Source organism: Calypte anna, chromosome 1 (genome assembly GCF_003957555.1).
Source record: "Calypte anna isolate BGI_N300 chromosome 1, bCalAnn1_v1.p, whole genome shotgun sequence".
Lineage (NCBI taxonomy): Eukaryota > Metazoa > Chordata > Aves > Apodiformes > Trochilidae > Calypte > Calypte anna.
The window spans coordinates 78,936,734-79,008,299 of NC_044244.1; the positions used below are offsets into that span (position 1 = coordinate 78,936,734).

The 71,566-nt window shown below is 46.3% G+C and overlaps 1 protein-coding gene across 1 annotated transcript; it reads right to left on the reverse strand.

Annotated features, from left to right (window-relative positions):
• Positions 1–14,226: 14,226 nt before the first annotated feature.
• On the reverse strand, positions 14,227–40,504 carry ATP1A1 (ATPase Na+/K+ transporting subunit alpha 1). The gene is made up of 23 exons (XM_030461644.1): positions 40,257–40,504; positions 33,733–33,840; positions 31,965–32,024; positions 30,771–30,974; positions 30,302–30,415; positions 29,660–29,794; positions 29,345–29,462; positions 28,192–28,460; positions 26,988–27,186; positions 25,406–25,515; positions 23,880–24,014; positions 23,133–23,325; positions 22,479–22,654; positions 21,794–21,930; positions 19,852–20,002; positions 19,137–19,305; positions 18,436–18,590; positions 17,979–18,102; positions 17,065–17,210; positions 16,812–16,942; positions 16,161–16,262; positions 15,027–15,118; positions 14,227–14,565 (listed from the first exon to the last, which is right to left on the reverse strand). The coding sequence occupies exons 1-23, from the start codon at positions 40,266–40,268 to the stop codon at positions 14,537–14,539; spliced, it is 3,069 nt and encodes a 1,022-aa protein (XP_030317504.1). The 5' UTR covers positions 40,269–40,504; the 3' UTR covers positions 14,227–14,536.
• Positions 40,505–71,566: the final 31,062 nt, after the last annotated feature.

The following is a 71,566-nucleotide window of genomic DNA, read 5'->3' on the forward strand; positions in this document are numbered from 1 at the left end:
GTTACTGCCCCTTATCAGGCACTGACAAAAGCTTCTGTAAGAAGTCACTCTGATGAAGTGCATCTACAACTCAACATTACCCCCTCCCTTTCCCCTGCCTCATCTGCCAGGAGAGGCAGGACTGTATAGGGGTTAATTAGAGAAATGTACCAGAAAGAGATAGAAGCACCATGCACTCTCCTGGTCATATCCTGAGGACCTATCAGCTCAGGGCTTGTGGTCTACCTGTGGTCATGCTTAGTACCAACAGACTCCAAGGAGCAGGCATCTCCACCAAGCAGTGAGGAGATGAGCCTATGCCCCCCGCGAGGACTCTGGTCCATGAGAAGAGCACCTCTCGGGGGGCAGGAGCGGTGGATGTCCTGTGGGGAGCTGGCCAAGGCCTGCCACCCATAGCTGATAGTCTTAAACATGCACTGTTCCAGCAGGCCTATGAACGACTCAGGGGAGGTAAAGAAGGGAGCCCTTTGTCACCACTCCAGGAACAAAAGCCATTCTGTGAGACCCAGAGTAATACTGACCCAACCAGCATCAGCTGCCGCTGTTTCTTCCGTCACGCTGACAATGCACAGTTGCAGGGTTTCTTTCCCTGTGAAGAGAATGGGATTTAGTGATACCATAAGTTAGTCAAACAGCAGCCAAGATACCAATTCAAGCCCTGTTCAATGGATGCAGCGTTTGTTTTGTGTTGTTTTTCTCCCACTTCCTCTATTTTGCACTAAGACTCATTTCCTCTCCCTCCTCCACTGGAGCACAAGCATCACAAACATGTGCAAACTTTCACTCCTCTTCCTTCCATTAGCCTCCTATTTTGAATGAAGCAGCTGTGCATTGATATTGCTAGGGAGATCAAATGTTTTTGCCAAAACAGCCCTCAGCGAAGCAAACATTTTTAACCATTGAAATCAGCATTGGTGTGCACCACCAGCATCTTGTCCACCCATCTGAGTGGGACAGTGCTTTGTGCTACCTGGGGCACCTTTGCTGGGGTCTTGGGTAGAATGCTGGACCAGAGTCTTCCTGTAAGTTTCCCCTGGAACTGGGAGAGAGGCCACAGCCAGTCTCTGCTGGAAGCTGGTCTGCAGGCAGTGAACACAAGCAAGGAAGCAAGGCTATGACAGTGGATAATGGACATTGAATGGGTCCTGAGAAATGCAGTTTGGCTGCTGGGTGAAGACTTTTGTGCCGTTGTAAGAAAAGTCCTGGAACAAGAGCCAGACAGGAGCTCCTTGTGCAACATCTAGCCCAAATGAGGTGTCCCTGCCCTCGCCACTCATCTGCCCTTGGTGGGAGGGTGCCTTCCTCATGTGCTGAAAAAGTCACTCCTGATCATGCAGCTCCCACCAGGCACTTGCAGGGCCCCACGCAGATGGTGGGGAGAGGGAGAGAGGGGACAGATCACAGAGTTATCTGACTGCTGGTGTCCTTGCACCCTGTGGCACCTGTAGCAGAGTACATTTGGGGCCCAGAAGGAACTGCTGAGTTATGGCTTACATTTTCTATTAAGCTGTGATCCAAGCAGGAAGAACACTCAAGTTTCCTTCTCTGTCACAGATGTGTTGACTGTCTGCATGGTCAGGAGGAAGGCATGCAGTCTGGCTAGATTTTGTCTCTGTCTGCAAGCCACTTGCTTAACTGCTTCCCATTGCTACATATTCCTGTAAAATCAGGACAGTTCTGGCTAGCTATCTGAAGAGCTAGAGATTGGCCACTGATAGAAGGACCAGCTGGAATGTGTTCAGGTTGAACCGGGAAATGTCTCGAGGATCTCCCTCGTGGATCTTGTCCACGTATTCAAGGGTAAACTAGTGTCCAGATCTAAGCCAGGAAAAAAAATCTTTGTTCTGCTCAGGTAAGGAAGAGTTGTGGGGATGTGATTTAGTCCCCCAGGATTTCACCCGACAGATCTAGCCCTGTTATTGCAAGGAGCTGTGTATTGGTAGGACCAGGTGTGGCTTCTAGGTGTTTGTATTGAAGGGTTTCCATCAGCTATAGGTGCTGGGAAGCATTTCTTGGGACACAGAATGGGCAGTTTGCATGTAATAAATAGAAAGGCATGTCCTTATGGATCACAGGCTGGCAGATTTACACCTGAGTTACTGACAAATCTGATAATCACCCAGTGCCAGACATACAAAGAAAACACCAGAGCAGAAGAGTGGAACACTGAAAGCTCCGTGGGAAGCAGCAGGGGAAGGTCAAAGACTGTTTCACTCTGTGCCTGCACAAAGTGTGAGGAAATAAAAGGGCCTCTAGAAATAGTTCTAATTCTTACACTGCCTGACTCTGATGTGCTCGATAGGTTTGGTAGTTTTAGGGGAGGAGAAAGGAAAAGAAGACCATAGCCAACTCCCTTAGAGGAGACCAGCCTGTGGATGGAACCAAAAACAAGAAAGACTGCTAGAGAGCCAGAACTAACCCTGGCTGTGCCAAGCAACACAGTGCATCCCCTCCAAAAGCATGGCTATGGGTGGGTGAGTAGAGCCCTGAAACTCTTTGTAGAGCTGGGAATTCACAGCAATGCATAAAAGAGTCTTAGGACCTGCAGAGCAAAGTGGGTCAAGGATGACTGCACACAGATGCGTGGGCCCTAAGCAACCTGTGCAAAACACAAAAACATGAACATGACTGGATGTAGCTGATACCTGATGCTAAAATGTGATAATAGGTGAGACTGGCTATACAGTTCAGTAGGTCTGTGGCAGAGCAGTCTGCATGAAAGAGATTCAGGCTGCTGGCTGCTGATGCCTATCATTGTCAATAATATGGAGAAATGGACAAAATAGAAAATTACCCTGCTCATTTTGAAAAACCACAACAGAAGGGAATAAATGGTCTCAGAAACTTGCTATGGAGCTCATCTCATGGAGGATCCAGGGTGTCCTGCCTGTGGCAGGAGAATTGGAACTAGTTGATCTTTGAGGCCTCTTTCAACACAAACCAGTCTATGATGTCCTATAACAGTTTCAAAAACACTTCAATTGCAACGTGCTGCAGAGCAAGCAACATACTACTAATGTGCAAGCACAGTGTGTGTAAATGCAGACACAAAGATATATGTGTCTGTGCATACATTTGTATGTTTGTATAAGTATGGATATATACACACAGGCAACACACATACAGTGTATATTTTTTTTACATGTATTATTCTCTATATATGTTACAATAGAACACCTAAAAGGGTGTTTCTTCCTACTGACATCACCTTCAACAGAAAACTGAAGAGAAGGACCTGGCTGCCTGAGATGCAGGGGATTTGAAGCAGTAAAAAGAGACGAGGAAGGTGAAACAACAAACACCCCCCACGATATGAAATAAAGGGGCAGGATAGTCCTACAGCAGAACAAGATTCCTGAACCCCTGCTTCTGGTGGCAATTGCTAATGTCCTGGATGAACCCTTCAAGTCTGAACAACAGCAGTGGATGCTGCTGCAGCAGCTCTCAGGCGGTGCTTCCCAGGTGGGTTGTCCTGGCTGTTTGTAGTGATGCCCTCCACTAACGAACTCTGCTGTTGTTCTCATATTTTGATCTGAAAAAGAAGATGAGGGAGTGGGCACTGTATCTGCCAGACTAGCCCTGGTATTTGAGGTAAACTACAGTGAGAGTTGTGCCACACAGGACAAGTGCCTTGAAGAAACCTGAGGCCCTGAGCAACCTCAGGGAGGGACGTGTTCAGTGCCCTGGGTTGAGGGATGCTGCAAAATGGGAGCCTCTGGGCAGCATAGCTGAGGGCAGGGCAGCCCAGGGTAACTTGAAGCCAACTCTGTCTGGCCAAAATTAACATGCTCCTTGTTGCCTCATCTGTGAGACAACCCATCCCAGGGAGTCTTGAAAGGGCCCGAGGCTACTGTAAGCATGAGGAGAGGGCAGAGCATCACCTTGTTTGCCTTAGCAGCACCATCACACTTTACCCTAGGCAAGGGTGTGCTTTTGTCACTGTTATCTCCAGGGTGTGATCTCTTACTTGAAAGCTTTCTTATCTTGGTGCACAGAATTTAAATGGAAGCAGTTGGATTGCATCCCCAGCTCTCCTGGCTTCAGCACACATAACTGAGCTGCCCAAATATTGCTTTAGCAGAGAGTTGGACATGGAACAGAACAAGGAGGGTGTCTCTCTTGCACTGCATGTGACACAAAAAGCCCAGTTTCATGTCATTCAGCATAAGGAGGAACAGCAGCAAAAGCATGTCTGAGATTCAGCAAAAATCTGCTCAGGAGGGAACTTCAGGTGCCACTTCTGCTGCAAAGTCAGTCCATCATGTGCAAGGTCAGATTCCTGTCAGAGGTTGCTCCTTTGCAAGGTGATCCTTGTGTTTGATCTGAAATGGTGCTGGGCATCCAGTGCACTTCCACCTCAGCTGGCACGACTGAGACCATGGACACAGTGTCCTACAGAAACAATAAAGTTGTGAGCATCCTTGAGTATGGGGTTGACTTTCCTCAGCAGGGAGGGTGGACAAGGGTGTTCTCCTACCACTGAGAATCAGGTGTCTGGAGCACAACCTGTCCCCGCTGCTGTGGGGGACATGCTTTTCCTTATCAGACTCTAATAGCAGCTCTGCTCTGGCTGTGCCTTCCTGCCCCACTCTGAGCCTGGGCAATTTAAGGTTGGCTTGACCAGCAGGGAATGACCAAAGAGTGTCTTGGGTTTTAAACAAAAGTGGGATTTAGTCTGGGTTGTTTGTGGAAGGCTGAGGAGGAGGAGGGAATTGGCCTGAGGTCCCTCACTTTCATGCAAACCTGCTAGGTAAGAGCCATAAATATGCAGGTCAGGAAAGGTTAAGCGTAGAAAAGTGGAAAAGGTAAAGCCACAAATACCCCTATATAAAGGCCAGGAAAGGAACATTCCGCTTAGCTGCCTAGGACAGAGGTTTATGAGTTTTTCCTATGCAGTTCAGTGGTGTTATCCACTGTGAAAAATCATTGGCCATGGAGATATCTGATAAGAACTGAGCTGGCATCAGTTGGGAGAACAAAATGTCAAGAATGCATTGGGCTGCACACCCACTTTTACCAGCAGGCAGGACATCAGGCTGGGAACAGAGTGTTGCTTGCCCTTATCTCTAATTGTCCTGCCTGCCTGCCTTCTTTACTGCTCCCTAATGAGTGTAAATATGATGTTTTGAGATTTGGTCTTCTCTAAGAACCTCTTCTCCTTCATCTCACCCTCTAACCTGTGCTCCCTAAGGTGCAGCCTTGACTGGTGATGGGAACTTTAGGGAGCTGGGAATGATGCAAGTACAGAGGAATACCTTTAATTTGGCTAGCCCTGAGGTCCTAGGGCAAGGGTAACATGGTTTTCCCCATAGAGCAGGAAAAAGTTGCCATTTATAGCAAAATATGACAGATCCCAAGTGCTTTACAATGACAGAAAACAAAAAAAATCCCCTTTCTCACTTTGTTGGCAAGAAGCGGAATAAGAGCTGGGGGGTGTCTGAACATCCTCAGCCTATGCCACAAATGTCCAGCATGCACTGGAGATGTCCTAGGGGCTGTCAGGGGCAAGTAACAGAAAGAGGAACAGCTTGAAGGGGAACCAGTGGGCTGAGCTGCGTCACACTGTGCACTCACCTCTGCAGAACTGGAGGGTTGTGTCCCCACCTTACTCAGTGAGGACAGAAACTCATCCAACAGACGTGTGAAGAGCTGTTTGTCTAACAATAACACAAGTCATGACATCTGAGGACACTTTCATCCCTCAGCAAGGTGGGACTTGTTAGGGTTGGATCACAGATGTCAGCTGGAAATTCAGAGAGGGTTGAACCTCCCTTTGGCTTGTCACAGCTTGATATGAGTGAAGCTGTGATAGCAAAGGCTTTTCCATACTCCTTCCTTCCTCAAGTTTGACTCTAGCAGGGTGCCTTTCTCAAACCTGGCTTGGGCAGCTTTGCCTCCCCCCATCCCTTATGTGCCACAACATAGTTATAGCACCACAAGGCACATTTAAAGCTGCAGCCCAGGGCTGCTGGCAACTCAATGTCCTTGAAGTCTTGACCTCTCCCTGTGTTTCTGAGCAGAGAGTGCAAGCCCTGTCTCTGGAAGCTTCTGCACCCTTCCCAGGATGATGCTGGAAGGTATCCAGAGCCAGCTGTCTGCATGGCACTGCTGGGATGCTGAACTGCTAGAGATCAAGCCCCGCTGATAGCCTGGGAGCAATAGCCTTGCTGTGCTCTCACTAGACAGTGGGGCAAGCCTATTCAAGCCTAACAGGTGAACAGGCAAGAGAGTATTTTTGTAGCTATATTTATACAGCTGTAGCTGTAAGACATCTGTGGGTGTGTATTTAAACAACTATGTCTTGCCTGAGTGTTTGGGTGTTAATATCCCATCGATGTGAGCATTGATAGGGTCAATCTTTAAGTATAATATGAACAGAAAAGTCCTCTTATGCCATGGTTGTTACATGCCACATGCATGTTTTGGGTGTTCATGTGTGTTGGTACCAAACCACCAAGTGGATGCAGCAGTGTGAGTGGAGAGCTTCATATGAGGGGCTGACCTGGGGATAAGGCACAGAGTGGAGGAAGAGATGCTTAGTGCTTCTTCCAAATTTGGCAGTAATCTGGGTTTTTCACACACCCTCATTCATAAAGTGAAACCAGCTATGTTACGAGAGTGTGAAAAGGGACCCTGCTGACACCAGGGGAAGTTCCTTGATGCCAGTAATGACACATGGGGGTTAAAGATGTTGATGAGCTCAGACAACTGATTAAAAAAATACACAGAAACCCAGAATGAAAAGGAGGAAGGCTCACACACACTGTAGCTGTCTGTGTACTTCCAGAGGAGGTAGTGAAGCTCCTGCCTTGAGTGCTCTCTCTGTGACCAAAATAGATCTTCTCTAGCAGGTACTGAGGGTGCTCATCCCAGTATTAAGTTTTCTTTCCTATCATACCCTTGTATTTCCAGGTAGTCACATTTTTTTCCACGAGCTTGCCCTGGTCTCCAACAGTGCAGCTGAGCCATTTCTGACTCCTGGTCTGCAGTAATGCAAGTGGTATCTGTTGCTTTGGGAGCAATTGATCCAAGATGACCATTTCTCAACAAAGAGGAGAAAGAAGGTCACTTGGAAATATTCTTCTCTCCAAGGCAAAACTCTCTTTATACTTTATTCTCTCTGGGGATGATTCTCATCTTAAAAAATAAACTGGCAAAGGAGAGAAGTGGATGAGCACGTGTGAAGAAAGAGAAGACTGGAGACAATGTTCCCCAAGTTGCACTGATTCGTTTTTAAAAAGTCTTTTTTTACAAGAAAAAAAAAAAAAAGAACAGGAAAAATGTGCCTGCATGCTTAGCTGTAGTTAGAACTGAAAACAACAGTGGAAAAGAGCCTAAGTGGGGAAAAGAAAATCCAGCTGCCTGCTAAGCCTCTTTTCCTTTTCCTCTGCCCAGAGGCCCAGCTTTTGGTGTTGGGGCAGCACCAAGGGACTGGGAGATTCTTCCCAGCCACTTCAGGCTGTAGCTTGACAGTGTGATCAACCTGACTGTAGGGCTCCTGACATCAGAATTGAACACACCCCAGCCATGCCATCCACAGGGCAGATAAGTATAAACTTGTTGGTTCAAAATCTTTTGTGATTTTTTTTGAAACAATTGTTGCTCCTGTGCTGCTGGTTTTTTTGGTTGCATTTTTTTGTTTTGTTTTGTTTTGTTTTGTTTTTAATCGAGTATTGCTCATCCTTCTGCATATGGGAACAAAGCCATCACAAGAGCCATGCAGTGCTCTGGCTCATTTGACAGAAATGCAGCCCTGCTGCTGAGCCTCAGCCAAGTCAGGTTTATAGGGATGAGTGCAGGTGGGCATCAGTTGGATGTCAGAGTTCAGATCCTAACACACCTAATACATATCACCAAAGATATGGTGGACACAGGTAGATCTTGTACAAATGGAAGGTTTCAGGTTATTCAAAAGGCAGGTTCACTAAGTGGCAGACCAGCTTAACTGAGTCAGTTTCTCTAGGCAAAGATCCACAACAAGGGGGTCCAGTGCTGTTGCTGAGGAGAAGTCATGTGGAGCTGCATCCTCCTTAACAGTGCTTCTGTTGACTTCTTGGCTGTCCGTCCATTGGGCTCAGAACTATTTAGCTGTGAAAGCTAAGAGTAGTATCTTCCATCCAGCAGATATGAAGACCAAGGTAAGTGTCAATGGACACCACGCTTGTTAGGGAGAGAAAGCACATTAGATTTCATAATTCGCCTTGGGACTCACTTGCTGAAGGCTGCTCATAGCCCATTAGTGCTGGTGTCTATTTTTAACCCTGATTCCAGTCAGCTGTGGGTCCCAGTCCATGCATGTGGCGTGCTGTCAAGAATCTCTTTCTTTTTTTTTGTCCTTTAACATTTAAAAAATAGTGTGAATTTTTTTCTGTTGGCAGTTCAACCTCATCACATCGGCAGTATGGGGAGGAGCTGAGCTGCTCTGCCTAAGGAGAGGCTCCCCATTTCTCACAGCTGATGGTTTTCAAACCATCCATCACTTTCTGACTTTCTGAGAAGCACACTGGGTATAGGGGGTGCTGGCAGGGCAAACTTCTGGGGGTGATACCAGCTTTCCCAGGCACAGGGACAGGAGTCCTGTGCTCCTTAGGAAGCACAGCTTTTTTCCAGGTTTACTAGGAACATGCCGGTGGCATTTCACTGAGGAGTTTTTTCAGCACCTACCTCCTGATCAGATCTCCCCTCTGGGCTGTTTGATCTGGCTGTTTGCCTGACAGCAGCACAAGCCTCCTGGAGGCAGAGGGATGTTTCTCTGCAACATGCAGGGAATTTTTGGCCTTTTAAAGTGAAAGGAAGCATAGAAATTCAAAGTCCCATTGCTGCTATTACCAGAACTGGGCAAACTGGTCGTATTTGCTTTCCGGCCTTCTGAGGAGTCAGAGGGCTCAAAGGTTTGCACAACTGATGATGTTACAGAGTTTGGGAAGCCCTGAAAGACAGATGATCTCATGGGAGAAGGGTGTGATGAGAGGGATTTCTATCCCTTTCTATGGGAAGTAAAGCTTTCCCTAAATACAGACCCTCTGCCATACTCTTCATCAGCGAAGCTCAGTGGTCCAGAGTCTCTTGGGGTGGCATGTGGAGTAAGGGGGATTGCAAAAAGGAAGCTCGAGGAGAGGAGAGGAGAGGAGAGGAGAGGAGAGGAGAGGAGAGGAGAGGAGAGGAGAGGAGAGGAGAGGAGAGGAGAGGAGAGGAGAGGAGAGGAGAGGAGAGGAGAGGAGAGGAGAGGAGAGGAGAGGAGGAGGAATACAGGAACATCTGAAGTGGGTGCAGGTAGGTCTAAGCAAGCCTGCAGCAGGGAACAATGGGAGAGCTCAGAAGGGGCCCCAGGCATGGTTAATGTTTGGGAGCTGCAAGTGGGAGCTAAGGGAGGTCCCTGGGAGGTGTGTTCAAAGCAAGTCTCCTGAGGAAGCCTCTCCAAAAGGCTCTACTGAATATATTTGTTTATACATTTCTAACTAATTGGGGTTAATCTGCTTTGTGTTTCAGCTAATCAGCGAGTTCAGAGGCCTAATAGGTTGAAGGGGGGTGTTTTTTGTCCTCTTGTTTTTAGGCCAGAGTCAGGGGAAAGAGACTGCTGTGGAGGGGTTCAGAGCTTCCTGCTGCCAGGTCTGGCGGGGAAGTGCTTAATCCCTTGTGAAATGGTGCTGAGGAGCAGGTCCCCTGGAGGGACTAATGCCTTTCTTATTACTAATTGGTGGGTCTCATGAAAACAAAGGATTACAAGGGGAAAAAACCCCAAAACCCAAAAAACCCCAACTCCTCAGCAATAGCATGGCATGAAGTGAGGTAACTGCTCTGTAGAGGTCTCCTGAGGCTCCCAAACCCTGGTGGGCACCAGCCCCATCTGGGCCCATGCCCTGCCCTCATCCTTCTGCCTTGGGGCCCCACGTCAAGCGAAGGAGATGTGTGGGTCAGGCACATGCCACTGCTGTCCCTCTGAACCCTTTGAACTTTTCTGGGAGCCCTTCTGTGCCTGTCTGCTCAGGCAGGGTTGCTATTTCAGGTGCCTTTGCTGGCCAGGAGGGGGTGAGTCACCAGCATCTCATGCAAAGTCCTGTAACTTTTAGGTTAAAGTAGATGCTGTTGCCACCAGAATACATCCTGACCTCTGTGGGTGGAAAAAAGAGTCAGGAGGATGAGCTCAAGCGTGTGGCAAGAGCCCATTGCATGAAGGGGAAGCTGCTATACATACTGCCCCTCCTGCCAGACCCAAGCATGAAGTGCTTTTCATGAGGGGCTATGGCATAGCCACAGGACTGTTCCACCACTGTGGACCTCTTGAGATCACGGCTTGCCAGAATGATGTTTGCTCTAATACTTTTGTGCTTGAAAAGTCGAGGATAGGTGTGAACCCTTTGGGATTATCCTACAAGTCTCTCTGAGGAGACAACACATAGAGGGTCTCAGAAAGCTCTCAGGTCCTGTGTGGGAAACAAAAGGGAGTATGTAACTTTATTTAGAGTCCATAAATTACAAGAAAAGAGGCAGAAAAAAAAAATAAACCAACAACCCAAAACCAGACTTCCTTCAAGGCCACTTACATGCACATTCCCCATCAAGGCAACAAAAACACAGGCAAAACAACACTTGAGGTGTGATGACGCCCAGCCGCCTGGTGATAGACACTCAAGGTCCATCACTGTTTAATCACAGCAGACACGACCTTCCTGTTATTCAAAACCATCCTTGTGCCAGCTTGTCCTCAGCCACCCCTGCCGTCCTGGAGCCCATGATTCAGCCTTGCCTCCCCTCCTTGTTGGGGGCTGAAGAGAGGCCCAGTGGGGAGCCCCCCATGGCTTTGCTGCCATGCCTGGGCACCAGTGGCAGGGGGGCTTCTGCAGGCTTACAGCCTCTCATAAAAAGGGTGGATGAAAAGATTCATCTATGCTGGGGAAGGAGCCTCTTGATAAAGCCAAGGTCAGGCGAGCAACAAAGCAGCTCCAGCTTTTCCTCCGTGCTGTTTGTGCCTGCTGCTCATGCTTGACATGGCTGCCAAGCCCAGGGGGCAGTGATTAAACCCCCGTGCTTGGCACTGGTGCAGCAAACTCAGGTGATTTCCAGTTGGGCTTTTTCACCTCCCTGTCTGCTGGCAAAGGCAAAGCATGATGCTGTCACAGATGTGGCTGGCCCTGCACCTCTGCCTGTAGTGGGGAGAAAAAAGCAGGTGGGCTGCAAGGCTTGAGCCAGGTTTTGCAGGCAACTCCTCAGCCTGCAGGCATCAGGGGCACAGGGAAGGGTGGTGACTGGGTACCCCCCCCAGCACTCCTGAAGAAAGCCAGAGGTGGCTCAGCACAAACCCTTCCATCACAGACCACTGCGTCAAAGTCCCATTTCCCCACCTGCCCACCTCTGTGTGGGGTGATGAGAAGTAGAAATGCCCTGCATCTGGGACACTGGACTGTGCAATGCTCTAGCAAAGGCCAACAGGCATTGCATCCTCTGGTGCACCCAGTCCAGCTGCAGGGGTGGAGGCCAAGAGCAGCTTGGTGCAGCCATGACCATGGGCTAAGCAGTGGGGATGGAGCAACCACAGCACCATGCTCCAGCTCCTGCAGAGACACATGGATGCCTTTGCTGACTCGCCTGCTCTTGCAAATAGATTTCACAGCACCCAGAGGGTCTCCAAGATGTGACCTCTCCCCTGTGTCACAGCCCAGGCTCATCACCTTCGTGATCCTAAGCCCAGCTCATGGTCTGTGCCTGCTGCTCTGACTGGGACCAGTTTCTGGCCAGACCCCAGGCAATCAATCCACAGTGGCCTCAACAAGATGGCAGCAGCCACACAGTCCCATGCAGCTGGTGCTGGCTCTATAAATCCAAGAGGAACAGAGCAACTGCTAAAACAAACTTGGATTCAAATAGCTGTTTTACTTCTGCACCCTGACAGCAAGGAAGGAAAGATTTTGCCTTCAAAGTTCAAGGTTTTATGACCTCCCAGGAACAGCTCTCCAAGGTGGTACGAATAGCATATTCAGGTCAGTCATTGTTAAAAACATGTAAGGTTTTTAGCCCAAACCTTATACTCCATGTCACCAATGGTGACATTTAATAATTTTAGTCTGCAATTACTATGTACTATTTAGCTGGTAAATACTGACCAACATCTAGGGTCAAATACAACATCTTGTTGTTGGTTTGACCACCACCCTGGCCCTAATTACCTGCTGCCTTCCCCAGGCACATGCACCCCACTTGCCCTACTCACATTTCCCTGTGTTAAAGCTTAACTGTGTTAAAGTGTTAACTGTGTTAAAGCAGCCACAGTTGAGGTGAAGCTTTCCTCTAATACTAAGCCATTGCTTGCTCCAGAGTAGTTTTCTTTCAAGAGATTGCACTTAAGACTGGTAGTGAGTGACAGTGTGAAGTACAAGAGGGACTACTGGACTGGAATGAGATGCCTGTGAGGTGCTAGTCCTGAGCAGCAACTGCACCCAAGAAGTGCTCCTGCAAGACGTGGCTTAGACCTGAGAGCAAAGGAGCCTCAGCTGCCCTGCAGCACAAGGACAGCCTAGCAAGGCACTCTGTGAGCTCAGAGGGCTTCGGCACGGATGCCCAGAGTTCTGGGATTCCCATCCTCCCTGCCAGTATTCAGATCTCAACAAGGCCATCAGCAAAACAACCATAATTTGAAAGTAGCTGTGCTTCTAGCAGGCTGGTGGAACTTCAGGGTTCTCTCCTCACCAACATCTTTTATTCTAGCAAGAGGTCCCCTGCTAAAGCCAGTTTAAGCTGATATGGTGGGGGTGGGGGGAAGAACAACAGGGTTTTTTCCACCTGCATCAGACAAGCAACATTGATTTTGCAGTCCCATTGCAGAGGAACTCAGAGGAAGTCCCAGGCACTAATTAAAAAGTTTAAGCAAGTGCCACTTCTGCATCACTGCTCTGTCATCATCAGACCCAGTAAAATTCATTATACCTTCTTCTTCCCTCCCTTTGTACAATGTGTCTCCCTTTCCCAGCTAAGATCACCTCAAGCCAGTTACATCAATTCAGCTGTCAGCATGGTCAGACTCCAACAATTGGAAGACTTTATTTTTTTTTTTTTAGTGATCTCCAACCAGAGTTTTCACATTAGACTGTTCAAGACAAGTTAAAACAGTTGCCACCCTTAGCCTCTCCATTGTCTTGCTCCCTACTGCTCTTTGCTACTGGAGATTATATTGTTCAGTACATGAGAAAAGTGACCAGGCTTTAAATAACACCTTAGGAAAACCCACAAACAACACCAAGTACTGAGAAAGCAGAGATGACAACATGGAGTTTTAACTGCAGAGCCTTTCAGTGGTGTGGTTTAGATTGCAGAGGCCTGTGGAACTCTTAAGAGGGGTACAGACTAGTTCAGGAATCAGAATAAGGGCCTGAAGCATCTCCAGGTGGCTTTAGCACAACAGCACTAGGACCACAAAGTTATAATTCCATGATAACTGCACACATGCAAAAGACTTGCTCTCCCTCCCCCCGAGTTCTCATGAGCCATGCAACAATTAAACAGTAAATTAAAACATATGGAAAATGTCTAGACATTCAGAGAGAAGCAGCATGACCCACTTGAGCCCACAAAGCCAGCATGGAGTCCAGGCAGCAGCAATGCCTTCTTCAAACTTAGATGTAGGATCCTGTACCCAGGATCAGCCTCTGCCCTTACTTCCCCACAGGAATGATCCAGTATGAGGATGGGGCAAATGCCACGCTGGAACAAGTATGTGCATGCACAGAGGTCACTAGGAAACACTATCTCTTGCCTGGCATAGCAAGAAGGAAAATTAGTGTCAGAATTTTGAGAACAAGGGTTCTTGGATACATATGCCATTCAGTGGAAGCCTGTTCTCATTCTGAATGCACAGCAAACAAGTCACAGCCTCTTAAAGTAGAACAGAGTAGACATCAGCCACCAGCTCTTTTCTCCACTCAATGCTACTTTTGCAGGAAACAGTTGGGATGTGTAACTGGAGGCCAGCAAGCTTCTTGATCTTTAGGCTTTGAAATGCAAGTGCTTACAAGCAGTTTGTCAGGGTAGGCATGGAGCTACAGAGAGGGATACACAAGAGCTTTTAAAAGCTGCATATACTGTTGTCTCCAGGTCAAGCAGCTCTGCTTCCCTGCTCTAAAAACAGGAATCCAGAGGCTAACCCCATAGCATCACCACCACACCCTAAGCAAGGAGGGGAGGCTTCCCTGGACCAGTTTTTGCCTTGAGGAAAAACATCCACCTAAGACCATGTGGGGGCATCCTCTTATAATCCATCTTTATTTGTAAAAATCAACATATAAAATCTTGTTTCCTTTTACAAAAACAAAAAGGCACATAAAACTACTCAAACTCTCATCACCATGGACTGATGGTCAGACATGTCCCCCCACCCCAACCTCCCCCTTGCTTTCTTCTCCAGTCCATGTTTCTTCATGTTTCCTTTAGTTTCAGCTCACTCCTGCCCAGACACAGTTCTGCACTTGCAAAGATGAAGTATGCACACAGGGGAGATGCTGGAGAGGTGGCATGGGCTGTGCGTGGAATGCTTCACAGGCACTTTTTAGTAGTAGGTCTCTCTCTCCACCCAACCTAAAGGAAAAGGAGAGAAAACAAGAGTTAGTCTTAAGGCAGAGGAAGGATGAGGTTCATGAGAGTTCTCTTTTCAGGCTCTGGAGACTTGCACTGTATCTGACTCAGGCTTTTAAGTGACCCCTAACAATGGGAAAGCCTTGCCAAATTGTGATGTACTGCAGTTTTCAAGGCCCTGTTTCAGCTTTTTAGAACTACTTAAGCAAGGATCAGTCTTTTCCATCTACTTCAGTGCACTGGTACTTTCATATACTTCAGAAGAATACTGCAAGAGGGATAGGTGAAGTTCTTATTTAACTGCACTATTCATGTTGAGGAAGAATGTCACAGAAATGCTCACAGCAAAATACAACCCTGCATGGTGCCCAGCACTGGGGGTCCCTGAGCATTTTCAGAGTTTCTACAGAGCTCAGCAGCATGAAAAGGTGAGGAAGGAAGCATTATTAGCAGCACATTCTTACCACCAGGGTGGCGTCTGATAATGAGCTTCCTGACTTCATCATACAGGAATATGAGAAGGGAGTACGGGAAAGCGCAGAACCACCAGGCCGGCCTGTTTGGGAGAGGAGACAGTGAGAACACAGGCAGCAGAGATGCTCTTTGCCTAGCAGAGCTGACTTGGTAAGAGTACAGGAAGACTGCCATGTCCCAGCTTGCCAGTGCATCAGCTCTCAGGAGGCTGTGGTTCAGCCAAGCCAAGAATCACCACCAGATTTTCTCCTGCAAGGGGTTAATCCACTTTTGGCCATTAATATCAATACAAAGTGTGTCACAGCACCTTTGTTTATCTCTGTACCGGCACCTCCCCATCTATTAATCTAGCAATATTTCCTTTAATTACACGACCTTTGTGCCCACAGCCTTGTTCACTTGAACTGCACTGGTTTCCCTTGATTTGCACATGCTGGCATTGGGCAGATGAGTTTTCTTGTTAGAAAACACTTACACTTCAGCACCAAACTCCAGTCAACACTTCTGAATGAAACACAAAATGTACTATGGGTTTTTTTGCCATGAAAATTTCCTGGCACTTAAGTCAGAGGACTCTTTGAAGGCTGAGGCTAAATCTTGTCATGAAATGTTGCTATGCTGTCAAGCAATGCTTAAGATGTTGGAACCCTCCCAGCTTTTGGGGAAGTTATTAGGCACCAAGTGGTCATCTGCACCTATGTAGTATGTTTCAAAAGACTTTACTTGTGCTGCTTCTCAGCTTCAGTGAGGAGGAGTCAATTGGCCTACGTTTTAGAGCAACGCAACTGGCTTTGGAGGTACAGCCCCCTAGCCATAAAAATAACCCACATAAGTAAATACAAGAGCAGCTGCACTACAGCACACTGGTACAACTAAGTTTTGTTGCTAATTTTTAGCGGGTCATTTGACTTCAGGCTCCCTATGAACATCCCATAAGCACTAAAGAAAAGCAACTCTCTGCTGTGCCACACTACAGCAAAGGATCACTCATCCTTTAGTCTGAGCTCTTCTGGGCTAAGACTTGATGTCATGCTCCACAAGCTCACAACTTTTATTCATGTCCTCATACAAGCACTATTGTTCCATGGTACAGCTTGCTGCATAAAAAACATAATGCAACTTACTTGAGAGGATACATCCTTAGAGCAACATCCATTCCAGGGCAGTAGGAAAGGAAGGCAGCCAGAGCAGTCTCCTCAAAGAGACCAAATATTAGGATCTTGTTCCTAGTAGAAACAGGAAAGCAGTCAGTGAAAAAGCACTTTCACAGATGACATCTTAAAAAGCACCAAGTTGCTACATGCCAGGGAGCGTAAACTTTCTGGTTTAGCCCTGCAAATCCATCTGGTTGGGGACAAGCTGATGGAACAGTTGTCACAATGGTCTTTTAAGTTTCTAGACAGTTATTCCAGTTCCACAACTAAGTCAACAAGCAATTGCTTTCATCAGTAACTTAGGAGGCTGGGGTTCATGCTGCACCATGGGGTTCATGGGGTTCTGCTGCACCAAGTCTGTGTGCTAAAGTACACCATGGTCCTTTGAGGCAGGCTAGCTCCTGCAGGCAATGCCAGCAGAAGTCACCATTTCCCTTTGTCTCTGTCTGAGGACCACAGCAGGTACTACAACTGAGTACTCAGCCCCTCTTTTATCCACTACCCAGCCAGTGTTCAAGACTTAAGCCAACATGCCCAGACCCTGCTTGGATGAAGAACTAGAATGCCATGTGCTGGAGAATAAAGTCCAGTTCTAAATCCTCCAAGGACACCCTGACTTACTTCATTCCCTGCTGGAAGACAGAGTTTCTTCGGGTCTTACAAATGATCAAGTCTGCCCACTGCACAACCACAATGCTGACAAAGAAGGCTGTATGGCAAGTGAACTCCACTACTTTCCTCTGTTCGTAGGTCTAGGAAGCAGAGAAAGCAGAGAGCATTCATTCAGACATGCTGCCTTTGCTCTCTGATGCTCAAAGTTCAGCAGGCATTAGTATTATGGTTGGCAGGCTCCAAGCTGTGCCTCAAAACTTACCCACTGCTGCCCATAGCTGTCTTCCACATCATTAATCCATCGGTCATCCCACTGAACTCTGATCCCTAGCAAGCCAGTAGGCCAGAACCCATTCTCTGCCATGATGACAAAATAGGTGAAGAAACCTCCCAGGGCTTGGATCATACCTAAACAGATAACAAGGAATCATAAAACTGATTAAACTACTGTGCAGTGCAATTATAACAGCAACCTGAATGAGACCTCAACCACCTAAAAAATTACTCCTTGTGAGGCAGTCTCCCAAGCAGCAGCTATAGAAATAGCGTACATTTACACACTAAATTGTAAACCCCCTTTTGCTTCTTGGTTTCTGATACCAGCTTTGTAGTTATGTCTCTTCTGTCCTGTGCTGTGATGGCATGCTGCTCAAGGACACAAGATAAAACTTTGTGTTCTCCATAAGCCTAGCACACCCCCAAGCCTTGCAAAATACAGTCAAGAAGGTTCCCAAGGTCTGCAGCAATTAAGCACAGCTCCCATCCTGTGAACTGGGCACATCTCTTTGTAGCTGCCTTTAATCAAGGCTCCTAATACTGTGCATTTTAGGGATGCACTGGAGAGAATCCTTTACTTCTAATTAAACTAACAATGGGATCTGTGTTCTTGTGGAACAAGTCTGAACCAGAGGAGAGCTGGTTGTCAGCCAGTTCCTTTACAGTGCCATGCAATTAAACAAAATTACTGTGAAAGAGATTGAACAAATCAAGCTGCACAAACCACTGCTATGTGCCATGGAGGCAGAATTACGGCAAATTTTTAACAGCCTGAGGTTCTGGTTTACACATCCCAAACCTCAACCCTACCAAAATAAGCAGAGCAGTCATTGACTCAGGATGCTGTACAACCACCACCACCAAGTTCAAACTGGTGCCAGAGAAAACAGACCAGCTTACCAATCTGCCCATAGGCCATGCTGATTAGCCGTTCATTCACCAGCTTGTCTGTTCTGGGATTTCTGGGCTGCCTCTTCATGATGTCACTCTCTGCTTGTTCATATGCCAGGGAGATAGCAGGGACCTTTGAAGGAGGTAAGACAGTTAGAACAGTTTTGGATTTTCCACAGTACATAGCCTTCTCTGCCCCATGTTTTCAGCCCAAAAACCCTGGCTGTACTATCCAGGAAGGATCTTATTCCCTCCCCATCCTTAGTTTGTCCTTACATAGATCTAAAGAATCCTCACACCCAAGAGAGCCAGGAGACAGGGAGTGTGGATCAAAGTAGTATCAGTTAGCCATTTGTTTTAAATCATATAGTTTTCTCTAGTGCTGTAAGTGTTTTCCTTCTACTTATCCTCTCTTTAGGGTACCAAAAAAACCACATTTCTTCTTGAGACAAAGAAAGACATTTACCATGTCAGTGCCCAAGTCAATGCAGAGGATGGTGACTGTTCCCAGTGGAAGGGGTATGTTTGCAATGATGAAGATCAGGAAGGGTGTGATTTCAGGAATGTTACTGGTCAAGGTGTATGCAATAGACTTCTTCAGGTTATCAAAGATCAGACGCCCTGGGGCAAGGAAGAGAGGACAACATAACTCTCACTGGCAGAAGGCAGCAAATTGAAGAGTTCTCTTGGATGTAAGGGTAAGACTCTTCTCCATGCACAGCATCACTTATATAGAGTAACACTTTTGGTCACAGCAATCAGGTTTTAATGAGTACAGCAATAGGATGCTAAGTCCTTGTTTCTAAAGATCAAGAGCCCCCGGGGGTACTCTGTTCTGCTCCTGTTTGAGAGGGATTGCTCCATCAGGGAGGAAAACATGTTAGACTCAGCTGGCAAAAGATGACTGTAGGGTCAGTGTTAGGCAAAAAGACAAAGTAGCTTTTGTTACTCAGCTGCTTCCTACTGTTACCCACCCCAAAGGGTCATGCTGGCCCCATGGAAAGGAAAAAGGCTTTGAAGGGAGGAGGAAAGTGCTGCCTTCCTTCAAAACATTTGTCATGGAGCCAAGCTCAAAGAGCCTTCCAGCTATCTCTATGTCAGAGAAAAACCAGTAACACTGCTGAAATATGCCACTTCACCACTACTGCACACAAGTTATAAACTCACCTTCTTCAACTCCAGTGACAATGGAGGCAAAGTTATCATCCAGCAGAATCATGTCAGCTGCCTGCTTAGAGACATCTGAACCCGCAATACCCATAGCAACACCAATGTCAGCCTTCTTCAGGGCTGGGGAATCATTCACACCATCACCTGTGACTGCTACAATGGCACCCTAGTCACAAAGAGAGGAACAAAGACTGTAATCATCATACAAGATGTTTTGGGCAGAAGAGTGTTGTTCAGAATCTGAAGCACCAAAAAACCTCAAAATTTCACTTTGCTATAGAGACCGCAGTTTCTCCTTCCTGCCCTCATTCCCTTCCCCATTATTATCAGGTTTATCAGAGCATCATGCTGTTCTCTCTAAAGCAGATGCTGGACAATAACTAAACATGTTTAATACTCCTCTCCCAAGCACTTCCATAATTTCCAGTTGGAAATTAAGGGCTTTAACAAATATAGCAGGCTCAGAATAAAGTGCAAGGATAAAGTACTTAGGACAAACTAGGGATTTCTTTTCTGCAAGATCCTTATATTATTGTAGAGCAGCCTGACACCAGCTGAAGGTTGCTCACAGACTGACATCTAGTCTGGCCCTTTATCTGATGAGACCAAGACTACTAACTCCTGCCACTTCAGAAAGCAGCACAAGTTTGTAATTTTTATGTATGTCTGGGGATTCATTCAATATGAAATCCTCAGACTTCCCTCTCTTTACCTGTCGCTGACAGCCTTCCACAATTATAAGCTTCTGCTGAGGAGATGTCCTGGCAAAGACAATTTCTGTATGATGAATCAAGATGTCATCCAGTTGCTCACTAGTCATATCCTTCAAATCTGAGCCATGAACAACACAAGCTTTGGCATCCCTGCAATCAAGAGACAGTATAATGTTTTACTTCACAAGTTAAACTAAGTTTTCCATTAGCTGTATAGCAAAATATTCAGCTTGTCAGTGCTCTAGCAACTCTTGCTACAACTAACTAGCCCAGGCAGTCTCTGCATAGAAGTTTGATGCTCCAAGTTTAATAGGTAGATGGAGTAACACAAAAAGAGAAGATTGCATCAAACAGACAAAAAGCCCCATAAGCAGATCAATTGTTTCTACAGCTTTTTAAAATTCATCAAGGCAAACTTCACTTATTTCCACAAGCTGTTGGCCTCTCTGCAAGAAAGGGAACCCTGGCTCAAGGCAATTAAGCTTCCAGCATCACAAGAGATGCTGTGGTCTTCTTCTACAGGCCTTTTTGCAATACACTGATAGATCTACACACAGCTCTTCAGACAGAGGTCATGCTATGCTGGTTCTGACTTTTACACTCTTCAGCAACAAAAGCATGCACTGTTATATTTAGACTGGTTTGGTACCCTGCATGCTACATCAAAATACCACCTCTCTAACCCAGCATTCCATCCCTTAGAAGGTCCATTATTCACACAGCTCATGACACATGACATCACCTAGTTTAGACAGGGAAATTCCTTCCTTACAGCCAGCTGCTGACCTGCTCAGTCACACAGCCCAGTGATCCCTGGACTGCACTGCTAGGTTGTGAAGCTAGCCTCAAAAAAAAAAAAACAAACCCAAAAAAACTCAGCCACAATACTTGTCTTCCTAAGCAGTTTCATTCCACAGGGTCTCTACTCACAGTTCATAAGCTATGTGGCTACCCTCCAGCCCAAACACAGGCTGGGTCAAGCTAAGTAATGTAGACAGCCCAACCATTCTGCAAACAGCCTGCTCATGCCAAAGCATATTTTCTGAGGATGCCTCAGTTCTGCAGTAGACTACAGAAGCAAACATTAACCCCCTAAGAGGATGGAATTCCATTTTCACTCAGCTTATAGCTACTGACTCATGTCAGTTCCTCTACCCAACTCAAGTCCTGCTCCCTGCAATGAGACCCAGAGGTGAGTCTGAGAGCAAGAGAAACAGAACCAGGCTTTTAAGTGATCGAGTGTAGAGGTGGCCTTTCAGCTCTTTTAACAGTGAAGAACAGTTTAGTCTACTTTCTGTAGCCCATTCACTCTGGATTGTGACTAACAGACTAGGCATTTTCTTTTTACCAGAGCTTTCCCATGAACCTGTAAGTTATATTGTTAAATATAACTTTGCCTAAGTGTATGATTGGGGCCAAAACTAGATGTAGCCTCTACTTAAAGATCTGGAATCAAAGGAGTACATGGTTTTGGGCTCTGCTGCAGCATTGCTCAAGACAGTCCTGATAGAGCTACCTCCCTTCCCCAGGCCACTTTAGATACATTTTCTTGCCTGCTACATTGGGCCAGAATGCAGTGCTTGTGTAGGAACATGAAGCAGGCAGGGCAAACACTCAGCTCAGGTGGAAAAAGTTAGCCCCCAAAGACTCCACCCAGCCATCTGTTTCTTTCCACCAGCATGGGGACAGACAGCTATGGCTCAGGAGAAACATTGAGTTCCCTGTATACAGCTTACTTTTAACTACTTCCCATGCACAAGAAACATGCACATTCAAGAGGGCCTTGTGTGTTCTTCACATAACTCATGATACCCATTGAAGAGCCTCAAATGCTGAGCTAATCAGGTGACAAGCTTTTCATGCCTAGGGAGAGATGTTGAGTGATTATCTAAGGCAAGGAGAGAGACAAACGCTTAATTCTTTGAACAGCTCATCTGGTACCTGGGGTTGACCTGGCTGACAGGAATGTTGAGTCGAGCAGCAATATCTTCTACTGTTTCATTGCCCTCAGAGATAATACCAACACCCTTGGCAATGGCTTTGGCTGTGATGGGGTGGTCTCCAGTAACCATGATAACCTGAAATAAAACAGGCAGACAATGAAAGCCTTGCCTGTACTGCAGAGCAGCACTGCCCAAGAGGCAGGGTCCTCTGAGACTGAAAAAGCCACATGGCTTTTATCTTTCTAGTGAGCCCTCACACAGAGCAAGCCTGAAGTACAGGCAGCAACCTGTTACCAACATGCAAAAGATTGAGGTAGATGGAAGACAAAGAAAATCATTAATCCTGAGTCAACAGATCCAGTTCTTCACTCTCCCATCTCTGTCAGTACCGTGGGACATGCAGAGCACTCCAGAGGCAAATCACATGCTTTGGGACACCATGTCATTGGTGGCCTAGCCTAGCAATTGCTAGTGGCCTAGCAATATGGAGTCTAACTTGGCTGTATGTTAAGTAGACTAAAAAACATTTGTACTAAACTGAGAAATGAAGCCTGAAGTAGTACTAGTTAAATCTAGTTAAATTCTGATCAATATTTTTTTTCACTCACATTACAGCAACACAAATAGTAAGATATATATAGCAGATATAGAGCAAGGTTATTTACAACCCAGGAATTAATTACCTTGATCCCAGCACTTCTGCATTTGCCAACAGCATCAGGCACAGCAGCACGAGGAGGGTCAATCATAGACATCAGTCCTACAAAGCAGAGTTTGTCTACAGGAAAGTTCACTTCATCTGTATCAAACTGGAAGCCTTCTGGGAACTGGTCATCAGGCATAGCCAAGTGGCAAAATCCTGTAACACATGAAATCCATGTTTATTCTGTTCCTACATAACAGGAGGCAGAGAGAGAATGCTTATTGCTTCTGCAAGCAGCTACACAAGAATAACAGGACAGCAGAGGTTTAGCCAGGGCTGCTTAGGCAGGAGTCACAGTCACATTCTAACAACTAATAGCTGTTGCTAGGTGCCCAGACACAGCCTGGTTCACATACAGTGAAGCAAATCTAATACTGTGTGGCCCCATGGGAGACACATGGTCCAAAATGCCTTGCTTCATTTTCATCTGATGGGTAAGACAAGACCCTGCAGGCTGCCTTTTAGATTAAAGGCTAAAGGCAGGACTGTTCTTACATGATTTGCTGAAGTGACCTTGACTCAACACTATGGTTACACTGCAGAACAGAGTATAACCCTCCACTTAATCCGTGGAGACCACACAGGAGCATGAGGGACAAAGCTTTTTTAATTTATTAAGACTGCTTTTTCCTACCTAACACTCTCTCCCCGAGGCCTCCCAACTCAAGGTAGGCATTCTGAAAAGAATCTTTCATTTCCTCATCCAGTGGTTGCTCCTTGCCATGAATAAGAATGGTGCTGCAGCGATCCAAGATCCTCTCCGGAGCTCCCTTCATAACCAGCAAGTGACGAGATTCTGATGGATTTGGATTTTTGTGGATAGACAGCTAGGGGGGAAGAAATGAAACGTTTTATGAACATGTATTGTGAAAGTCACGAGTAATCATGATCACTCAAGTGTTCTGTGACTACTCTTACCAAGAGAGTTTGTAATTTTCTGCTCTAGTTTTCATTTACCTGCACTTACAAGAGGTTCACAAATTAAGGAATGACTATGTATTACCATATAACCACAGATATTGCAATAGCCTTTTTTGTATCCAAGTTATACCTGTTAAGGTAATTTCCCAGCAGCTCATTCCTATTCCAAGATTTGAGCTCTTCCATCTGCTGTGTGCTAATGCTGCACAGGCAAGAAGCACGTTTGGTCCGTTTGGTCTTTCCTTAGCAGCTGACACCTTAGTGCCAAGGCAGCTCCAGAAGCTCTTACACAGTGTAACGCAGTATGGTCCATTAACTTCAAACTTACAGTCCTGAGCAATCTACAAGCCAGTAATGGCTAGAGAAGATTTTGGTGCCAAAACTAGTTTTCAGGCACACTCTGCAAACTTATGAAAAGTGCTTTACACAACAGCCCTCCCTAAAGAGGACACACACTTACCTGGTACTTGTTAGTGGAGTTAAATGGTATTTCCACCACTTTGGGATACCTTTGCCTCATCTCCTTGACAGAACCACAGCACAATTCAATGCATTTCAGAAGTGCAGACTCTGAGGCATCTCCTGCCACTGCTCTCTGAGGAAAGAGATAGCAATCAGAGTGTACATCCCAGTGGATTTGCCACAGAAGATTTTTTTAAAGTGTATTCAGTTCAGCCCAGTCTCAGCTTCCACCCACATAGCATGGTATGAGAGCAAAGACAATTCTATTATCTAGTGCTGACACATACTGCATTTCAGAATGCCAGGCCTCCCAGCCTGAGAGCACAGCAGTCTTCTGATGCCAAAGTCAAGAAGCCCTTTTAAAGGGCACAGAAAGTCAGAAATCAAGTGCAGTCAGAAAGAGGCTGGGGGGTAAACATTGGGAAAAACGGCTGTCAAGTTGCTTGCCATGAAAAACAGCAAATGAAGACTCATGCACACAGAAACACTTGCATGTGCTCTCCCACCCCAATATACAATTTGCTTATCCAGCCTCTGGCAGACAAGATTTAATCTGTCCATGCTTCCTTGCCCATAAGGCTAGCACTGGTAGAGACAGCACACAGAGGTTCTCAGGCCTGGAGATCTGAGTGTGCTTCATGTCCTGCTTGAGTTTCCTTTGCTGCAATTTAAACCAAATATTTCTTGCCCTTTGGGTATCTTTATCCATGAGAATTTTCTAATTATTTTTGGTATTTACTCTTTGGTATTAAAGACTTCTGAAAACATCCCTCCCTCCCTCCCCCCCAAGTCTTCCAAAGATGAGAACAACTCCAGCTCTTTATCTTGGGTCTAAAAAACATGACCTAAAATTATACTCAGTATGAGGGAAAAATTGTTTGTTCCATCATTTCTATTACCACAGCATCAGAACACCCTTGGGAAGGAGTTTACTAAGCAACATGACTAATATTTGACAGATTATAAGCTCAGGGAATTTCAGCCCTGGCTAGGTCACAGTTCAGGAACAAGAATCTGAATTGACGTTATGCTGGCATCTGCACCAGCACTGAACCAGCAAAAGCTTAAAACAGCTAAGACATGCCAGTGAGGACAGAATAGCTGAAGGCTCCCATGACTGCTGCTTCCCCAGCTCTGGTGTCATCTCCCAGCTCCCAGAATCAGGTGTTTGTAGCTTTCAAGTGTACAAGTACCCGAGACAGCAATTCCTGGAACACTCAGACATTAGGAAATGCCTAGGAAAGCTTTCAGGTTTTTCCTAGCCCTGTCTGAAGTATCTATTTGAGCCCCCAAAGAGACTGTAGATGCTAGTGGATGACAATCTCCTGAAGGAAATGAATGAGTCTTCCCAGTCCCATCTCCTCTGTCCACAGCACATCTCCCACAAGAGTGCTGGACTACAGAGAATAATAGTAGTGACAGCTAGCTCTACTTGGCAGGTTCCGGTGACCCACAGCACATAATCTCACTAACATTACAAGAGAGTAATGGGAAACAGGACAAATATTTATTTTAAAAACTCACCTTAAGAATTGGTACATTTTCCTGGTTGGCCTGAAACACAGCGCGGTTGCAAAGACCTGCAACTCTGGACAAAGCAGTCCAAGTAGCTGAGCTCTTGTCAAAAGAAGCACCTGAAAAGCAAAGGACAAGCCAAAGGTCAGGACATCCTCCCCCACATAAAACAAAAAAACATAACAAAACCACAAACAAGCTTAAAAGAAACCAACAACAACACTAACTCCGAAACTCCAAATCCCACAGGCTTAGAACAAAAAGCCCTTACCTGAGAAACAGAAAACACTTAAAGCCTGTTAGCACACTACATCTCTTTCAATTCTCCTTCCTCCTCAGGTACTTGCTGAGCAGCTATTTATTTTGAGACCTGAGAGAGCAACAGTGCAAGCACACAAGTCTGTTTTCAAATTCCACTAATGGCTGCATTCAGCAGCAGCAGAGGTCATACTGACAAAGCCAAGAAATCCTGGACATGTCCCATTCTTTCAGAGGGGTTTGATTAGGGAATGTCCCCTCCAGCTTGTCTCACTCAAGAGTTGGATGAAATAGTTCCCAAAAGAACAATACTTAAGGAAACATACTGCTTCTCCTATGCTGGCTTTTAAGTTGGATTCAAGGGAGATGAGTTGAACAGACAGCTGATAAGCTAGTGTACTATCCATTAAGTGAAGTGTTATAGGCTTATTTCAACTTCAGCCAAGCCAGCCATTGCCAGGCCAAACCCAAGTGCTTCCAAAGAACACTATTTATAGCTTGCTGCTTTGCACTGGTGTTAAAGACCAAAAACAGTAAAGCAGCTTTTTTAAAGTGGTTTAGACAAGCACAATGTTTTGGACTGGTTGGAGGCAGGGTGCAGCAGCACCACTAGAAATTTATGCTAATAAGGTGCGAAATGTGCTTGCAACAAGGTAGATGACAGCCAGGAAATTCCTAAATTGGGTTGTACCAAGCAGTTGTAGAAAGTTAAGTACCTCTCTCAACTGCACAGCACAAAGTTTTCAGTTTTTCAATATCTAGAAGAAACTTCCAGCTGAAGTCTTATTCACTTCATTTATTGCTACAAGTCTGCAAACACAGCCAGAATGTTCTGGGTAAACCAACTGTAGGGCAGCCATCTAGTTCAACATGAGATTATTTCCATCTGTGTCCAGATTCAAGTAATTTATTATTCATGTCAATAACTATGCTTTCCATCAACACTTTCAGCAGACTTAAGATAGAGCTATTTCATCAGATCTAGCTTTTGGCAGAAATAATCAGATACTCTGAAGTACAGAACAGCAATTATTTCCACATACAGAAGAAATGTAAGGGGCTGACCATTCAAGAGGCTCAAATTCCAATGGAGTAATTCTGAGCAAAACCTCAGAGGAACTCAATGCTTAAACAGAACCGTGGTAAAATGCTAAACTTTCTATATGCCATCTCAAGTCTTTTAATGGTCAACTGTAGATCGTAAGTTAGAAGTCCTTGCACTGTAAACATTGCTTGGACGGGAGAGCTAGAAACATGGGTTTCTTAGAAGTCCAGGAAGCCCCAGGAAAAGCCATTTTAAATAAATACCTCAAGCATAAGGAGATGGTCTTACCACTCTGATTCTCTGTAGTATCAGCCTCATGAATCTGATTGTCAAACCACATGTGCGCAACTGTCATGCGATTCTGTGTCAGGGTGCCTGTTTTGTCAGAACAGATGGTGGATGTGGAGCCCAGGGTTTCCACAGCTTCCAGGTTCTTCACCAAGCAGTTCTTACGAGCCATACGCTTGGCTGTTAGTGTCAGACATACCTGGAGAAAAGGAAGATGCTTGGTTACATGTTCACTAATACACTGCTACTCACTGTGGGCATGGAATCACAACTGGCTTACATGCCCTGCAGTGATCACCACCCAACTCCAAGCTCACCCTGCTAGTGCAAAACAATCAGCAATGCTGAGGTTGCTAGTCTTAGATGACACATTTTCCTCATCACAAAACCTCCAGAACAGGATGTGCAAAGCTTCGGTCTCTTGTTTCTCAGTGCAATAGGAAGGAAAAAACACACTACAGACAAACATTTTAAGTTGTGGTTCCCAATCATAGCAACTCTCAAAACAGGTGGAGGCAGGCCATGTATTAGAAGGCCCAAAACAGCCCTAGTGACCACGGGTACAGTTTGTGTAGGAAGTGAGCAGCGTTCCCTCTCTTACCTACCCTTTCTTACAGGAGGCTCTCACCTGGTTCTACCCAGGTGAGTTCATTCCCTGCCTCAGTTGCTGCTCTGGTTCCTAAGACTGCATGGAAGACTGTAGACCTGTACACAACTAACCATTACACAGCTGAGCATACCTAGATATACTCACCATCTCCTCAGGAAACCGAACTTTCAAGAACCTCTGCCAGGTCCCAGATCAAAAGCTGGGATTGGACTGAAGCTTGCCAAATGCTCTGCTAACCCTTCGGGGCTAAAGGAGCTACTGTGCGTGTGAACAGTTTTAACAGGAAGATCCTTTCTTGACACAGAAAAAGGCAAAACAAGTCCAGAACTCCTAATATTGCTCACTTCGGTTCTACAATGCCATGGTTCTGTGCAAGTCTAGCTTAGAAATCCATCTTCAGCAGAAAAACAGATTCAGAACTTGACATTGATTCAGGCAACTGAAGTCCATGTACACTGAATTTCCACTCACCAGAAAGTACCTTTCAATACTTTATAGTGTTTACTTCAGTAAATGCACACCAACTGTGAAACACTCAACTCCCTTCAGAACTGTGTATTTAACCCATTCATACTTTTTTCCATCTTCACTCACCGTGACAGTTGCAAGCAGCCCCTCAGGGACATTGGCAACAATGATCCCGATGAGGAAGATTACAGCCTCCAGCCACGTGTACTCAAGGATAAGTGAAAGGACGAAGAAGGAGACACCCAGGAACACAGCCACACCAGTGATGAGATGGATAAAGTGCTCGATTTCTGTGGCAATTGGAGTTTTCCCCCCTTCCAGTCCTGAAGCCAGACTGGCAATACGACCCATCACAGTGCGATCCCCAGTGCTAATGACAATGCCACGTGCAGTGCCTACAAGAGACAGGTTTCAGAAATCAAAAACTCTTCCCAAAATACACTAAACTGAGTTCGTTCAGCCTGTCCTAGAGTTTAGCAGGCTTTGACCAGGATCATGCAGGTGGGTGTTCCAATGGCCAAAGTCTTAGACTGCAGCTCTTTTTTCTCTCTCTAGCAGCACGAGAAATAAATGGACGTAAATGCTGCACAGGGTTCTTGTGTGACTGGTCGGCCTGCATGCCCTCTCCCATCCCAGGGAAGGAAGTACCCATTTTAGAGGAAGCCATCTTCAAGAAATAGTGTGTCCTCTTTCCCCTCCTTTAAGGGGAAGCCCATTTTCTCTCCCCAAGACAGATCAAGAACATCCTTCAATTTTTCTGGGCTGGGCTTTGTGGGGGTGGGAAAGAGCAAAAGAGAGTCTGCTGGTGAGAATCTGTCACAGGATGACATAATAGGAGCCAGAATTCTTCACCATCACTGAATAGTCACACATTAACACCCTGTGGATGTGGAAAAGATGCTGTGGGCTTCAGCACAAAGAGCACCTACCACCATACCCAGAGCTGCAACAAGGAGTTCTGCCAGAGATGTTTGAAACTCTTGCTTTCTGCAGCAGCTCTAATATTTCTTGCAGCTCTGCCTCACCATGTTGTTTCACAATATCTGCACTTAAACACTGCTGTAACAGAGCAGTGATGCTCTAGTCTTCTTTGCACATTGTACAGTATTGCAGTTGGAAGGAGCAAAGCCCTTGCTTGCAACCTCCAGCCTACTCTGACACTGGTAGGAGCAGACTACCAACAAATACACTAAAATTGCATGGCGCTTTTTTTTTCACCTTTGAAGTTCAACTCCTAGCATTGTTAATACTACAGGGAAGTAAGAAAAAAATTGTGTACCTTCCACACAGTTGGTGGAAAAGAAGGCAATGTTCCTGGTCTCAAGCGGGTTCTCATTGGAGAAGTCTGGAGACCTGGTCTGAGGCTCTGATTCACCAGTAAGTGAGGAGTTATCCACCTACATGGAAGACAGTACTTGGTTATGCACAACCAGTAGGATGCCTTCAGTAATGAAAGCAGACAAAACACCAGGTACTACACTCTCCCCCCTCTTCCATTCCACCACCCATTCACAGGGTAGAAGAGATTCTTTGAAACCAGACTAATTCATCATCCCTCACAACGTAGTTTTCAGACCACTTGTCACTGCTGTACCTTGCAACCATGCGCAGATATGATCCGAAGGTCAGCTGGAATTCTGTCTCCTCCTTTCACTTCCACTAGATCTCCAACTACAACACCTTCAGCATTTATGCTGAGCTTCTCACCATTTCTGACTACAAGAGCTTGCTGAAAGAGAGTACAGAAACAATCTACGTCAAAAGAACAGACTAAGGATATGAGTATCTTAAAATAGTTGTGCTATGGTTCTACAAGGTTTCTACTTGTACTTATTACGTTTATCTTCAATACATGTTATTTTAAAAAAAACAGCTCTCTTTGTTTTCTTGCTATTAAAGTTCCTTGTTGCCAAGGATAATAGAATTAGGTACAATACAGGCTGCCCATGAAGGAAACTGAGTTTTAGTGCACACCACACCAGATCCTGAACTACCCATGCTGTTGGGGAAGTATCCCATCACTGTTAATAAAATAAGGTGGTGGAACTCTGAGGGTCCAAGAAACTGCCCTGGCCTATTGACAAGAAGGAAGAGTATCATAGACCCCTTGAAATGAAATGCTAGCAACCCACACTAACAGTCAGGCCTTTTTCAGTTGAAGCTGATGTTTAAAACAGTTAATAACCTCAAACAAGCTACAGCTTGGCAGATGTCAATAAAGTGAGGTATTCCATACCTGAGGCACCATGTTCTTGAAGGACTCCATGATCTTTGAACTTTTTGCTTCTTGGTAATATGAGAAACAGCCAGTAATGATGACCACAGCTGCCAACACAACACCCAGGTAGAGCTACAAGGAGCAGAGAAAGTGAGTCATAGGATGATCTGCCTGAAAGGCTTCCAAGTTCGTCCAGATAAATTGCTTGGTATTTAAGTGCCCCATTACAAAGCATGGAGGCACTTGCAGTCTCTGTACATTTTGTACACAAAAGCCATCCACAAGCTAGTGCTGTTAACACAACATGAAGGAAGTCGGCTGTTCATTTCATTAGGTGGAAGCACTCCAAGACATGTTAAGCTCACACACTGAATTTCCCATGATTATGGGAAAAGCTTTGGACTGAATGCTTAGAGGAAGTTAATCTGCTTTGAGCCAAACAGGCTGCTTAGCCTGCCTTTGAGGCAAGCCAGACATTTTTACTTACATTATCATTGTTGGGCTCCTCCTCCATTACACTTTGTATGCCATAAGCCAGAAAACAGAGAATAGCACCAATCCACAGCAGGAGTGAGAATCCTCCAAAGAGCTGCCGACAGAACTTGACCCATTCAGGAGTGGTAGGTGGGGGTGTGAGGGAATTTGGGCCATCACGAGCCAAAATCTCAGCTGCACGTGCAGAAGTCAAACCCTAAAAGAGAAGTTATTTTTATACGTATTGTGGCAAGACTAATTGGAAATGTAGCTCTTAATTTGTTAATGTTGGGGAACAAGCTTATGCTAACAGGTAATGGAGATCTCCACACAGCTGCCAGGGCTCTGCAATACAAATGAAGGATGTGAAAGCTGTATGCCAAAAGAGAAGCTACAGGATGTTGGATGCTTCCTGAAAAGCCTGAAGCCCAGGGAGCTACAAACACTGAAAAAGGGCAGGACAAGAAGGCTACAGCAGCAGACTTTGAGCTCTGAGAAACAGCCCAGTACAATCTATCCTATCAAATTATGGAACAAGTGAAAGCTGGTGGCTGTAAAGATGATGACACTTTGGACTGGCCTTCCAGGAAGTTCAGCTTTCAGAAGCCAAGGTCTTTGACAAATATACAAGTCCTTGTGCTGTTACAGAGTAAGAACAGACCTGTTGCTATATGCAATCATGCAAAAAAATGCATTAAGCAAAGCAAACAAGAGCAAAGGTGCAAAACCACTACAGTGCTTCTGCACTGGACTTTAGCTAGGACAGCTGCACACCTCTTAGTATGAAAGGGTGAAATTTTAACTTCTACTATCCCTCATAAAGCCTCTGGGCATGTGTTAACTCATTAGACTACATCTACAATACAACAAACATTTGCCTTTTTTAGAAGCTCCTCAAGGGAAAAAATAATCCAAGGATTACTTGACCTTGGAACAATTCAGAGGCAGATAACTGACTTTGAAACAGTCACTGAAGTATCATACCCAGCCTGTACAGTGGGAGGACAAAGACAAGTACTTGTAAGCTCAACAGTTCCTCCAAAGCCTGGGAAACTTAACTGGAGGAGGTGAGATTAAACAAAAAAGGGAAAAAAAAAACCACCCACCCAGCCCAGACCACCCAGATCTCCCTTTATGAAGTATTCTGATCTGAGACTGCTCTATTTCTGATCGGGGCAAGGAGGGAGCAAAACCAAAGTCTACCTACCCGACTTAAGTCTGTTCCATATTTACGATGAAGTTCATCAAGGGTCAGCTTGTGGTCATCCTGAAAGACAAAAAACGGGCTTAAAGACATCACAGTCCCTGCAGACTGATCAGCAAGAATTCAGCAATTCCATCCCCACCCCAGGCTTTCTATCTGTAACAGTTTGATGAGTGTTAAGAGATTAGAGTGTTTGAGTATGAGATTAGTTTGAGTATGAGGAACTAAAGCAGGAGGGCTTTCAGACTGAGAGGGGCAGAACACAGAGGGGTCTATTCCCTCCCATTCCCTGCCCATACTCCATCAAGGTCAGGCAGACCAGTAGGCCCTCTCTTTTATCCACACCTTGCTTTGATGTAGTTCCCCTGTGTTCTTTTACCACCAAATCCCCATGTGGTCTTCTTCAGAGTCCACATCAGCCATGGACCCTCTCCTGACTCACTGCCCTGCCATAACAGGCCCTCAGGCACCTATTCCTGCCTGAATCAAGACCAAATTATATATATTTGTATACATTTGTATAAATTTTATCCTGTATGTTATTTACCTTTCTCCTGTTCTAGTAAATCTGTTTGCAATTTTACTTAATTTCCAACTTTAAGTCTCTCATCTTTACTCCCCTTTTATCTTCCCTTGGGGGGGCGGGGGATAATAGAGAATAATGCTGTCCTTTGTTTTTAGGCCCGCCCAAACTGCTAAGCTGTCAGCTCATCTTTGTGAGGAGAATCTCAATCTCATTCTGCAACTCAAAACTGTTTAATCTTTAGCATTCTTGTGACTGTTTGGGTATGACATGACAGCTTTTTAAGCAAACTTTCACTATATCTCAGCACAGTCTTTGTGCCTCCAGCAAATTCTTGAGGCTTCAGCAAGTTGTTTTTTCCAGGGGGTGAAGGGGGAAGGGACAGAAAAGGAATTAGGAAGAAAGGTAGGAATGTAGAGAAGATTAACCCTGTAAATTCACACACTTCTAGGTAATGCCACCAGCTTAAGCAACGTCTCTCCCCCAGATGAGGCTCCTTTCAACAGCCAAGATATTTTTCAATTGGATCACATTGGTGGACTCGAAAGGTTGTAGCGAAAGGGATGAGATGCTTTCAGTTAACAGCACTACTGAACACAAAATCTTATCTTAGGGCAAGCTTCAGTATCTCCTCTCCCTAAAAGAGGGCCCAAAAATGGAAATCCCAGGCTCAAATCCACATCACAGAAAAAAGAACTGCTTCATCTTCAAGGAGAGCAGGTCTAAGCTGTTTCACAGACAGATATCATTATCCAACATTTACAGATGGTGATGGGAGACACCTCCACCACAGCCTCAAACATGATGAGAAAAAGTAATACCAAGGTCAGTCTGAGCACAGGCCAGCAGTAAATAGAGCTGTACAGACTAAACTCCTCAACTGGAATGAAAACAGCAGTCTTACTCATATGACAGCACAATAAAGCCCACAATGTTGCTATCCAGACAGTGCTTGCCTGGGCAATCAATGCAGCTACACTGTGCTACAGGCAAGACAGGCAAGCAGAAGCTTGAGTTCTGTGTCAAGCACATTTTGAGAAGTGATGTTTTTAGGGCCTATCATGTGGCTACCTTGATGCTCAAACACTTGCAGCATGCCTAGCTTGGAGAGAGAGGGAACATGAAGAGAGATCAGTACTTCAGTCACACCATAATGTCTGTACATGATCTCATTTAGTCACATGAGACATATGCTTTGGGGCTAATGAATATTCTTAAAGCTGCTCTTTCTGTGCCCTATACTCTTACCATTACGACTTCCTTTTTAAGCTCATCCATGTCCCTCTCCTTCTTCCCCTTTTTCTTCTTCGCGCCATGCTCTGATGTAGCAGTGGGCTCATACTTGTCTCTTCCAGCCTGCAAGAGAAGACAATACTGTTACAAACTGTTTCTAGAACTACTGTTCCAAAAGTCAACTTACAATCAATATCTACAGCAGTACACATGAACTGTACACATAAGACTGCCAGGCAGACAGAATTATTACAGTTCATTAAAGTTATGCCACTACATTAAATAAAAAAAAAGGAGCTGTTGAGTAGACAAGTCCTCAGTAGACAGATTACAGCTAACCATTATGCAAGCCTAGTTACCAGGAAAGTAAGATACAGCCTATTCAGTCAGTCTTAATGTGCAAGCCCCAGCTCAAGCTGAAAAAGTGATGAGCATAAGAAACCAATTCCTGAGTGCATATTTATGTTCTCTTCAAGGCATTAACTCCTCCTCCTCCTCAGTCTTTAACATCCTCTGGCAATGGAGCAGCCTATGAACTGAAGATGAATAAGCAGTGGTATCTCTGGCTAGTTGAATCTGGGGACAAGTTCCAACACTTTCATTCTCAGTTTGGCACTCTAGCTAGCTGGTTACACAATAGAAATCTGCTTTTAATTTATGGCAGTTTGACCAGCAAGAATGGTATACAAAGCAGTACACTTTTGCAGATTGAATCTATGCTTACACTCCACAGAGCAGATTATATGCTTGGAGTCTTTATTCAGGTGCTTTTATATTCACTTTCATTATGGTTAATTCAATATGCAGAGATTTGAATTTTGTCGTGATGGGGTACACAAGCATCCCAGGACAAGCTATGATATAGCACATAAAAGCATAACTACAGACCAAAACGTATAGAACAGTTCCAGGCAGACATAATACCAAACTGTAAAAAGTTTGGGCACCCCATAAGGTACCAAAACCAGGCATCAGTATAGCCTCACAATGTGGTCTCTCTATTAAACACTCAAATCACTTAAAAAACCCTCCCTAGCAGCTTTTCCCTTTTTTCACTTCCCCTGCCAAGTTTAATGCAGGGAGACTTTCAACCAATGGGATCTCTGAGAAGTATTTTGAGATGAAACAGCAGTTAGTGGCACTGAAGTCAAGCTGTTAACAAGATTAAGAAAAGGTTTCAAAGGCATCGCCTTGCTTGATCTTTGCATGAGCACTTAAATCACAATCTGGATATCTGAGAGTAATCTGGACACAGGAACTAATGTGAGGATCCAAGAACTGTCCTGCTGGAACAGTAACACATGAAAATGTTATTATTCACTCCAAGAGAATTAGAAGCCAAAACCAAAAGTGAAACTACATGAAGATAAAGGGGGAAAAAAAAAATCATCACAACTTTTCTAAATGAATATGTCACCTGCACCTAGAAAATAATCTTCTTGCCCTGAGAAAACTCTGCACACCACTCTGCAGCCAGTGTCATACATTTCACATGCAGGGAAGCCCTTTCTTGCTTTCTTTAGTAAAGGCAGGCTTTGCATCCCCCATATCCTTGCCTGCAGGTACAGAGATGCGCAATGGGAACAGCTTTTAATAAGAGGAGTGGAGCCAAGCTGCTTGCCTCCTCTCTACTCCGGGAAAAGGACACAGAACTACAGACTGTCAGCATTCCTAGCATTCTCTTTCCTGCACCCAAACTCCCATTTCACTTCTTAAAAAAGAAGTGAACACCATGGAACTTAAGCCAGCAAGGTCCTCACATTCCAGCACTGAAAGAATTTGCCACGGGGCAATTCACAACAGGTCACCATGAAGTGCCTCTTTTTCAGTCTGAGGGAAACAACTTTTATTTCTGCTAAAAATCTGACAGACAAGTCCAAACACAGTTTTAGACAAAACATATGCTTCTTGATTATTGCTAGAGATGTGAAATTATTTCTAATGAAGATGAAGGACCTTGTGCCTTAGTTAGCAGTACATCATCTTCAGCTTCACCCCTTTTCCCCAGAACAGCTTGCAAGCACTTGCAAAGAACTTCCTGGCTCTTTGAAAAGACTTAAGTGAAAACTCTTTGTGAAAAGTACAGTTCCCCATCTTATCAGGGGCAGAGGTGAACAGCCCATGAATACAAGTGTTCAACTCTTTCAGCTGCAGAGACAACCTGTAAGTGGGCAAACATGAAAAGGCTCACTGTCCTTGTTCAAGCATGATTTGCTTAAAAAAAACCAAAAAACAAAATACACCAATAACTGAAGAAAAACCCTAGCAACCAGCTGCAGTCAAGACATAAAGCAGAGGGAATTATTAGTTTCTTTAAGCACCAGCACCCAAGTATTTGGGTCTTAATGGAGTCCATCTTAGTGAGGTGCTCAGAGTTCCTCAGTTTACAGGAAAAAAAATTAAGCACAATACAATACCCCTTTCTGTAAGGGTGAGATGCAGCACTAAAGCAACAGAGGGAAGGTAAACAGTATCTCAGTAGCACCGATTTCAGCTCTTGCTATAGGATCATTTCATGCGTCCTGAACTTCCTGCTCCATCATTCAAATCTGAACTTGACACGTAGATCAAAGTCCTGCCCTGATTTGTGCCTTCAGGGACATTGCCTCTCTTCTGGCAAGATGAGCCCCAACTGTTCAACAAAGGCTTTGTACTGGCTTGGCTGGGCTGCCAGGGAATATGGGGTTCATCCCATCTCTCAGCACTGTAGGATTTCCCTTCTCTCCCTTCCTTTTCCTTCCTTAAAATGAGAAGGAGGCCTACATCTTATCAAGAATAACCACATGGCCTGAACACAAAAGAAGGTCTGTCTCATCAGAAATGTCACCCCTGTTACTTGACTTGGCCTAAGAACTCTGACTCATCAAAACAGCTACAGAAAAAACACAGCCTTTTTTTTTTTTTCTCCCATACAAGATTTCTTTTTTCCACTGGCTTAAGTGCAGCATTAATACAGATCAGTGTGAGTTTTATACAGCTCCCAGAAAATCCTATTGTCTTTCAGATACAGCTTAAGCTTTTCCATTCTGGACTAATTGAGCCATTCATGACTGATGTTCTCAATACAAGTAATGATTAACCAGGAAACAGAAGGGGTGCAAATCAGCAGACAAGCTCAGAAGTACCCTATTCTAAAATCACCTAATCCAACAAGAAATATCAAGTAAGCGCCAAAATAAATTACGCCAAAATAAATTACGCGGTCTCCGGAGGCATGGTCTGTTCTAGTACTTATGTCATTATAATCAACTGTGCAGAGAAAACAGAAAAGTACTGTCCTGCTGCCTCATGAGACAGTCTTCAGTAAATATATTAACCAGATGAGTCATGGTACAGACCATGCCTATTGGACTGCAAACACCGCTCCACAGCCCTACGTAATCTCAGCAAGTGATGCAAATGCCTTCTCTTGATCCTTCTCACTCCCCCCCAAGACCTGTATTCTATCTCCTATCTTTAATCAAAAGTCTAATCAACTGCATCAACTGAACAGACTCTCAGCAACTAGGAGAGGATAAAGCATTTTTTACTTAAGGGCTAGTAATTGCTCATTGTGAGCAGACTGCTGCTTCCCAAATTATGGAAGGACAAGCTCTCCTCCCATGACAACGGATCTAAACCTTGCAAGGGTTTTCATAACCAAGGTAAAAACAGGATCACCTAACACTTTAAGTGTTCTCTGGAAGTTAGTACAAACATCTCTATTTGGAGCTGCTAAAGACCCAAGTGCAAGGCAGTCTTTCCAAATGCCATAGCTGCACAGCTCTTCCTGATTTTTCAGTGCTGTACCAATTATGGAGCATCACCTCCCACACTTCTTTGCCTGGAATATTAGCACATCTTTACCATCAATCCAGACATCACTATTGGACAAATCTCTCTGCTAGAGAAGCTGGGGATTAAAGCCACCCCTTGAAAAGGCCTGACATTCTGCCATTTTCAGGATCATATACTGGGTTACATGACCGCAATCTGCAAGTACAGAGCTCTTGCCAGAGACCCTTCATCCTGTTAACATCACTTTTGCAGAAGTCTTGTTTTACTAAGCCCATGGTTTTCTTTGAAGTATCCTCTGGCAATAGTAATGAAAAGTGGGAATGAAAAAGATGGGGGAGGAGATTTCTTATTGCACCAGTTAGGCTGCTTCGATTTGCATAATTTTCCCTTGGTCCATTATGCAATATGACTTCCTAGTTCCTGACAGGGAAAAAAGAAAAACCCTTAACTGGGGTTTAGGCATTGGCACTGACCTCCAAATGCAACTCAAAGCACTCACTAACAACTATGTGCCCCGCCTGCGCAGCAAGCAAGACAGAGTGAAACATGCAGCCGCTGCCTGCAGACAACTTACCGGGAGCTCTGATCAGAAATGAAAACCCCCTCTACTTTACTCCACTACACACACCTCCTCGGATGATCTGCTTTTTAGGCTCAGTAAGATACCCAGGCAGCTCAGAGCCCTCCCCTTGTCCTGTTACCATTTAAAGTAAAACACACGCACAACTCGGCTTCTCCTCATTGCCACAGCAACACGGAACTTCTCTCACACTTAACACTCACTTTCTCTTCCATCCCATGCTGCCATGGGAGAGAGGTTTCCTTTTCAGGCACCTTAATGCATGGCAGGCACATGCCAGTCTCATAACCACACACTGCCTTTTTCACAGTTTTGCTCTCTCACATCCCTGTTTTTCAGGGGGTCCCCAATTATCGGCACGACTTCTCATTGCTGAACTAACAAAACTTATGACTTGCTACCAGGAAGCCTGTGGCAGCTGTACCCTGTTGAATTACTCCCCACGTTGGTGCTTCAGTTTCAAGGCAATTGCTTTATTATCCATGCAACCTACAAAATGTTAAATAGAGCAGAGAGAGTTAACAGCCTTTATATTAGAAAGCATCTGCACCTCCTATTAGTCCAGCCACAAGGAGCCTAAGCTGCTGAAGCTTCTCACACTGCTATCATGCACGCACAACTCTAGGGCTTCTTTAATGACCTAAAGCATCCAAAATACTGCAACAACATCAAATTCTCCCTCGATGCTTTAGCTCTTAAGTGACTTTTTATCGTGCAAGCTGCTTGTTGCCCGTAAGACTGAAAAACACCACGCTGGGCTGCAAAGCATCCAAAGGACCAGCGAGGAAAAAAACCAACCCCACAATGCACACAAAAATACCCAGAAAGCCCACCCCACAGACTCTTCAGTCCCCTTTTCCAAGTAAATGCCCATTCAGCCATGTTCTTGCAGCTCCCCTACTATTCACCCAGTTATGTCAATATCACCGCTGTTGTACCGCACCCATGAGGACAATGCAAAGTCAAGTCAATGTTTGAACAGCACTTAGGAAGCCCAGAACACCTGGAGGCCGGGACAAGGCTACCACCTTTGCACCTTAAGTGCCGTCAAGCTCTCCTAGAGAAGCAGAGAAATTTGGGAATTTTCCAGGAATGAGTCTAAAACAGAAGTAAATAAAAGTCTACAAACTTCCAGCTATACAAGACACACGGGGAAGTATTTGAAGGGAAAAAAACAAACATCCGAACAATAAAACCCCAAAACAAGTCTATACTTTTCCAACACTAAACAAAACCGGAGCAACCCACGAGGTGTTTCTGCCCCGCGCACGGGCATTTGAACACAACACCCAACTTCTTCACTCCGGTTTTAAAGAGCCTTCACTGACACTTTTCTTTAGTTGAAAGATAAGATCTGAATTAAGGGCTTCTCTTCCTTGTGTAGGAGCAAGGCTGGTACAGGACAGAAAACGCTGCAGGGCCTTTTGGGAAGCTTCTGTCACCCCAATTACGTGGGCAGATGTTAAGAGTCGGGGGCGATCACATCCTTCCCACCACCAACACCCATCACGCCCTCAATGCTACCAATAGGCAAATTAGCCCTAAATAGACCCTAACAATCCTGGCATTCCCGTCCCCCCCATCCACGGGCACTCGTGTCTCAAGAAGTCTAAAGTACTCTTAGGAGCGAGGGGAGCAGGCACGCTCCGCTCCGAAAGGGCATCAGATAACACCCGTCCCGGGGGCTGCGAGCCCCGCATGCCCGGGGGGCGAGAGGCCCTTTTTCGGGGTACTCGTCGTTAAGGGTAAGGCGGCCGAGGTTCGTTTGGCCCACCCCTTTACTCGGGCTCACCGGCACGGGCCGCCCACCCCCGCGGCCATGTCTGCGGAGGGGCCGTCCGGGAGCAGCCGACGGCGCCTCGTTGCGGCGCGTTGTGCCTCCCCCCGCCCCGTTACTTCCTCTCCCGGCGGCAGCGGCCGCCAGGGACCGTTGCTCCGGGGCAGCTGGCACCGCCGCCGCCCTCTAACGGCCGCTGCCGCCCGCACCGACCCCGCTACCCTCGCTCACAGACGACGTGGCCCTAACGCCGCCGCCCCAGCGCGGCTACGGCCACGGCCAGTTCCCCCCTAACTCCAGCCGCCTTCGGAAAGGGGGGACCCGGCACTGCCCCGGCTTCTTGAATTTCCCACTCCCGGCCACGCGGTCCGCCCCGGTCCTCCCGTTCCCGGCCCCGCCGCTCACCCCCTTGCCCATCGTGCCAGGCGACTTGTGTGCGGGTCAGGCGGCTGGGGGTGAGAAGCGGGGATCAGCGGCGCCACGTGTCCCGGACGGCGGCAGGTGCGGAACAATAGCAGCGGACCCGGCCGCCGCTCGCCTTCTTCCCCCTCCTCCTCTTTCTTCTTCTTCTTCCTCGGCGGCTCCTCTCCTTCGCCTCAACCCCCTCTCCCCCCCACCCACGTCGCTCCTCTCGGTCGCCGCAGCCTCCCGCAGCTCCAAAAGCCGCCCGCTTCCCGCCGCATAAAGAGCCCTCCGCCACACCGCCCCGCCCCAGCCCAGCCCGCCGCACCGCCCCTCCGAGGCGGTGGGTAGGCGGGGACGGCACGGGACCGGGGCGAGGCGGGGTTGGAGGGGGTTGGGGGGGGCGGGAGAGCATGGTTGGGCTCTTCACCACGGGTATCCCGGCCGACCCTGGACGTCGTGGAGGGTAGCGGGTTCGGGCTCCCGAGGGGCTGTCTTCCGCCCCAACGGGGAAAGATCTCGGGTGCGAAGCCACCGGGGGTGCGCCGGGCCGGGCTCCAGCGCCGCCGCCATGCTGGTCCACGCCGGGCGCCGCTGCCGCCCCCCTGAGGGTTTCGGCGGCTGATCCGTCGTGGCCGCCGTCAAGGCGGGAGCCAGCCTTGCCGTCGCGGCCGTATAAAGCCGCGGGTTGCCCCGTGTTGTCTTTCCCGCTGGTACTACTGACCCTCCCGGAGGGGCACAAGAGTCCTAGGGGGCCTGAGACCCCTAGAGGGGTCTTTCCCCCCAAAGCGCTCCGTAGGGGCTGCGTTGATGAGCTTTGAGGGGCAGGCAGAGGTGGCACTGCACCCATAACGCTTCAGGCTTTCCGAGGATAAAGTGGGCTCCATATACTGGGAGATGTGCCTGTACTTCCCAGAAGCTGCTTTAGAGTGTGGCAATGGCTACACTTAGTGATCCAGGACTGGGTGAAGAATTACAGGGTGGCTTTCTGTGCCCTCTGCCAGGAGAGTGTCCTTCCCTTAGGCTTAAAATTCTGAGAAAGATGTACACAGGAGTTGTAACTACGTGTTGGATCACTTTGCTTTTTACTTCTGTCTAGATTGTCCAGCAAAGGAAATCAGCTCCTTTTTCATTCTGGACAACTTAGCAGGACCTCCAAGACCCTGTATGAGCTTGGAAATAAGAAAAAGTGTTCCAATAGTCTTCCTGCAGGAGAAGGAGAGGCTTCTAGCTTCCAAGGTCCCCTAAAATTACTTGGTAACTTTCTAGCATAGAAGAAAGGTAGTTAGAGCACTCTACTGATAAGCTGGGCTTTAAACTGCTATGTAGAGAAGGACGAGTTCAGGCCTTATACATCCTGTGCAAGAGCTTGCGCATCAGTTTGCCCACAGGCACATGTATGTTAGGGGAAGGGAAGCTGCTACAACCATCTTGTTTTTTTTTTAAAGATGGTAGAGGCTCCACACCAGTAGTGGAGCTTGGTTCTGCTGTGCCCTGGCTTTAGAGGTTCCAATGGATCTGGGGCTTGCAGATGTGCAAGACGCTCAATATTTATGACTAGCTGAATTTAGATAACAGCTTGACCTGCTCAGTACTGAGATGCTTCTGGGACCAAACATAATGATCTTTAAAGTAAAAAAAAAAAACAAAACCCAACCCAAAAAAAAAAACCCAGCAGTGAGATCAGATGCCATTTTAGCTGGCAGGCTAGCATTTCAGAGACACTTTTTTTTAATCTTACCCATAAGCTCCATTTGGTTCCTCTGATGGTCTTTATTGGATCTGACACAGTGCTAATGGATTGGAAGACTGAAGCTTTTGGAGTAACTAGAAAATACATGGTACCTGGGCAGCTGTCTCTCTCCCAGGCTACTCCAACTTGACCCCGAGGCAGTGCTCTCAGTTAGCTCTCATTACTGGGTAGAAATTTCAGAGCCTGAAATGATCTATTAATTTGATTTTCACTGCTTAACTTGGGGGTCTTTCTGTGTGGCAGTGAAGCTTAATCAACAGGACACTAACAGAAGACCCCCAGACAGCTGCTGAGCCATATTGCCCCTTGAAGTGCCACCTCACTAGTGCAGGTGATTTGGCACACTATGAGTTTTATCCGTCTTGTCTTGGAATAGTTGATGTGTAGCCATTTCTTCACAACATGAAACCAGCATTCGATTGTGATCCTGTAAACTCAGACCTAGTGTCCCTTCCAGGAGTAAAACGTGTCTCGGTTCTGTTACTGGCAGTGATTTAAACAGACAGCAAATCCATACGGGTCAAAGGAAATTTTATTATGTCAAACCAGGCAGGGAAGGTACAGTACTTGTGTTCTTCTCCTTTAATAGGTTTCAGTGAGATTAGCTTAAGAAAACCCAGGAGAGAGCTCTGTTTTCAGTATCTGCAAGCAATTACAAACTCTTTTTGATACCCTGACAGGGTGACTGGGAGATAACACACAGGAAACTGCACTCCTGCCAATGGGTCAGATGCGAATCAGGTTTTATTAGCTGAAAATTCCTGCTCTTTAGCTTGTGTGTCCCTCTCAGTTCATGCCAGGAGTAATTGTGAATCCTTATTTTGCGGATTTGCAGCATTACCTCTTTTTTCCCTTCAGACCCACTCACTGTTCGTAGTGCAGTTGTGGGCTGCTGAACAGCAGTTGAATTTAAAGAGTAGGCAGCCTGGGATGCAGTGAAAGGAGAAGGGTGGGCCTTAGGTAAACAGAGAAGGGCATTATGTGAATGCCTGCTGCTGTGGACATCATGCAGCCCTTCAGCAGTGTTTTTTACTTAAAGAAGATGTGTTTTACAGCAAGGAGCTTTATTATCGCCATTTTAGGGACAGAAAAACAAAGTCACAGAGAGGGAAGGCAGGCATGCAGAAAAACCTCTGTAGTTTCTAGTTCAGAGTCCAAGGGTCTGAAAGACCTTTGCTCTTGCTGCTAGATATGACAGCTTCTGCTCAAGAATATTCCTGCTTCCAGAAACAGACTGCATGTAGCTTGACACAGAGCAGTAAATCTTTATTCCTTTGCAAGTGCCACAGCCTAGGGCTGCATTTGCTGGGAAAACTAGGATCCCAGCAGTGGATAGGTACTACCCAGAAGAGGAAATAATATCATCTCCCATCTGTTTTTTTCGTTTTGAGATATCTCCCATGTTCGCTGGCGTTCTGCATGTGTTGCAACACATGCAACACATGCAACACAAGGTGAGCCACGCCTTGGCCTTCACCTTGAAAAACACAGCCACTTGTTCAATGGCAATGAACACACACACACATTGGGGCAGTTTGCTAGTGTAAAGTACAATGCCTTTAACAGCAGAAGTTCCCACTTAGTAAAAAAAAACCACCAATGGAGCTGGGTGCAAATAAGCTATTTCCCCCCATTCATTTGTACTTTATCTCAAAAGTGTTCAGACTATGGGGTTACCTGCAGCAGACTAAAGCAGGCAAAATTAGCAGTAGTGCAGATAAAATCAGGTGTGCACCACCGTGAGGTCTCTATCAGTGTGGTTCACAATGGTGGTCAAAAGGGATTTGTGCTTTTTGAAGGAAAATTCCCTCAGTAGGGGACCCAGAGGTGGTTGAATCTAACTGTATTTCTACCGACATTCCGTCTGTAATTACAGGTCTGACACTCCCTGCTGGCTTGTACTCTGCCTTTAACGAGATCACTTTAAGAGATAAGGCTGTGACTCCATTAAATGAGGGGGGGACGACCAATATCTAACTATGGGGTGAGCAAAGATCAAGATCCAGTCAGGCTTGGCTAAGCTTCTTGTGCTTTTCTCCTCCCCCTGGCTGAGGGATACAAACCTTTTGCATTTTTGACAGTATTTTGCATTTTTCTGAAGCCTTTCAACTCAGTCATTCAAATACTGTTGCAAAAACATGGCAAAGGCTCCTCAAAGGCCCTATGAAAATTAAGGCTTCAGCCTTTGCCATTGTATATCAGCAGCATTACCTTCCCTCAGTGCTACGGTGCTGTGGGCTGCAGAGGCGAGGGGCAGAAATCACACAGTGTTCCCGTCATTTCAAGTGCCTCAGTGCTATGCCTGTATAAAAGTCCTGGGTATGTAGCACTTCTGTAGGTGGGAACTGTGTCTGCTCAGCCTTTCCCAAGGATAAGCTCAAAATGCCTCAGCCTGACAACTTAAAAAATGAGGGGGTTTTGTGTTTTACTGGAGTGGAGGCGGAGGCTTATTAGAGTCATGCAGTGAATCAGATCAACTTGTGGTATTTAGGAGAGAATGGTTTCTGTCCAACTGCTAGGAGACAGATTTTTACTACTGGTTTGCAAATCCCCACAGACTACGGGGGGATGATGTGAGAGCAGGAAAACCAATGCCATTGCCATTAGATTCAAATACACTCTTCAAGGGTTTGCACTTCCCCAGGAATGCTGTTTAGGAATGCACAAATCAAAGAAATAAAGGATTAAACTCTTGCTCTGAACAAAGCTGCAATATGCATTTAATGGACACTTCCTTTTTTTAAGACCATAATCATAATCTGTCACTCCATTTTTGGTTACCAATGCTGTTCTTAGTTTGCCCTTCTTTGCCAGTGAATTATCTGGGAGATAAAGGAGCTTTTAAATCACTAGACTCCTTGGAACCATAGTGTATATCTGTGTGTGCACTTTGCCATTCCAGAGCAGATAAACTGAGTGCCATGTAACTTACGCCTTCTCTGCAAGTTGTTTGAGTGCTACTCGCTGTACAAGCATGTATCTAAAACACCATAAGGTTGAGCCAATAAATGAATGTATGTACTCTTTTTTTCCCTCCCCTGTTTTGCACCTGCCTGCATTCCATGGCAGGGAGATAATTGCATCTAAGTATATACAAGCTGATGAAAAATGCCAGATTTCTTTTTTTCTTTTTTTTTTTTAATCCATACTTGCACTGTTTTTTACCTAGCTGAGAGGGCAAGTGGGTATATTATTGATAAGCAAAAGGGAATTGAAGATTGTTGCTCTAGGATGGACAACAAGAGAGTGTAGACTATTGTGTCACTATTTCAGAAACAGGTAAGGTCCGCTGGCATTTTACTATGCTGCAGATGCATGCTTCAACCATACAAAGCATGCAAATACAGATAATGTTGCATTTAAAAATTGCATTAGAAAAAGACAGTATTTCCAAATAGAAACATCCTGGAGTCCGGATATGCCGAACTCTGCTCTCTCTACCTGTCTGCATGCACTGTGGTGAAGCCTTCAATTACAACATGCTGCTACATCCAGCATTTCGAGGTGAAACACCACACAATGAATGAGGGGGAGACAGCTTTAACAAACTGAGGTTTCTCTTCATCTGCTGGAATGCTTCGTTTTCCAAGACACATTCTCTAGGTTTGAGAGCTACTTCTAGCAGGACAGGCAGAGATGTTAGAGAAGAGCAGGCTGATGGGGAGCCTTGCAAGCTGCAGTCTCAGAGACTGAGGTCATCATGGAGCTCAGTGTCCTTTCTGCTGGGTGATGGACAGATAAGGGTGACAGCAGAATCTTAAGATCTGTCTAGTAGTGCTCTATCATGTTGATCTTACCGTCCAATATCTGATCTGGCTTACAGGAGTCTGTGCCTTCTTTCCCCATACCTTACACAGAGAATAGGGATATTAAAGCTGGGTATTTCTGCTGCAAAAAAGAGAAGATATGGCTGAATGTTGTTGAATCTGAAATAGCCTGAAACAAGCTACACAAGACATTAAATTGACAGAGCACTGGAGGAGGACTGAGGATATTCTTCCCAGCATGACAGGGATAGATTTTCTGGAGATGGTTGCTCCTGTTCCCGTACGAATGATTATTTTAATAAAATAAAAAATGAACAATATGAGTTTGGGCACCTAAAGCCTTAAATAGCCACATCTTTAATTTTCATTTAAGTCTGCATCCATCAATAAAATGTTTGATATTGTTCTGCACAAGATGTTCAGTCTGGCCCTGGTTCATCAAAACACTTAAGTGCTTTGCTGAATCAGGGATTTGATTCTCATTAGAGCAGGCGCTTTTTATTGAAGGAAGGAGAGAGCATGGTGCAACCTTACCTCAGTGTGTGGGCCCTCTTGGCAAGTGCTGTATGCTGTAATAGGTTATGGATTAGGATCCTGTTCTCAAGGCCCAGACTCTCACTCTGGGTCTTCCATCAGACACATTTTTCATCTAGTAGTTATCAAACTGGCATGGGAGTGCTTGAGCTCTGGGAAGGAGCTAGTTGTTGGTTAGAAGTGGAACTGATTTGTTTATTTTTTTTTTCCCCTCAGAGCAGGGAGTCTTTGATACAGGCTCAGGATTATAGATAAAAAGTTGAAAGCATTGGGCTCTGAGTGGAGTAAGTCATTTTGCAGGTTCACTTTTGGGGTAATCCTGGCACCCCCTGAAGATTTTTGCAAAAAGCTACAGAATTAGGTAGTGTGATAAGGCAAGCACTACAGAGCAGACATTTCATTAGTACCTCTATGTAAATGTCTAAAAGGCAGCATGCTTATACCCCAGATACCTTTGAAGAATGTCTCATGAAAAACAAAGGAGAGTAATTTCATCATTCAGGAGTCTGGGGCTGTGCCAGGCTGTCTCAAAACATTCATCAGAACTAACTGGATAAAAGCTTTGTCTTACCACCATAATCCCCTGTCCCATCCTTCTGCTGCCTTGACACTTCCCATCTCTCCCAGCAGCTGTGTGGGCCCGAGTGCTGAGGACAAACACTGTGAAACAGGTTGGAGACTTGATTGTACTTTACACAAATGTGCAGAAAGCATCTCCCTGAGTTTTGTTTTTTTTTTTCTTTGACTCTGTTATTTGGGGATCTGCTTCTCACATCAGGTCTCCACAAACAGCAGTGCCCACACAAGGCAGCATTACTGTAAACTGGCATTGCACCACAGCGTGAGCCTGGAGCCCCTAGATTTGCTGGTAATTGAGATCCTATATGGGTCCCAGAGCTTATAATGGCCAAGTGCTTCACAGCTGTTAGGAAAAGCACCCTGCCCACCTGGAACTGGTGGGCATCCTGACCACAACTGGCCCTTCTAGTGAGGAGATGTTCTTGTCTCCCTGAGGCACAGAGGTTGGGCCTCAAATAGGAAGAGACAGAGCTGGGTAAGGGGCTAGGAAACACCCAGTCTCACCCCAGCATGGATTTTGGACAGTCTGAGTGTGGTTCAGATCCCTGATGCTCAGAAGTACTCCTGGTCCCTGAAGTTTTCATGCAGAGAATTCACTTGTCTCCTTAGGTAAGATGCACAAGAAGTCTAGGAAGGAGCAAGGATGTCAGCTGTACCAGACACAACCAGCCAGCCTGGTGTCCAGGAGGTGCAGGCTCACAGTAGTTCTCCTAAACTGTGTTTGTAAAGGGAGTTTTGTACCCTGGGAAACATGAAGCACGATTGTTTTTTATATACGGGGCTATTTCAGGACAATGTAACTGCTGGGAAAAACGATGATTTAAAAAAGGTTTTGAAACAGACAAGATAGCTCCTTAAAACCTCTACTGCCCGAGACAGAAGCCAGCAAAAATAAGCTTCACCAACAAACACAATTCATTCCAACTCTTGTGGTGGGGAAATAAGAGAACTGCCAGAACAGTGGGTTGCAGTTCATGGCGTGAGTGCATCAGTATCATTATAGCCTTGAGATGAGCAGTTACCCTTAGTAAAAAATGCATATTCAGCAACAAAATTTTCTGTGCAGATGGGCTGGAGCCCAAGGATGTGTTGTATTCCCAGAGTGTTTATTGCCCAGAGCAACTCCAGCAGGCATGAGCAAGCAAAGCGCTGACCAGCCATAGATTTTTGCTTCAAGTTTATGAGTATTCCTTATCTGCAACACAATTTTAGTTCAGTACAAGTTCTGTTTGCAGACCATCTTTCTCTTTAAGGACTTAAAACCTACCTGTTTGCACTGATCACTGTTCTGGGGCAAAAGGAAAAAGCTGCTTATCAACACTGTAATATTACCAAATGGAAAAAGTAGGGAAATTAATTACAAGCAGAGAATTGATGAGTGAGAGAGAGACCTCAGGTGACAGGCATAGTTGACAAGGTTGTAGGCTTGTACAAAAATGTAATTTAAAAAGTTCTCTGTTAATGTGTTCAGAATTCAAACGAGAGCCTAAAAGCAGCCTTGAGTAGTAAGTGAGATCTTGAGAGGGGTTCCTCTGCATGACAGAGAGGAACTTTAACAAAAAATACTCAGAAACTCAGTCTGTTCTTTGTTACAAGAGCTCAGCCCTCTCCATCATTGACATTACTTGGGATTGCTGGTGTCCACAAGGATAGTTGCTAGCTCAGAGATTTTATTGCAGTTTGACACAAATGCATGCATATATATTTACTTAATTTTTAAAATAAGGCAGGGACAGGTGCTTACTGCAAGAGGAAGGGCAAGATACAGTTCCCCTACATTTTCAGAAAGAACATGCATAAATCTGCTGTTTCACCTTTCCTGCAGATGAAGTTTGTTAGACCCAGAAAAACTGGAGCAAAGTCCTAGCAAGTGTTGTCTGTATTGCTGCTTACTCTGTGTAAAAGACCAGAGGACATGGAGGCTCTTGTACTTTAATCAGCTTCAGCATGCATTGCCAAGAAAGGGGTGGAATGGGCACAGAAGTACAATGTACCCACTTGGAGTGTGTCTGGACACTGCCAGCATAGCACCCCTCTGCAACCATACTCTGAGTACAGCTGTGGTCTGATTCCAGAGCTGCAGGAGATCATTGGCTTTCCAAAAATCTGAGCAGAGCAGCAGTGGTTCAAACCAGAAAAGGACCTGCGTTGTCTCCTCCAGACGTTCAAGTCACAGCGTCTTTGTTGGCAAGGCAGAGCCAGCTGAGGAGAATCTCTGTGCAGGATGCTGCTCCATTTCTTCCTCCACCTTCTCTTATCCTGGGGCTCTGCAGGCTGAGGGGATTTGCAGCCCTGCTCCGAAGCTGCTCAGACCTCCAAAAGGCTGCTCCCACTTATCTGTTCAGATGTGCCTCTGTGTTATAAAGTTCAGGCTGCTCCAGGTACTCCCCTGCACCAGCAAGACAACTCAGTGGTCCATCTGTGCTGCTGAAGGGAACAGGGTGGCAGGTCCTTTCTTCCCAACCAGGGCCACCCATCTCCATCCCATTGTACCAGGAAGACTATCACGTGGCTGTCACACTCCTGGGTAGTGTTTCTGGCAGGGCTTTTGGCTGCCCTAGATAAACAATTGCACATTGGCCAGAGGCTGTGATAGGCTCTGTTTGAGGGATTATGCCGAGATTAAGAAAAAGTGGTCCTGGGTTCAATCAAATTAGCAAAAGTCTGAAGTACACGCTGGCAGCTGGCAAGAGCACAGACCATGCACCTAGGAACAAGTTACTGCTGGGAAAGATCATGTTAATTTATAATGCATCTGTTCCATTGCCTGCCCAGGGCAATGCCTGCTGATGGTAGGATGCTGCCCATTTGCCATAAGCACCAAGAGGTGCACTTGGTACACCCATCTGAGAGCTCACTTCTGCTCTCAGAGATGCTTTGATGTGCTGTATTAGCCACTTGTGAATTTACACAGCTGGCAAACCATATCTCCAAGGGTAGTCCCAAACTAAGGGCCTCATCCTGCCAATATCTACATTGCACAGGAAGGCAGAAAGAGCACAGAAGAGTAAACCTGGGATTTGTGATGTCTCTGTACTCACTTGAGAGTACCTCTCTGAAGAGCAATTCATTCTACTGACATCCACCAGTGAATCTTGAGTGAGGTGAATCACTCTGGAAGTCCCCATGGTTCTCCACTAACTTTGGTCCTGTTTGAAGACCTAGACTTTTAAATAAGAGTGAGAGGCAGTGAACTGCACCAAAACTTGTCTTGCCTGGGCATCCTGGAAAGTTCATGGCAGAGCTAAGGTCTACCCACATCCTGCCTGGGATCCCAGTTCCAAGCTAGCCTAAAAAGCCCAGGCTCTGCATAGGTGGCTATCAGTTCTTTCACCACGAGCCAATGGTCCTTTTCAATTTCTTTCTAGCACTGTCTGCTTTTGGCAAGTGCAGCTTTACTTTCATGCAAAGCATGCTTGTACCAGGACTGCAATGAAATTTTAGCAGTCCTTGAAATGGTAGTAAATCTGCTGACTTGTAGCTTGGGGTTTTCCCCCATGAAGAACAAGGTGCCTCACCCTGTGCTTTGCTCTGGAAATTCTTCTGTCACCCTCTTTGTTCTTTCCCACAGGCTGCTGAAAAAGCAGCTTTCCCTGGGGCCATGGCATTAACATGCAGCACTCCAACAGGTAATTACAGTGGAGATGGCAGAGCAGGGAAGCAGCTCTGAGGAGTAGAAAGTCCCAGGAGGATTTGCTTTGCCCCTCCAGTGACATCGCTCTGTATGGTGCACAGGTACCTGCCAAGTACATACAGTTCCCTCTGCCCCAGTGTGTTTGGGATTATTTTTTTTATGATTATATAGTGTTTAGATACATCTCGACCTTGGCTTGCCAGCACATAGCTATTGTCTGCACGGGCATGTCCTCCAGAAACAATGCAGAGAGCCCATTATGGTTAGTGATAGACTTGAGCTGCATAACTGAGATCCACCCTTAAGCCTCAAGATGTTCTGATCTAATGCTCAGATTCAGCAGATGCCTCTATGGCAGATAAAAGCAAAACACACCAGAGATGAACTTTCCCAGTTCTAAAGAGCCTGAGGATTTTATTTTGGTTTGAGGGCTCAGTGTCAGAGTTCATATTTTGTTCCCATGCATTAGTGTTCAGGACTCCAGCTTTGTTTCAAGCTTGGTGTCTACTGTGAAAGTGCTCAGTGAGAAGAAGCTCATCATGAATTGAGTGAATACCTTTTACCTCTGTAAAAGACATTTTTTGGTGCCAGAATAGCAATATTGCTAAGAAACATATTTTATGCTTCCTGCCCTTTTTGGGGGTTTTTTGGCAGAGAAGTTGAAATTTCCATAATGGCAAACACCTCAGTGCAAATCCTGTTGAATCAACTTGTGAGTCTTTTTGCCAATATACACTAATTTTTGTTCCACTTATCAAAATCAGCTAAACCAACAGAACTGTTGTGACAGCAAAAGCAGAACTCCCATGAGGAGGGTTTGCTGGGATAGCTCTCCTGGAATGCAACTGGAAAATCTAACAATTAGACCTCACTGAAGTAAACATGTATAAATATATATATATGTTTCAAAAAGGTAGTGAGGAAAACAGCCTGAGTCATCTCCAGTCTATCCCGATGGACACGTGAGAGAGTTGTGCCTTGCTTCCAGTTCCTACATAACCAGTGGGAGCTTCCTCACTGTTTATACCCCGATGAGTAGGAAGACAGCAGTCAAAAACATCACCAGCCTTGTCTTAATTCTTTGCAGCTTATTACCCTATGGTGTGCACTCCAGCCTCCCCAAGGGCATCACCAGACTCAGCAGACAGGCCTCCCCAAGGTATGTTCTGAAGAGCTAACACACGTCATGCCCATGCAATCCTCTTTTCCTCCTCCAGGCAAGGGCACGAACCACCCATAAAAAGGCATGCAAATCATTCATTAAGTACTGTACACACTCGTAAAAGAGTTTTTCCTTGCCCTGAGGAAGTCACCTGCAATAGAAATGGAAAAGACTGAGGAAGAAGTAGAGGGGGTTGGCTGTTCTCTAGCTGAAATAACAGGGAGCCTGCAACAAGTGGGGTGATGGAGAAGCCAAAACCACTGTGCTGACCAGCAGGATGGGGGAGTGGGACAGAAGGATCTCTTCCTGGCTCAGTACTCCCTGAGCTGCCTGGCTCCTGTGGCCCTGGGAGCTGCCTCGGGCATGGAGGGGACTGTTTGCAAGTGGTTGATGCTCTGATGCTTTACAGGCTGGAGCTATTGCAGAAAGGGCCTCTCAGATTTTACAGATGTTTTCTAATCTTGCTTAACAGCTTGAAGAAATATCCTTTTTCCTCTTCCTTCATGTTTAGTCAACATTTGCAGGTATACTTCCAAACTCAAACCATAGGCTTCCTGCTCTAATCAGAGCATATTGAGCAAGTAGCTGGCATTATTACTAAACTGGAGAGGTACCCTCTTTTCCCAGAGAACCACAGTGGGAGTTACAGAAGGTTTTGCAAACCCTATCAACTAGTCCTACAGGAAGTCATGAGACCAGTTCCTCTGAAGCCAAAGCACTGAATGCTTAAACAACAAATTGAGATGTTGATTAAAAAAAAAAGCCTTTTAAAACTATATTGGCCAATGCAGTTCAAAAGGGAGGTTTACTGTTGTAAGTGTATATACTATAAATAAGGGTGTTATTTGATGTTCTGAGTGTTGCACAACAGACTGTTTCACACGATCTTTCAATAAATGGTTTTAGTATGAGTGAAGTGGGTGGTTCTCCGAGGTATTGGATTTCATGAATATGCTGTAGCTTTTGGGAGAGCTGCCACCCTAAGAGAGGTGAACCTGTCATGTTGGCTTTTCTGCCTCTCCCAGGTGGCAGAGAACTTGAAAAAAGGTTCTCAGAGTGCATGATAAAAGGGCAAAACTTCCTGAGAAGTAGGGGCGGAAGGAAAAAAAAAATTGTTTGGGTGAAAGAGGAGGGGAGATTTGTTTATTGCTCTTCCAAAGAGGTCGTCAGTCTACTCAGCATTTGAAAATTGGAAATACTTTTTGTCCATGTCGCTAGCACAGGCAGCAGTGTATCAAGGATTAACTAGATTCTAGCAGTGCTCCTTTTGCTCCTTGACAGCAAAACATTGGTGCCTTCATGGTCTGTGGCCATGCAGTGATCCTGAAATTAGCTTGTAAGATGGTGAGAAAAAAAAATAAAATCACAGCACACCAAAGACAGGGTGTGATCTGAGTGGCAAGCTGGAGCACAATGGAAAGACATCAGCTCCTCTTCTTCACCTGAAGATCTTCAGGGCTGCAGAGGAACCTGGCAATAGCTGGTTCTTCACCGTGTGCTGCCAGCTTTTTAAATTTCCTGTCTCTGTTGTGCCATGTATCCCTGATTTCCACTGCTTGGAAACCATGCAAGTAGATTGCAAAAGGTCTCTTACAGATTCAACACCATTAGCAAATGTAATGGTCAGAGATGTCTGAGGCTGAAAACAACTGTGCAAGTGGATGCAGGTTACATCTCTGGTTCTTGCTGGCAAATAGTGCTTGTGCCTCTGTTGATGCAGGATTATTTTGTTTGTTTGTTTGATGTGGTTGGGGCAGGAAAGCCAAGCTCATTGCTGTCAGTCCACCCAAGTTAATGAGTATGAAACTGGGTCATTGCCACTATAAAACAGAATGCCTTGGAGGAAGACTGTAGTGTAATAAAAAAGGTAATCAAAGTTCTGCATCTAATTCTGTGTAGCTGTTATTCACTCTAACTAGACCTTTACACCAGTCTGACTGTGAGACTAAATTTCTACCCTAAATATGAAGGAGAAAGAAAAGTTTAATTCCAAGGGTAGGGTTTAGAGCTGAACCATGAAGAAGATCAAGCTGTAAGCTTCTCTGCAGAGGCATCACCCCACTTCTAGCCACACTTATGTATAAAACATGTTCAGTAAAGGATTGCCACAGAGCCTAGGAAACTCTGGCTATTTCCTAAGTGGAAAACTGTAGTTTTTCACTGAGACCATACACTTGCATACAAGCTTCACCTACGCTTTCTCCTACATTGATATGGAGATGTCTGGGTCCCATCATGCAGCTGGATGAAGGGGATGCTGACTAAATGCATAACCTAACTCTGCCTTCTTGCAAGGAGAAAGGCAATGGGCTGTCCCAAATTGCCTCACTGATTAGCTCATGCTGATGTAATCCACCCATTACTCTGGGGCTGAAGCAAGGAGTAACCTCCCCCACCCTGCCCAAACTGTGGAGACTTTTAAGAACTGAAGGGTGGTAGCCCAGCAGCAGGGGCTCTGGGTATTTAATGGAGGACTAAGAACCCTTTAAAAATTGGAAATTTTTCTCCAGTGTCTGCCATAAATCATCCTTATTGTAAATCAAGCGAGGGCTGCCTTATTTCCATGAATAATGCATGGCAACTTTTACAAAAGGGCAGGTTTTCTGGTCTCTCCCCAATTGTGTCTGGAGGAAAACCATGCCAGACTCTATCACATGTTCCTCAGAGGTTGTTTACTGAGCCCTCTGCCCAGCTTGCTGCTTGCTCTTGAACTTTTGCTTGCCTCTCAAAGTCTTTAACCCCATATAATGCAATCTTAGTCTGGATTCTGACTCCAGCATAACACTCCCCATGACTCTCAATGCACAATTTCCCTAGTGAGGGAATAGGAACAAACTGAAACATAGGTCCCATCCATCTATGTGGACACTTTTTCCTGAGTCATAACTTAATTGGGTCTTTTTCAAAGAAAGAAAGACTGAGCCAAAAACCTGCCATTTGCCATCTCTAGACTTTGGATAAGCTTACAACTGAAGTGAGCACACGAGCCCATAAGCAGAGCCTGACCCACATTAATTCCTAAGCAAAACATTAATAATGGAGGAGAATTAGAAACCTGGGACACTCAGCTTGATTTACCAAGAAGGTTGTGCTCATGGATTGAGTTGCAGGTCGTAGCACTGGGGCTTGCAAAACTCCTCTGTGGCTGCAGAGGTGAAGGAGCCTTTGCAAGTACCTTTCCTTCTCTCTGTCCAGCGAGCAGCAGTGGCAGAAGGCACGGTGTGTGTGTTACTGATCTGGGTTTCAGCACATCTACCTGTGGTAACCAGAGAAGCTATAGCAGAGTCACAGGGTAGGCAAGCTGAAATTGATCCAAGAAACATGGGGTCCATCAGCTATCTGGTTGCAAATCCCACTGAGAGGATGTTAGTGCAGCTACTGAGTAACAGGCCTTTCATGTTTTGTGAATATAAAACAAAAAAAAACACAAACAAAATAAATGCAGACCCAACAAGTCTACAGCTTACCTGTCCCTGTCTCTGAGAATCTGAGAAACCACATGTAGGAAAGTGACTACAAAAGAGCTGAATCTCACAGGCATCAGCTTGACATCTGAAACTTTGCATTCAGGGGGATGGCTGATGCTGCTGGAGTGCCAGGTGATATACAGAAGAGGCCACAGCTGTCAAAGCAGCAGTCTGGGTGTCAGGAGCACAGGAGCTCTGCCTGGCATGACTGCATCTGTGTGTTTTCCTCTTGGGCTGGGGAGGAAGGAGTTAACAGTCTCATGGCTACCTACTGCAGCCTGAAGGCACTGTACAAGCAGAGACAGAGAGAAGGAGCATGATTGGGCCCTCAGGCTGCTTCATGCATAAGGAAAAGGGGAAAAGGGAGGGTTGCAGAGCACCCTCTGGGGAAAAGGGAGGGTTGCCCAAAGCACACAGCAGCACTGGTGCAGATGCATTTTGTACAGTAAAGCCACCCCAGGTGGCTCCCCATGCAAAGCAGTCAGCTGGTAATGCTCAGAGAAAGCCATACCTGGCAGGTGCCCTGCTCACCTGAAGTGTGTGTCCTTCCACCCCTGGCTGAGCTGGTAAAGGGAACAGAGCCACCAGCAACACGATACCCTGCATCCCTGCACCTGCTCCAGGAGCTGGGCACCTGGTGTTTCACCCAGCATGCAGGTGGCTGCATCCACACCCACCCATGTCCTCAGCAGGCTTCTGGTCAGCCTGCCACATCCCCAGGTGCTCAGGGCTCACCTTCCTCTTCCAGAGCTGGGGATGCCTCAAACCTTGCAGGGAGTGTGAAATCCATTTCATCTACCCCTGCCATGTTATACAAGGCTGTCAGGAGATGTGCTGTTAGTGCTGGGCCTTATCTAATTCCCAGTGCCTCTCAGCTGTGTTTCACTAATCAGAAAAAGGCATAGTGCTTGGGAAGAATTTGCTGCTAGGGCTCATGCTACCTATGACCCTGCCTGGACTGGGGAGGTGGCCCTTGACTAGTGATCTGACATGGAGTGATGGGGAAGGAGGCTGCCCCTTCTGCTTGCTGATGCTGGTACTTCTCTGGGGGGCTTCTCGGTAAAACCATCACTGGCAGAACTGCCCTAAAAGCTGTAATTTTAAATTGCAAGTCACAGGGGCTATCTGCCATCAAACCATATTTCTCTACCTCTTTGCAACACACTAGCAATGAGACAAGAGGCAGGTGAGGTTGACACTCCTGAGGCCCTTCACCTGAGTTACCTGAAAAGCAATACTTAGATGAAAACTCCTATTGTTGAGATGAAATTTTTCTGGCTGACTTCTGCTGGACTCACTCCCATTCTCCTCTGTTTTACCCTTCTCTACCTCTTCAAATGGCAAGAGTTAATGTCCTTATTTTCTCTAAGTCGGGCAAATCTCCATCTGAGTGTGGAGAGGGAGAAAGGACAAGGGATCATTAGCAGCCTCAGAGCAATGTATGGAAAATCTTGGTCTGTATCTTTTGCTCAGTTCCACCACAAAGACTTGGACTGTATCAACACTGTTTCCACACCTGTAAAACAGAGATAATCAGCCTTCCCAAATCTATTGCTGAGAGAAAGTTTGTTACTGCTTATTAAGCCCTTCAAGGTTGTAAAAGGGAAGGCAAGCTGGCTGAACAACACAAGGCCTATCACCCAGCTGGAAGGCACTCTGACTTGAAATACAACAGCCCTTTGCAGGGGGGGAGGATCATAAATTCCACAGGGCACCAGATAAACCGGAGGAGGTGAAAAGACAAAGGAGCAGCCAAAGTTTCAAGTCCCTTCCCCCTCGTGCCCTGCCCCCTCCCTCCCACCTTTGCCATACCAACACAACAATAATGGTGTGAGAGCCCTCTCCATCACCCATCCCAGCAAAAGCAGCATGCGGTTATGCTGCACCAGGTCGTGCTGCCCAGGAACTGTGTCTGTCCTTCATCCCTGTTCATCCTCCTTGGTTAGCAGACAGACAGCCTAAGTATCCCATATCCCAGGAAAAGAAAAAGAGAAATGAGGGAAGAGTGGGTTGGAGGAAGGCAGGGGGAATGGTTGCAGTATGAGGTGTTCTGGAAAACTGGAGCTGAGCAGAAGGAGAAAGTGGAGATCCTGAGGCAGAAGAGGGGAGAGAGGAGCACACAAACACCCTTGCAAAAGAAAGGCATCAGGTGGAAGTATGGAGGAGGGCCTGGTGATGGGAGCTGGTGTTGCACACATTTCCTGGCAAGTGGTAAAATACATCAGAGATGAGAGGTCACACAGATCCTTCTCCCCTGCACGTGCGTCTCTGGGCAGGTGCCTCGCACACCCAGGAGGTGACACTAATGAACACATTCAGCAATTGTCCTCACCTGCCACCGCTGAAACATTCTTGGGACCAGTCCAGATATTCACAAAGGTAACACCACTTTCATTTGGTGGAAGCTATGCCCAGCTCCATCCCCAACTGTTTGCCTTCCCCCTTGCCTGGTGGAAAACCCTCACACAGTGATCACCCAACTTGTTCTACCGCTTTGGATGGACAATGCGGAACAACTACAGGAGCCTGGAGAGTCCCTGTGCTGCTGAAGACAAGGAAAACAAGGCTGTACTTAAAAGTGTGTGACCAGTGTAATCACTTCGGAAGGGGGCTGGGAAGAGGAGGGAAGGCAGCACTGACATGAACAGAAAAGCTACAGTCATTGTTGGTTAATAGTTTGTGAGCATCAATACCTCGGCAGTATGTCTTAGCTCTAGCACGTGTGTTGCGCAAAGCAAAAGGGAGAGGAGCCATATCCAACTTTGGGAATGGCATGCTACTGACAAGTCTTCACTGGTTGTTTTTCACTGCGAGGGGAAATAGCTATGGTAGCTGTGCAGAAGGAGCCCTGTCCACACTGCTGGGAGACTTCCGTGCTTACCAGGATGGATACATCCACAGAAAGGGGACAGAGACAGAGAAGCCACACCAGCCAGGTCTACTGACTTCAGCCTAGCACCCTATGCTCTTAAACTCACCTCCAAACTCTCCTTCGTCCAGAAGCACTAACTCCAAGCCCTCACTCACTGCATCCGTTTTTCATGAGTAGTGCACGCTCAGGCTTGGAAAAACACAGGACATTAATGGATCCTACTGTGACAGACAGGGACTGCAGGCTGCTCAAAGCCGTAGGCTGAAAACCACATTCCCCCAAATGAAGGGTAAAAGAATTTGCCTCTTTGTTTTAAGGACTGTTCTCTCCAACCCTCAGCACAAGATGAATATTCATGAACCTCCTATATGAATTAGTTATCTTCCAAAAGCAAACACAAAGTCTCCATTCTGCATGAGGTGCCCAGGCACAGGACAAAGCCAAGTGTCTGCTCTGGCAATGGGTTTCCCAGCGATTCTGCCTGCTGCCTTAAACCAGTCACTCTTGCCTATTAAAGCAGGATCAAAACTGAACAAAGATCTTTCCAGAGCTGTTGGAGGCAGCTGGAGCTAGTTCCGACTTCTACATCGCTTGACCTAACATGACTCCCAGGCTGCCACACTGTCTGGCTGGGAAGCCAGAAGAGAAGCTAACATGATTTTTATTGTAAGTGTTGCTCACTGGTGCAGTCAGTCTAGAACCAGGAATTCAGGTTGCTAAGGAGCTTACCAGTGCAGAGATTCAGGTTCATGTTCAGGCTGTATTTGTCATAGGAACAAATGGTTGTGTATGAGCACAAATGTGTGTAATGGCTCGCTTGCATGTGGTTGTGGTAGCACGCATGAGGGAAATGGGCATCTCTGTGTAGGAGCACTCCTGAGGGCATCAGAAAATGGTTCATTGTATATATGATGGAGTTGACATGGTGGCATTTAAGAAATGTGTATTGCTGGGGAGACAGACCCTTGGTCCAAGTGAGGAGGAAAGATTGTAGGGAAAAAAAAAGAAAAAGGTGAGTGACTGGAAGTGTGTGTACAGAAGATTCAAGACTACTGTCTACAAGCTTGCTGTCTGTACTAGGTCTGTCTGGGACTGAGTTAGAAAGTTAACTTTCTTCACAACAGCCTTAATGGTGCTGTGCTTTACACTTGTGGCTAAAGCAGTGCTGATAGATAGCACACCAGTGTTTTGGCTACTGCTGAGCAATGCTTGCACATACTGTTAATGTTTTGTCTCTCTCCACCCTGCACCCCAGTAAGTAGGCTGAAGGTGGGCAAGAGATTGGAAGAGGACAGCTGGGAGAGCTGAAACTAACTGACCAGAGGTATATTATATACCATCTGACTATAATATATACATACTCAGCAATAAAAGCCCAGGAAAATGAGAAAGGCTGGGTGTTCATGGTTATGGCATTTGTCTTCCCAAGCAACCAGTACTGGGGTCCTGCTTTTCAAGATGTGGCTGGACATCTGCCTGCTGATGAGAAGTAGTGGATAAATTCCTCTTTTTGCTTTGCTTCCATGTGCAGCTTTTGCTTTTCTTATTAAACTGTCACTATCTTGACCACAAGGGGCTTTTTTCATCTTATTTTTTCCCCATGTCCTGTTGAGGTGGAGGTGTGAGAGAGCGGCTGGGTGAGCATCTTGTATCTGACCATGGTCAGCCCACCACACTGTCCATTCTGTGGCCTATGTCCCTCCTGAGCCCAGCAGTGTGTGTGCTGCCAGCAGGGATTGTCAGGAGGCTGGTGAGCAATTCAGAGGGTATGGGTGAGGAACTGTCTGGGACTGGAACATAGGAAGGAGTACCAAGGTCAGACTGACTTTTTGTCTGTCTGTCTGGGAACACGATTGCCATTTCCCCTAAAAATGCCACCACAATACAAGTGCTACAGTGGTAACCCAACACAGTAAGTGCCTGTGAGCTGTTCTTGCCAGGCTGGACCTTCTGAATAGCCAGGGAGCTCTATCTCTCTCTGCAGGTAGGTGAGAGGGCTTGTGCTGACAGGTGGATGTGTAGATGCTGCTCATAGCATGTACGGAAGAGAGTTCTTCCTCAGCCAGCAGACCTGGTACACATGGAGGCTGGTCACTTACAGAGCAGCCTCCCCTGACCACATCTGTAGCCACATGGATTCCTCTGCCTGTGCTCTGTGTCATTCCTGGAGACACCAGCTCCATGCTCTGTCCAGGTCTGCTTCTCTCACCAGCTCTTTCCATCCCAGAGCAAATGTCTTGGAGCAACTGGATCTCCTTTAACTACCAAGAGGCAGAGGGTAGATGTTCTTGGTCAGTCCCCACTATGTATTCTTCATCACTTCTGTGCAGATGGCAGAGACCCTAGTGCTCCAGGGAACAGTTCTGGCAGATGTCACCAGAACCATAGCCTTTCTGACCTACAAGTAGTTGGACTCCAGTTGCTTCCCTTTCCCAGCTCCTAAAGGGAGTCAGCCCTTATCCTCTGAAAATGTTGAAGGACATCAGCAGGACTGCTACCTCCATGAGCCAGCTCCACACCTTGCAGAAACAGAAGGTATAGGCACAGTCACAAGCATGGTTTATGGGGTCCTTGGACACAAATCCCTTCTACAGCATAAGAGAGACTCTCACACACGTGCACCTAGCATGCCTCAGCCCCTCTCCCTCAAGGGCTACATGTTTTTCTCTTCACCTTTCTACTCACACCCTCTCCACCTGCAGCCCCACCACCATATCAGAAGACCATGGCAGTCTCTTCTTGGCCCTGATCAGGCTGACCATCTGCAGCCCCAGGAGGAAGAGAATAAAAAGAAGGGACCACAGTGACTATTTCTATCCCCACACTTTGGATGCTAGCAGGGAAGGTTGGACACAAAGAGTGGGGCTCTGCTCTGTGTCCCCTCCTGGCTCCCTGTTTATAGAATCACAGAATGGTTTGGGTTGGAAGGGACCTTAAAGGCCATCAAGTTCCAACCCCTCTCCCATGGGCAGGGACACCTTCCAACAGACGAGGTTGCTCAAAGCCCCATCCAACCTGGCCTTGAACACTTCCAGGGAGGGGGCAGCCATAACTTCCCTGGGCAACCTGTGCCAGTGCCTCACCACCCTCGCACTGAAGAATGTCTAAACTAAATCTACCCTCTCCCAGTTTAAAGCCATAACCCCCTGTCCTATCACTGCATGCCCTTGAAAAGGTTCTTGCACCTCTAACTCTCTGAAATTAATTTTCTCCTATGATTTATCCCCACTTCTGCTGTTTTCCTTTATGCCCCCCCATCCCAAGAGCTATATGGTTTAGGATCAGCTGACACCCAACCTAAGGGGTAGGATTTTCCCCAGCAGTTCTTGGCTGGTGGCCACATGATTAAAAGCAGCAGGAGAGCAGCGGCGGGAACCCAATCTGACATTAATGAGAGCAAGAGGTGGTTGTGTGTCCTGCTGAGCAGCAGGAGCCTGGCCAACAGGGCAGAACAAATGGCACCATGTACCAAAGCTCCTCGTTAGTATAACACCAATCTTGGTTACACCTGGGGCCCTTAGCCTCTCAGTTTTGCCTTTTCCTAACCAAACCCCTAGCATGAGGGAACTAAAAAGACTAGAGGCAACTCATTCCTCAGAGGAGAAAAAAAAAAAGGAAAGAAAACAAAACAAAAAACCCCAACTTGTATTTCTGCTTTAGTTGTGTGTGAGTGTTGCCCATCTCTGGAGATGATGGTGTCCAGACAGAGATGGTCAGGCTAAGTGACCTGGGACTGAGTGGTGTGGAAGAGGAATATCTCACATCTCTTTGCTGGGAGCTTGTTCCCCCTCTGTGCTGGCAGGGCATCCATGGTCAGGGACATCCAGGCAGGGCTCAGGGAGCTATTGAACAGCTAGCTGCATGGATCCAAACCCTGTCTGGACTTTGCAGGACTCAACACCCGCCTCTGCTGCCCTTCAGACCACCAACTCCTTATCCTTTCTTTCCTCATGCAAGTGCTTGGAGGGGCTGATTGCAGACTGTTGGCTGCAAAATTCTCTTGTCTGGTCACTCTCTTGCCAGCTCTGTGTCAAGAAACTCCTTCTCATTGCTGTATTGCACAGTAAAACACATGGGGCTTTACCCTACCAGTTATAGTTTATTTCAACTCCTCCATGTACAGCGCAGCAGGGACTTGCTGACACAGCTCAGCAGACAAAGGATCATGCTTCTTCACAGCTTTAAATGATAACAGATGTAGTGAAGGCCTGGTCCTAAAGTCTCTGATGTAAATGTGATCAGATGTAATTATATAGTTTAGCTGTTACTGTACCCCTACACATTGCAGTGGTCCCCAGCTGAAGCTTGGAGGCAGTCCATAACCTTTGTGCAATCTTGGGAATTGATTGCAGGCTGAGGAAGCCACCATCTATGCAGGCCAGAAACACCAAAACAGGGTATTGCCCACAACATTTTCTTTGCATGGTATGGTTAGCTGAGGAATGACATATAATATGTGGTCATATCTATAATCTTTTTAGCTACACCAGCATAATTCATGCAGTCAAAGAAGTTATGTCAGTGAAATTTCCCAAATGGACAAGCCTCATCATGGTTTTCTGACAACCACATAATATCACATCTTCACACTGGTCAGAGCAGCTGAGCAAGCATCAGACTGGCTTTCAATATATAAACCCTCTAAACAAAAGCAGCATGTTAAAGGGTAGGTCATCAGTAAAGCTCTTCCTCCTCTTCTGGGATAAGGAAAGGCATGAATGATTTCTGCCTTTTTAGAATATTAATTCAGAGTAAATTATGCCAGGGATTTAAAAAAAATCATCATTTGAATCTCGAAACATGGCAAGACAGGCAGTGTTTGGTATTTATGCCTCAGGAGACTTTGCATTGGCAACTGCATCTCCTTAGTAGAGATGTGACTCCTTCAGACCCCAGGTGGGTAGCAGACTGGTACAGGAGTTTGCAAGGAGTTTGCATGTTTGCACAGATCTCCACTGGAAAACTCTTGTCCCAGGGCAGGGAGCCCAGGCTGTGTCCTCAATAAAACTAATACATGATCATTTATGGTTTTGAGGTTGTTTTGCATGCAGCCTAAGCAGAGACCTGTGAGGCTGACTTCTGTTCCAAGGCCAGTGAAAGAGCTGCTCTGGGGATGGAGCTTAAGTCATTCAGCACAGAGAGGCCAAGCTGCCAGAGGCACTGCTGTGCCAGCTGCTCAGGTCATGGCATGGTCCCCACATGTGTCAGTGACCAACTAAAAGCTGCCATTGGGAGGAGGCAGCCAGCCACCAGCATGAAGTGCACTGATCTGCAGCATGGAATTATTCTCTGGTCATGAAAAGCTCTTACCTGCTCCTGAAAGCTTGAAATAGTAGGTACTGAGGGAAATGAAAAAGGCCTATGGTGCAATGACAAGTGTATCCCAGCAACATCCCTTATATTGGCTTTTTAGGGCTTACTATAGGCAGAACCTCCCCCAGCAGTAGCATTTCTATGCCAGCATAAATGCTGTATCTAGCTGCACAGGCAAAATGTCTTCTGGTAAAGACAAGAAGCACCTGGCAAATGGAATCCTATAGCAGGGAATTTCCCAGGCCACCTGTATCACCAAACCTACCATTTCACTATCCCACTGTCGGTGGGTCAGAAGTACCTCTTTCTGGGTGCATGAAAGAGGTTGATACCAGTACAAGTACATGTAGATGATACAGGCTACTGTCCTGGCCACAGGAGAAGCACGAGGCATGCCATCAGGTATGTCTGTGTGGTGGCAGAAAGGATGCTGTGGTGTTGTGCTGCAGCTAAGGGGAAAACTTTGGAAGACGTGACCACAGTGTTAGGTCCTACCAGCATGCCAAAATGAAGCTATCTGTCCTTACTCAGCCAAACACTATAAACATGCCCCAGGCTTCATCCTGGCTAAGGAGATCTGATGAAATGCTACCTGCAAACATGTTTGTATTTATGCCTCAGTCTTCCTGAATACAGCAAGATGATATTGCACCCCACTGCAATATTGATGGGGTGACAGTGGATCTTACTTGTGGGAGGTTAGACAATAACACTAGGGATAGGAAGTATATCCAAGCAATAGGTTAGATATGGAGCAATGTCCTGTCATAAATAGAACTTGGCCTCACCCACACAGAAGAGATCAGCCTAGGTTTACCATATTACAGCCTTGCAGAAACCACGGACCAAATCTTGACATTTCATTAGCTTCAAGAGTGGCATTTGCTCAGAAAATAGGTAAATACAGTTCTAGTTCTCTGTGAATGAAAAGGACTGATTTTCCTGTGACATGAGAGGAGCATGGTACCTGGCTGCTTCAGGGTTACGGTATTTGCAACAGGGATGGGACTTCAGCAGGCCAAGGAGTAGGAGGCAAGAACAAGCCATGAGCTGTATGTCTGAGGCCACAACAACAGATGGGGCTGGAGGCAAACCATCCCAATGAAAATTGTCCATGGGTGAAGCAAAGACCTGCTTGCAAAAACCTGTGTCTGAACTTGCCCATGCAGAGTGAGTGTTTGAGGCTCAGTCCAAGCCTTCCTGGAAGCTCAGTGGTGTAAGAAGAGTCAGAGCCGAAGAGATCAGAGGGTTCATATCAGCAGAAGGTACAGATCAGGTAAGAGAGTCCAAATACAGCAGCTCCTTTAATCCTTTGACTCATGAGGGCAAGGGGAATTTCACAGAATCATAGCTTCAGGCCTTTGGATGGTTTGCCAAAAAGCATGTTGGTGCTGATGCACGTGAATTGTTCTCAGCTGAGCTCTGTGTGTGCAGAGCACGGGTGACATTTGACCTGTACTAGTCTTGTCCACTCCCTCTGTATCATCACCATTACAGACAGTGGAAGAATTGCTCAAAGGGTGGCTCAGCTGCTGTGCCATCGCAGCCCCCAGACTGTGATGGGAGGTCAAAAACACCTGGTTTGTGTTTTTGCCCAACCTACAGGAGACTGAGAGGAGCCACAGTAATAGGCTGCAAACATGTGAAAGGTCACTGCAGAAGGGAAAAGTCTTCCCACTGGGGAAAAGTCAAACTCATAGGGCTACAACAGTGAGAAAGCCTTAGTCCATACCATGAAGCAACTCTAAATAAGGTGAGTGAATCACTTCCTGAGTAGGCTAGAGGATGGGAGGGCTGTTAAAGACATGTCAAGTAAACATCTGTCAGGCATGAACTAGGTTTGGGAAATCCTGCCTTGGAGAGGAGGATGGGTTAGCCAGTTCCAAGGTCCGTTCCTATTCTGTGTTCAATGATTTCAGCAGTCGTCTTGGTACCCAGGCACCAAATGCAGCTATTAAATGCTTTATAAGTTCCCTGCAGGTCAGTGTTTCTTCCATTAAAAAAAAAAAGCAAACAAATCAAACCAACCCAAAAGACTCACCCATGGTTTATTTAGGAAAGAAATAGTTATTCAGGGAAGGAAAACATCCTCCATTTACTCTGTAGCCAATGCTTGAGGGAGGACTGTGAGAGGAATCAGGTCTTGCAGTGCTTTCTAAAAGCAAGGAAAACTTTCCCTTCAGGAAGAAAAAGATACGCCACAGCCAGCACAGCCCTCTCTCCTGTAAGTGCCTCCAGTTTCTTGGATACCTGGTGGTTTTCAATCTTTCTGATCATAAATCTTTATAGGATTTTTTCCCTTTGAAGGCACAGCCCCCATATGGTGAATTTAAACTGGCCAGCAGAAGACTTGCTTTCCTCAATTACCTTTCACAAGAAATAGTGAGTATGCAGACCACAAGCCAAAAGTAATTTTCTTGAAGAGTGTTCAGATTTAAGATCTTGAAAACTGAGTTCAAGGGATCAGGCATCTAAACATGATATTGCTTAGGGTTCTACCTTGGATTGTGCTCCCAGTAAGAAATTTGTATTTTTAACTTCTTCAAGACACATCAAAGAGCAAGCAGTTCAGAGCTGAGACGACTGCAGAGAGGCAGAGGAAAAAAAAAAAATCCTTTTGATTTACTGTGACAGACTCGTCTATAACTCCCCTGGGGTTCATCAACAGCCTCATCGTAACTACCACACCATTTCTCATGCACCCAGAGATGTAGCTGGCTGTGGTATCTTCCTAGGGCATTTGCAGCTCTTACAAAGCATCCTGACACACACATCTCATGGCAGTGACACCCTGTCTCGTGGTGGTTATAGAGTTCCTTTTTGCTGCTTTTCCAAGGGGGGCTGCCAGGAGTTTCTGTTTCAGCTCGTGTCCTGGAGGGCTGGAGCATGCTGCAGAGGAGCACGGAGCATTGTCAGCAGAGACTGAAATGGGTTGTGCTTGGCAAGCACAGTGGAAAGGAAAAAGGGTGACCTAGGAGCATTGCTGTTCTCACTTCATTTTTCCATTGCATCTACTGCTTTTTTTTTTTTTTTTTTTTTTTCTTCTTCTTCTGTCGGGACCAAAGAAAGAAACAAAACAGAAACAAAATATAAACAGGTTTTCTCACTATAAGCATTACAGGAAGGGAGCACCATCAAAGGGAGTAAAAAAGAAAGGTCTGTGTTACAGTCTCCATCCTTCTGTCTTTCATTCCCACTTCTGGTCTCGCTTTCTCTCCAGCACCTCACCTCCACTGACGCTGAGGGTACTGACCTGATGTTTTTTGCACCGCTGCCTCAACAAGATACCAGGCAAAGAATTTTATCACTCTCAGGCTGATTCTGTGGAGATATTTTTGGAAGGGCCTCAGCTCTTCCCACAGTGTATTGTCAACAGATACAATGGTTCAAATACGACAGCAATTAAAGGCAACAGGAATGTTATTGTTGTCTGTGTTGCTGGGAGCAGATTCTGGCTGCTCAGGGGGGCCGGGCATCTTGTGAAGCATGGACAAGGCTGCTGCTCAAAGCTCCAACTGGATAGAAAGTGCACGACTCCTGCAGCACTGCCTCCAAACTGTCCTTGGCAGAAGCTGAATGTCATTGTCATTTACCTCCCCTAAAGAGACCTGTCCCTTGCCAACTGGTCCAACAATTGAGGGGCTCAGAGACCTGATGTGTCCATCAGGCAAACTGCTTCATGCTTCCCAGCCATCAGCTCTCCCGCACCACCTGGTTCTCTCCATCCCCATGAAGCAGGAGTGCTGCAGCACATGGGTTACCTGTGCTTCACTCCAACAGCCTGACACCTTCAGCTGCGCATTTCCATGACAGTGCCACGGTCTGCAAAGAAAGGTTTGCAGAGGACATGATGACAGGAAAGTCCTTGGAGAAGATTCCCTTTTGAGTCAGAATCTCACTCATGACAACCAATCCACCCTAGAACTGGATCCATGGGAAGGGCCTTTCTTGTTCTGTCTTTGGCAATGACACTGCCCTGGCAATGAGCATAAGGCACACTCCTTGGTCTGTCCCCTGATGGTGGCTCCTCTACTGATGGCTGAGGGAATCGCAGCCCCTGCAAAGCTGTTTGCCCCTAAGAAAAGTTTTGAAGCTGGGGAAGAGCTTACTCAGACCTGGAAGCTAAAAGCCAACATTTCTTCTCTCCATAGCAGGGCTCTGGGAGCAACAGCCACCACAGCTGTCTTGAAACCTGACTGCAGACAAAAGCACCCTGGTCCTAACACCAAACATAAAGCTGTTTGCACCCTGATGCTGTGTGCCACCTCAGGCAAGTCACCTTGGTGCCCTCAGGCTTACTAAAAGTAACCTTTCCTGATCTTGCTTCAACTCTTGAAGAACGTGGATTCATCCCCAAGCCCAGCGCATACCCCTTTTTGCATTTAGCCCACAGGTTTTGCAGCTGTGCTGCCACAAGCAGAGACTGTGGGTCTGGGGCTTGTCCCTTTAAATGCTGCACCTTCACTGCAAGTAGCTCCTAAAATCCTCCTGTAACCTGAGCAGCCAAAATTGGTGCTGGCACTGGAAAGTGGTTCACAAATATGCAGGAGGCAAAAACCCTTTTGGCAGGGCAATGTGAGAGGACATAGAGGTGGGAGGCTCCGGTCACTGGGACAAACACCCAGATGCACCAGGACAGAGGAGATGGACCATCTCTGCCATGAAATATGGGCAGATCAAGATAACAAGGTGATGGCACTGCTGGTAAATGGGGTTGTTCAGATGAGAGAAGAGATGACTCCTGGGAGACATTGTTGTGGCCTTTTGATATGTAAAGGGGGTTTGTAAGGAAGGTGGGGACAGACTTTTTAATAGAGCCTTTAGTGACAGGAGCAAGGGGTAACAGTTTTAAATTAAAAATTAGTAGATTTAGACTAGATATAGGGAAGATGTTTTTTACAATAAAGGTAGCGAAACACTGGAACAGCTTGTCAGAGAGGAAGTAGATACCCCACCCCTGGAAACATTCAGGGTCATATTGGATGGGGCCCTGAGCAATCTGATGTTGCTGCAGATGTCCCTGCTTGCTGAGGGGGGGCTAGTCTAGATGACTTTTAAAGGTCCCTTCCAACCCAAACCATTCTGTGATTCTATGAGACTGAAAAGCCAGCAGGCATGAGATGCGCACAGACGCTGTTCACCCTGCATATGTTTCAAATGTCATCTTTTGGCACCCAACGTTGTCAACTGAGCCACCTGTTTCCTGAATTGTATTGTGTCTTCTCTCTCCTGATGCTACCCCAGCTTGGGCTGGGGCAGTATACAGACACAGGAACCCCCAGGCAGAGAGGATTGGGTGCCGGACAACGTGCAGCCTGCAATCCTCACTGTGTGTTGCCCTGGCAAGCATGCCATGCCCTGTTGTGGAGCCAGCTCCTCCACCAGCCAGACCCCCACTGCTCCCAGCGCCAGGGTTTGGGTGGCTCTGGCATGTGTGAGTGGCAGGGCATGCATCCTGTTTCCTTGCACGGGCCTGCCTTGTGTGTGCCTGGATGGGTGGTGGGACTGCACAGGCTTGAAATGCCCCATCTCCAAGTCTGAGGCTGATCCCACCCCTACTGCCTGAAGAATTGCTCCAACCTGTAAAGGCAGGATTTTGCCCACAGCATTGGGTTTTTGGTTGGGTTTTTTTTTTTTTTTTTTTCAACTAGCCATGCAAATTAATTTGCTGGTAACCAAGAAGCAAGATCTAACTGGTGATCTGCACCATCTGCCCATGTTAGATTCCCATGCTGGGATTCCTGTCCTCCTCCCTTCTCAAAGCCCCCGGCCTGCCAGCTCCATGGAGAGACCCCTGTTGCCAGTTTGCCTGCAGAAGAATGCCCGTCACACACTTTCTCCTGTGCCAGCCAAAAAATATTTGGGCTTTGGGTGCTGAAAGCCCTTCACTCTGCCTCCTCCTAGCCCCTGCACAGAAGCTGTATTGCTTTCCCCTGCCCGAGCTGAGCACATTCCTTTCTCTCTCCCTGCTTCGCTCTTCCCTGCAGCAACTTCCAAAGCATTTTTGTGGCATTGGAGACCCAGGAGACATATCTGTGAGATGTGGAGATGTGGTTTCCCTCACATGCCATTAGCCCCGAGTCCTCACTAGCACAGGGGGCAGCCCCAGGCATGGGCACCAGCCATGGTCCTCTCCCAGGGGTCAGCCTGTGCTTACTGTTACACAGCTGGCTCCTCTCAAGCAGAGTTAAATTGCTTGCTATGAGCTGATTGGGAAAATATTGTCTCTGTGCTCTCTACCCAGGTTCCTGACAGTCAAAATAATAATTATGTGGCCTGGGAAACAACGATTATTACCAATAAGCCTGGGAAATGCTGCTGCTATTCGGCTTTATGAGAATCCATATGGCTCCCATGGAAGGGGATTATTTACCCAGGCCCTGAGAAAAAGCTGAGGAGCCCACATGCTCCTTCTGGCTATTGTATTGCTGAAAGCCACAGCAGTGTGGCCGGAGAGCAGCTTCCTCTAGCTGTCATTAATCCTTGCCTGCTTGACTGCCTCAGCATGTGGCACCCTTTGGGTCACCAGCCGCTGGGACATGGGGACATTGTTTTGGGGCTTTTGTCCCAGGCAGAGGGCTTGCTGGAACTGAGGAACCTGGCTTTGCAGGCATCGTGCCATTACAAAGTGACTGGCTTGCAGCCTGGTGGTTGCTCAGGCCCTTCCTAGCTCTGCTGCTGGGAAGCCAGCTGGATTTGGACCCATTTGGATGAGGACAAAGGAAGAACTGGCCCAAGGATGTCCCAGTATGAGCTGTGCTGGCCCTGTGTGAGCAAGCTTCCCCCCATGCCTGCAGCTGCAAGGGGGTCATTCCACCACAGCCCCCACACAAGAAGGGCATGGAGCTCTTGGAGCAAGTCCAGAGGTGGGCCATGAAAATGATCAGAGGGCTGGAGCACCTCTCCTATGAAGACAGGCTGAGAGACTTGGGGTTGTTCAGCCTAGCAAAGAGAGGGTTCTGCAGAGATCTTATAGCAGCCTTCCAGTATCTGAAGGAGTCTACAGCAAAGCTGGAGAAGGACTTTTTACAAGTGCATGTGGTGATAGGATGGGGAGAAATGTTTTTAAGGTGAAATAAGGTATATTTAGGTTAGCCATTAGGAAGAATTTTTTTCCTGTGGGGGTGGTGAGAGGCTGCCACAGGTTACCCAAGGAAGTTGTGGCTGCCCCATTCCTGCAAGTGTTCAAGGACAAGTGGGATGGGGCTTTGAGCAACCTGGTCTAGAGTTAGGTGTTCCAGCTCATAGCAGGGGAGTTGGAACTAGATGATCTTTAAGGTCCCTTCCAACCCAAACCATTCTAAGATTCTATAATGCCCCCACTTCTTCCTGTTCTCTACCTCCAAGACTGAACTTTGAGACTCTGCAGGAGAGAAGCAGAAAGACCCAATTTCAATTCAATACATGAATTGAAGCAAAGGATATGTTTTCTTTTTCAAATATCTAAAAGAAAGCTTGCAGAGAAGGGTGTTTGGTAGGGATGTTGCCCATGACATGGGTGTGCATGCATGTTCATGGAAGGAATTGGAGCATTCAGGGAAACCTAAAGAGGCCCTTCCTTCCTTCCTTATGATGGGCTCATGGAGCACTTTGTGTTTCCTCCTTCTCCAAAAGACATTTGTGCGGGCCTTCAGGAGGTGGGAAGGAAAGAGGAAGATGTGGGAGATCAGTATCTGTGATTCATCCATCATCAGACTGTCACTGTCACACACTAAACAAGTGGGCAGGCAGCAATGCTTGAAAGCAAGCCTGCGATAATAAATCTGCACCTACAGGTCAGCCATCTGCTGGATTTCCAGCTACCCTACAAAAACCAAGGAGCAGTTTTTCTCCCAGGAACCATCAAAGCAGCCCACTGCTTCCCTAGCCAAGCCAGACAGAGGGACGGTGGACAGCAGAAGGGCCCCAGCTTAAAAAAGCCTGGCACCATCCTTCTCTGTTCTGTAACTACTGTGTTACAGCCCTGAGATGTGAAGCAGAGTACTGCAAATGATTTTTACTGTGAGAACCTTAGAGGGAGGAAAGGAAATCTGAGCTGTTTTCCTTGCCAGGGTTTGAAGGGGATTTACAGCTCTGATGGGAAAGTCTTTTTTCAAGGTTACCTCTGCCTCAGCGCAAACTACGCTTTAGGGCCACCTCAAAAGGAAACAAGTTATGATTTTTCCCTCTTTAATGATGGCAGGCAATGCACTGGTGAGCTTGGAAGGAGCCCTTTTCTTTCTCTAGGTGAGG

Coding starts and splice junctions, on each gene's coding strand:
- ATP1A1 (XM_030461644.1), bottom strand. Junction 30,975..31,964: donor ATGGAACAGACTTAAGTCGG/GTAGGTAGACTT, acceptor CTTCTCTTTTAG/GGTTTGACTTCTGCACGTGC. Junction 16,263..16,811: donor GTCTTCCAGCAGGGAATGAA/GTAAGTCAGGGT, acceptor TGTTTCTACTAG/GAACAAGATCCTAATATTTG.